The sequence below is a fragment of the Rousettus aegyptiacus genome, unplaced genomic scaffold (genome assembly GCF_014176215.1).
Source record: "Rousettus aegyptiacus isolate mRouAeg1 unplaced genomic scaffold, mRouAeg1.p scaffold_m13_p_5, whole genome shotgun sequence".
Lineage (NCBI taxonomy): Eukaryota > Metazoa > Chordata > Mammalia > Chiroptera > Pteropodidae > Rousettus > Rousettus aegyptiacus.
This window is the reverse complement of record NW_023416308.1, coordinates 34,669,711-34,741,799: the sequence shown is the minus strand read 5'-3', so window position 1 is coordinate 34,741,799 and position 72,089 is coordinate 34,669,711. Positions and strand designations below refer to the sequence as shown.

Sequence of the window (72,089 nt, the reverse complement as noted above, 5' to 3'; positions counted from 1 at the left end):
TGCCAATGGTGCTATTGTTTCTCTCGAATACTATTATGTATATAAAAGTTTCTTTTTTTAATAGAAATCCTCCATAGGTACAAGGTGCTATTAAACATACACACACTTTTTTTTAAAAGGGGCTTAGAAAGGAAGGAAATTTAGGCAAGACTTTGAAGGAAGGGAAAAGGGAATGACTCAGTCCCAGCAAAGGTCTGCAGGTGGTACGAGTATATTTTGGGAAGAAGATGGTTGACAGTTTGTCTGGACTGCAGCAGAAGAAGATGTAGAAGAAGGAAAAGAGGCAAGAAAGGTGTGCTGATTGGCACAGAAAGCTTGTCTGGGTATTTGAATCATAGGCAGGGCAACTAGAAAATGTGGCAGATTGTTCAGCTATAGAACTTTACAGTGAAGCTGGGATTTAAGAAGGTTTGTTCTTTTTAACTTCCACAAAATGTTTATTAATTGCCTACTATATGCTAGAATTTAGTAGTGTACAAGATAGATTAGCCTAGTAAATATCTCTAGTGAGGATGGGTGGTAGGTCCTCACTAGAGAGGACCTATCACTAGTTAATTATTACTTAAGCCACCATTACATTCCAGGCACTGAACGAGATGCTGGGAAAGTAATGAAAAACAAAACTAAATTTGACTCCTGCCCTCTTGTAGCTTGTACTCTGGAAAGGAAGAGGTATTAAACAAATAAACCACTTGTTTAGTAATAATAACATAATTATAAAAATCTGTACGTGCTATGAAAGAACAGGGTACCAAGAGAGTGAATAATAATGTGAACTCAATCTTCACAAACTAGTAACTACAACTATGATAATGCCAGATTAATTTATAGTTTATGAAGCTCTTTCACATTCTTTGTCTCAGGAGGGCCTCATCTGAAGCCTGTGGAGGAAACCAGGTAAGAGTTCTTATCCTATTTTATTAATGAGAAAACCAAGGCTCGGCAACTCTCATGAGCTGCATAAGTCTATCCAGTTGGAAAGGAAGCTCGGCCAGATCTTCTGAGTCTGGACACAGTGCTCTACCTGTAAAGAGCAAGAGATGAGTTGGCTCCCAGTGGGACAGTTAGCTCTAAGGCTTGTTCTAGAAATGTAAAGTGGCAAAATGTTCATCTTTTCCATGTCTACTTCTTCAGAGCCTCTCAGTGAGGCTAGAGCAAGGGGCTGTGGTCAGCAAGGGGGTGGGTTAGAGGCCTGGCTTTGGGAGGCCCAGAGCTACCTTAAGAGGCAAAGGCATGAACCTGCATGAACCTGCAGATTGTGCAGTGGCATCGTCAAAGGCTTCTGCACCGCCTCTGGCAGTGAAAGTGAACCAGGCCCAAGACAGAGGTGATGGCTCAACGAAACTCACCACCGAGGTGCTTAGGGACATGGTGAGGCTGGCCCACCTGCCGTATCAGCACCTTGATCACAGAGCTCATCAGAGAGAGGTTTCCAAATGACTAGCCCTGCTGCCCCAGGAAGGAAGCATTCTCGGCTGCAGTACGGGGGCTGCTGGGTGTGGGCCAGGCACTTGAAAGAGAGTAAATGATGACACAGCAGATGGGGACAGGACTGCTGACACTGTGGGATCAGCTCTGGAGGGGAGGCAGGGAGCAGACAAGATGGAACAGTCACCTGGCCTTACCTGCCAAAGGAGGACTTCGGAAAATCCCATCAATGGCTCCCTGTTAGCAAGGAAACAAGTGCAAGACTCTGGCATTATAGGTCCCTGCAGTCCAGTCCAAATTTACTATTTTTGTTTTTCAGGTAGCAAATATTTGTAGGATATCTACTGAGTTTTTCCAAACTTATATCTTGCCACTCGCCTTCCGATGCACTATCTTCCAACCACAGGAACTCCTATAGTCTTCTCTCTTCCTGTTCCCTCCACCCCGTCCTGCCTCCACACCTTTGTTTAAGGTATTGCCTGAATCTTGGCAGCCCTTCCCTCATATCTCTCCTGGATCAAAATCTAAATATCCTCCATGCCCATCTTGTGCTCCTTCTTCCACAAGGATTCTCCTAAACCAAAGTAATTTTTTCCTCTCTCGAACTTGACCTAGCTATTTACCTATATTTTTTACTTTTCACTCTGCATTGTGGTTATTTATGTACTATATTGTCCTACTAGACTATGAAGGTCTTCGGTGGCCAAGTCATTCATGATTTGTTCGTTTTACCCTGTCCCCGAGAGCTTTGTACCTAGTAGGTGATCAATAATTGCCTTCGACTGATTGACTGAGGAGGGAATAAGGGTGGAGTGGGTGAAGGAACAGAGTGAAATCTAAGATAGGGCCCAGGGGAGTTTGGCTTTCCCTGGTGGCTTTCTGTGGGCTAGGCCTGCAGTGCTTATCCTGGGGCTGCCAGCAAGGTCAGGAGATAAAATACCAGCTTTGAATCTTGGCTTTGGTATTCAGTGGCTGTGTGACCTTGAGCAAATCTCTATCTTTTCCCTCATGTGTAAATGATATAATACCTACCTCAAAAGATTATTGTGAGGATCAGTATATGGTCAATACATGAAAACACCCAATACCTAATAAGTGCTCAATAAAGTTTGTTGACCAGTTGTCTAACTGAGAGTAATTTTTTAACTTCTTTTTTTAGGTGGGGGTGGGGGTGGGGTAGGCATTTGCCTTATTCCTCTTTGTGGTAGAGACATCTGTGTACTTATTAATTCTTTCCTACTAGATTAAAACCTAGCACAGTGCCAGACACATAGGGCAGAGCCAGCGGTCCACAGAGATTTGATGAATAAATGGATAAATGTGTGCATGAAAATGGAATCAACCTCTGGAGTCTAAAATCCTACTTCCAGTTTAGCAAGGTGTTCTGGAAACTAAATAAATGAACATAAGTTGTCACTGTTCCTGATGTTCTGTTTAGGCAGAGGAATTCTTGTCCTCTAGGCAGGTGATCAATACTGACAATGTATTTCCTAGGAATAACCACAGTGGCAAGGTCAGTGTACTCTCTTCAGACCTGTCCAGGCACCATAGAAGAAATAAGGTTTTGCTTCAATTTTATGTAAAGATGTCGTGCTGTTCATATTTTATTTTAGAATCAACATTACATAGCATTGGAAAATAGGAAAACATAAGTCATAGTAATGTTCAGAACTAATGTAGATTTGTACACTGTCTTTTCTCTTATACACATCTTACAAATGTGTAATCATAGTATAAGTGTACTTTTGTAGAATGCCTTCTCATTTAACATGATCCCATAAACATTGAAGGTTTTTAGCACGAAACATCAATGATTAGAGTTACTCTTTTTCTGACTCTTGCTGTATCCAAAATGCTAAAAGAATAATTAGAACTAACAGGTACTCATTACATTTATTCAACAATTATTGTTAGGAACTTACTATACTCTAGGTTTTGTTCTAGGCTCTGAGTATACAGCAAAATAGACAAAGACCCATGTCCTTAAGTCTTAACAGAGCTTACTCTCTAAAGGGGAAAGACATATACTAACTAAATTAAATAGTAAATTATATAAATAGAATATGAGAAAGGCATTTGTGCTATTAAAGAAGGTAAAGCGGGATGAAGGATAGGGAGGGCTAGAGCTGTCAGAAAAGACAACATTTAGAAAGAGAGCTTGGGGTGGAGATTTGAAGATATTAAGAGAGTAAGCCGTGAGGATAAATTGGGGTAGAAATGTTCCAGGCAGAGTAGCTAGCAAGCATGCACATTTGGAGGTGTGGAAACATGCAAGGAGGCTGAAGCAAAGTGGGGAAAGGGTTGTGTAAAGAAGATGACAGCAGAGAGATGGTGGGACCAGGTTGTATAAGGCCTCATTGGCCCTGCTAGGGACTTTGGTTTTTACTCTAAAACAGGAAGCACTAGAGGGTTTGGGGCACAGTTGTGTCATATATATGACCTTTTTAAAAATAGGTTTACTCTGGACTCTACATTAAGAATAAACAATAGGGGAATGAAAATGGAATCAGGGGGAAACCAAGAAGGTATTTTATTAGCCCAGGTAAGAGATAACAGTGATGAAGGTCAGTGTGGTTACAATGAAGGAGGTGAAAATTGATCAGATTCCAGGTATATTTTGAAGGTAGAGTCAACATAATTTGCTAATGGATGACTGATTCCAAGGACTTTGGCATGAGCAGCTAGAAAGACGGAATTGCCATTAACTGAACTACAGAAGATCTTGGAAAGAGCTTGTTTAGTGATGGAGATGAAGAGTTCCATTTGGGGCATGTTAGGCTTAAGATATCCATTAGCTATCCAAGAGTTGTCTATCAGATACTTGGATATTCAGATGTAGAGCTCAGTGGAGAGGAAGAAGCTCAGGATGTAAATTTAGAATTAGCCAGATGGTATTTAAAGCCAAGGAAGTGAGTGTAGGCACAGAAGAGATGAAGGGCTGTGGCCAAAGGCACACCAAAGTTCAGAATTAGGAAAATGTATATAATCTTTCATTCAATCCTCAAAACAACTCTCTGAGAACATTACTATTATTGTCATCACATTACAAGTGATTAAATTGCGGCACAAAGAGGCTAAATAACTTGCCAAAAGTTACGTTGTCAGTGAGCAGCAGAACTAAGATTTGAACAATTCAGTCTGACTCCAAGTATCATACACTTAGCCTCTAGGTTATATGACTGGATTTTGTTCATGCTCACATTTTATAAGTGGGGAAACTGAGTTTTAGATTAAGTAATTTGCTAATACTGGTGGCAGAGCTGGGGTGTGAACTTTCTCACTGACTCTCTGCTTTGAGAGATCTCTGCTTTTTAAATCACTCTGCCATATAAACTGCACAACATTTCAAAGATGGGGTAAAGCCTTCGCATATGACAAATTACATCACTTAAACAACTGCTTTTCCTATTCATGTACAAGACTTTATTGGGTTGCCACTGTGGTTAGAGAAATGGGATGCCAAGTCTAGTTAGTTGCCAAGGAAGCCTCAGCCCCTGCAACCCTTCCCCTTCCCCCTCTGCTGGTCAGGAAGTCCATGGCTGGTCACGGTTCTGAGTTCTAGAAGCTCGGGTCTTAAGGTAGTCCTGAGGAATGGCTCTGTGGGGTCATCAGCCAGTTGCTTCTCTTCCCAGCCTCAGTTTCCTCTTCAGTATAACAGAGAATTGGGTCCTGTCAGTGGTTCCCAAAATGGCTGTGCAAAAAAAATCATCCACCTGGGGATTGTTTAGAACCTGTAGTGCCCACAACAGACCTGTCACTCTTTAGGGGTAGGCTAAGGCATGCATATGGTGGTTCTGACACACCCCCGGTTAAGAAGCCCTGGGTAAGATGATTTTGAAGGCCTCCTCTCAGTTCTGTGTGCTGTGGTTCTGGGGCCTTGTCTCTTATATTTCTCTTAGGGCCAGAACAAGGTGGAAATCTGAGTAGAGGGCAGGAAACCTGAGTTCTCATTCCAGCCAGGCCCACAACTCAGCTCTAATAAGTTGCTTCCTCTCTCTGGATCTCAGTTTCCTCGTCTGGAAGAAGAGGTTGTTGTGGGGAGTTGCCTTAGAGTTAGTCACCAAGAAAGTATTTATAAAGCACCTATTCTGTGCCAAGCTCTACAATTCACTGGGTCTGCTTTTAGATCATGTAATAGGGGACTGTCATAAGGGGTGAGGGTAGGAGGTGGGCTGCTGCCGGGCAATCGGTCCCAGTCCAGGCATGAATGCCACAGGTCCCTTTTTAGCACCAGACTGAAGAGCCCCTCTCTCCAAACCTCTCCTTTGCCCTGGCAGCTCCAGCTGGTCTTAGTAACAACAAGCAAACCTACTGGGTTCAGGAAGGGAATAATGTGTAAAACTGCTCAAATAAAAATCATTAGCTTTTTAGATAATCAAAATAACCATTTCTAAAATATTACACTAAACTAGCCCATTCAAATTAGTACAACTATGACCTTACTGTTCAAAGTGTGGTCCCTAACTCCACGGCAGTGCTATCCGAGAGCTTATTAGCAATGTGGAGTCCTGGGCTCTACCTAAGGCCTGCTGCCTCAGAGTCTGCTTTTTAAGAAGATCCCCAGGTGATTATATGCACAATAAAGCATGCAAAGCACTAACTTAAGAAAAAGTCACCTCCGAAAACCCTTGACAAGAAACATGTGAGACCTATATGCAGAAAAGCACGAGACTTCCCCAAGAGACAGCATATAGCATGTTCCTGGAAGGGATGACTCAGTGGTGTGAAGATATCAATTCTTACTAGCATGGAATGTGTTGAAGTGACTTGTGATTTTGCCTGAAAGAATAAATGGACTAGAATTACTTTTTTAAAAAAAGAAAATAAAAATAATGAGATGGGATTTTCCCTATCAGACAGAAATAGTGTTAAATAAGAATTCAGATTCTGGAGGAAGTGGACCTGGGTTTGAATCTGATTCAATCTACTGCTTTCTGGACATGTCACTGTTATAGATTAAATCGTGTCCTTCCAAAATTCACTTGTTGAACTCTTAACCATTAATGTGACTATGTCTGGAAATCAATCTCTCTGTCTCTGTCATTCTCTTTCTGCCCCTCTCCCCTCACACCCATGGTGAGGGCAGAAGAAAGGCCATGTGAGGATACTGCAAGAAAGTGGTCATCTACAAACCAGGGAGAAAGCTCTCAACAGATAACAAACCCTGGTGGAAACTTGATCTTGGGCTTTCCAGCCTCCAGACTGTGAGGAAAAAAAATTTTTGTTGTTTAATCCACACAGTCTTTGGTATTTTGTTATAGCAGCCTGAGTGGATTAATACAGTCACTTTGGGGAAGATTCCTAACTTCTTATTGCCTCAGTTTCCACATCCAATAGAGTGGGAATAAAAATACCATTTATAGCATCGTTGTGATTATTAAATGAAATACTGTATGTAAAGAGCTTAGGATAATGCCCAGGCCTTAATAGCTGCTCAGGCAATCGTAACGACTTTGGTACTAAGTAGAAATTCAAAGAAAGAGCAATGAAACAGAGTAGAAAACCAGAAACATATCTCAGCATTTGTATAAGCTACAGAAGTGAGGAGAGGGACTATGTTTTTATTTACTATTGCAGGATTTCCTCCATGTAGCATATGTAGAGCACATAGTAGATGCTTAAAAATATTTGTTGACTGTCCAAATTAGAATGTAAGAGATGCTAAAGAAGGATTCATAAATCGGCAGTGAACAAAAAGACTGTTCTTTGAATGTGCTGGGAAAATTGCTGATTTGAGACGGAATAATTAATTTTATCATTTTATCATTCCAACCTGTACATGGGCTTTCAAGCTTTTTTTTGGCTATCATTCGCAATAAGAAATATGAGACATCTCAGCCCAGTAATCACTTTCATAAATTCATAATTGAAGCAAAAATTCAGAAAGCAATATTTATCCTTATTATGCCAGATGGACTCAAATCCATTCCATTCCATTACACTCTTATCCTGTTCTATTAAAAAGAAAATTCTAGTCTCTATCCAGTAAATTGATCTTATAATTCACTAATAAGTAGCTATCAGTGGTTTGAAGAATACTGCCATCCACTAAAATTAATTTCCAATTTAAAAAATAAAAAATTATATATAAACAATAATGAAGTCTTGAGATGAGAAAGGTCTTGAGATAAAAACAGTGGGAAAAAGGTCACAGAGTCATATGTCAACAGGTCTGACTACATAACCATTTTATATGTCAATTATAGGAATTGCATATGGAAGAGGCAGACATGACTGAAAAAAATAAATACTGCACTCCATGTTCCTGGAGGGAAATTTCGTTGTGATTTAAAGTACAGGTAGCTTTAACTGCCTTTAGGAGCAGAGCTAGGTCATTCCTGCACCCCTACAGGCCTGGGCCAGACTCTGGGAATGCTGAGATGAGCCAGGCAAGGTCCTTGCTCTTTGTAAAAACTCTAGTCCTTGTTCCCTGTCATTTGGACCCATCCTTTCTTTTCAAAGTTATTTATCAGCACTGACTTCTTGATATCAGGGACCCATTTCACATAAACTACCATAATCCATAGGGATTTATGGAGCCAATGGAACGTCTAATTCCTCTTCAATTTCACTGACTCTTGCCTCAGATTCTTACCTGATGTCAGATCATTTTCTTGCCGCTTCCTCCTGTGAGTGCAGAGCATGGAGCAGCGCCCACGAGCAAGGACGAGGGCGCACTCCTTACCCTCTGGTACAGTGCCTTTTCTGGCCTCCAGCCCTACTCCTGCTCTCTGCTTGCAGGAGGACACTGCCCACTGCACCGCCATGATGGGAGGGGAGGGGGCCAGTTATTCTCAATGTATTTCTTTCACACACCCAACCACATCTAACCCATCAGCAAGTCCAGTAGACGTAGCCTTTATTTGTGTACTTTTCTCTCTTTTTGCAGCTCCGATCTTAGTCCCAGCCATCATTATCTCTCACTTGAACTGTCACCACCACCTCCTAACTGGTCTCCCTGCTTCTACTCTGCACTCCATAATCCTTTATTCTCACAGCACCAAGAGTGACCTTCTCTAAGTTTAAACTAATCACTCCCTTCTTAACACTACATATAATCCAAACTCTTGGATGTGGCCTCAAAGCCCTGCACAACTTGGCTCTGCCCACCTCCAATTTCACCCTGTTAATTCCCATCCCTCACTTCCACTGGCCTTCTCTCAGTTCCATCTATTCACAACACATTTTTCCAACTTCTTGTTCCTTTGGCTTCTCATCTTCCATAACCCAACCTTAGAGTCACCTCCACCCAAACTAAAGTAGGTCTCCTTTTCATTGCACTTTGTCACAATGTGTAAATATTTGCTATTCACTCATTTCTTTATTATCCAACTTCTCTCCCCACCCAACCTCAATAGATTGTATATTCCTTGAGGTCAGGGACCTGTCAGCCTTTCTGACCACAGCATCCTCAGTACTCAGCAGTTTCCATTGCATAGTAAGTGCTCAATAAATACTCGTTGAATGTGATATATCCTAAGAGCAAGGCAAGAGGGGCTCCTGCTTTGAGCTGGTGCTTTAGAGGGCCCTGCTCTACCCACCCCCCCCCCCCATAGCTCTATGGAGAGAAATGAGCCTACCAGGAGCTCCCTTTCCCCAACCTGGGATCCTGGAATTCCTTTCTTAACTGCCCTCAATTGTCTTTCGCTCATTGTGTGCATCCCTAGACCTAAAAGGTGGCCAAGGTATCTGAAAGTTGTTGCATGGTAGAACTTGGATGTGCTGGTTGAACTGTCCACATGCTTGCCTGTGAGGTGGAGGTGTGGGATTAAAAGAGGGGCAGGCCAGCCCTCCCTGCACTTCCAAATTCTGGGGAGAAACTCTTAGGAGTCCAAGAATTCTAAATTAGAGCTAGGTAGGTCTTCCTGGTTGTTCCGAAGGTATAGTTGTCATGGTGGGAGGATAAACCCTACTTTATCTTGTCTCTAAGAGACTATGTGTAGTCTCTTAGAGACTAGAAGTCAAGTCTCTTAGCTTGACTTATAACTTTTAAATATTAGATATTTTGTATATGAGCCTCCATTTGCACTCTTGCCCTGGGCCTGGCTAGGTCAGGGACGGGCCTGGCTGAATGGATGGACATGAACTTCCTGGGGCTAAGCTCACCTTCTTATAGGTAGGGTATGGGGACACACAGACCCTCAGAGCTCAAGTTCCCACTAAAACTTGATCAAGTTCCCACTAAAATCTTTGAAGCTTGATAGGAATGGAGAGGAACTGACATCAATCTATTTCCATTCTAAGAAAACTCCTTAAAGGGACTTTTAGTTATGCAAACGCAGAGCTATGCTCCTCTTCTAAATTGGAGATGCTTGTGGTCCTGGGGCCCAGGAGCACTACTTCTCTGGTGGAGTAATGGAAGTAGCCTATGTTGTAGGCAGAAAGGCATCTCTCCATATGCTGTTTCCCTTTTTAAAAAATCTGATATGAAATACAATTTATACAATAATATCTAATGAATGATTATCATGTGTCAGACACTATGATAAGCACTTTAAATGGATTATCCCATTCGGTCTTCTTAATAGCCAATATTATCATTTTTGTTTTATAAATGGGGAAACTGAAGTTCATAGAGTTTAAGTTACTTAGGCAGAGGTCATGCAATTAGCAAGTGGCAGAGCTGGGTTAGAACCTACATCTGACTCCAGAGCCTTTCGTATCCACCTCTATCATCCTGTGGAATTTTTCCCAGTCATTCAAGATCCATTGGAGTGGAGCAACTAGGCTAGGAAGCTGTTCTCAAGATTGACTCAGACTGGAACAGAGTAGGAGAAGCCATCGCCGTGAAGTGTGTCAGGGCCATCCTTGCCAACTTTTGGAAGAACTTGTTTCTTGACTTAAGAGGGGGAGGGTGGAACAACCTCACAAAGCATAAAGATGTAATAGGTAGGAAGGAGCCAAGGCCCCGTTTCCCTTTGGGCCAGCCCCGGAAGAGTTGAGCCCCAGATGATCAAGCCAAATTCAGAAGGGTGATGTTCAGGAAGGCTACAAGGTGATGCTGAGATAGCCACAGTGTCTCAAGAAGCACGTGGGCACTGGACAGAGGCCTCTAGCCAGAGTGAACTGTGAGAGTGAGCCGTGTTCTAAGAGCCAGAGGAAATCTGAGAACAGCCCCCACTTGTGGCCTGGAGCTAAATCCTGGCTGGGGCTGGACACTGTGGTGGACCCCTACAGATCCAGCATAGAAGGATGTCCTTGTTTTTTTGGCAATGAGAAAGCCTGCGAGACTCAAGGGAACTTTTGTTTGTGGATTTAGCTTTCTTTTATTTAAACTTTTCAAACCACATTAGTAGCAAAGAGCGAAAACTACATACTTCATATCCACTCCTCTTGCATTTTCTGGGAATCCAGGTGGGGTCTAGAGCAAAGAAAGTGTCGCAACTCTGTCTTCTTCCACCCCTCCTCCAAGTAAGTAACCCTACTTGTCTGACCCAGCTCGATGGTAAAACATCAACTGATGCTTCTTAACACTATGTTATAAGCTGTTGGTTCATATTTAGCTTGCTGTTGACCTAAATGGCCAGATCTTTTTTATACAAACTGCTGTCAGGCCTATGCTTCTGGTACACATGCAACTGATTTAAAATAAAGCAAAATGTAAATGCAAGAGAAATTCCACATTTCATTTTGTTCGATTCTACTGTTTGCTAAAAAAATAATGTAAACTTTTTATTCTGTCACCTTTTCTAATATCCTTTTCTCATCATACAAACAGGCAGCACCAATTTACATTCATGTGGAATGCAAAGGGTATCAAAGGGCTTACAGGTTAGATTATGACAGAGGCTAGAGAATTGATAGGGTACGGGGGTAGAGTAGTGAAGATGTATTGCAGGCTCTGCCAATTAAAATAAAACTGCATCTGATGATATTTTCTAAAAGATAGAAAGCACTAGCTAGATCAATAGCAAACCAAGTGCCATGGAATATATTGATTTCCTTTTGCAAAGAAATCATACCTGGAAGAGCAGCTGCAATTGGAGTCACCAAGGTTTGTATAATCCATTGTCATTCTCCAAGGTCCATCAATCTCTTGACAAATAGGTGATTTGAGTAGGGATATGGTAGGAATCATCACCACAAAATTTCAAGACTTTGCTGGTGGCACTAATCTCTTCAGTCCTTCAAGAAATGTGATATGCTTTTTGGTTTACTATTTTAGTATGTAAACACAGTTTTCATGACTCCCACTTGACCCTTTCTAACACGATAGTCTTTACTCCATGGTTCAGAGAATCAATATGGGGAGCCTACTGAGTATTTCTGAACTGCAGTGTATTCTGTGCATTCTGGAACTGAGGAAATAATAATGGGATGTGTTCTGAGAACTGCTGTGCTTGCTGGGAGTTGGAGTCAAGCCAAAACTCCACACATCATCTGATTTCCATAGCCCTTGCACTGACAGTGGACCTTAGGGTCATTTTGGCTCTCCAGAGATTAGCATCAGTTCAGTCCCAAGGTTCAATAATCTCCCCAAAGTCTGATTATTTCCTCTTTCTAATTCACAACCACCCAGGCATATGGTTGTAGGTCCCATTGGGGAAAGTTGGGAGAAAGATTTACAGTACAACTTTTTGGTGGTATAGCAGAGTTCTTCCTCAAGTGGTCCTGGTCTTCCCTTCATTCTAGAGGATCAGGGATTATGAACTGGCTCCAATCTAAGAGTTGGTTGAAGGGCTCTGACTCTATTGTCAGAAGTTAGACTTCTGTTTATCACAGCTAGAGTTTTTCCAACTACGCGAACCTAGTAAAACTTCACTAGGCTGCCTATCCATTTCTGACCTAGAGTCACTATGATCAGTTAGCCAATGCCAAAGCTATACAAGGCCAAACCACTTTGATGCCTTGCTTTGACAGCTGCCTATTATAGTAACTACACTAACTTTGTCTTAGATACTAAATGCCACCACTTGGTTCCTGACACTCTGGTATCCCAGCATTCCCCATTGCCTTAATTAAGGGAGCCTATTTTGATGACTGCTTTTTCCTCTCTCATGCCTTGCCTTTAAAGAATAGCCACAGCAGAGTTCTTCAAAGATGCTGGTGTTCTTCTCACCAATCCACTTCTCAAAACCTAACAAGAAAATGTCATTAGCTGGTTTACATATAAATCCACTCTGGCATTCTGGATACCTTCCTCTTTAGTATTGGAAATTCGGATGTATCAGCTTCATTCAGTGCAAGCCATCTTTGGGTTTAAGAGCAAACTGTTAGTGCCATTCCCAATCAACTTGAGTAAATACATTAAATCTGGCATCTCTGCTGGATTTAGCCCAATCTAAAATTTTATTCCTTCTATCCTGATCCAACTCCTTTTGGATACACTTTCATACATATTTTCTGGATTTCTGTCAATATGCATTGACATTTAAAGGGTCTTGATAAAAGGTAAAGAGAATCATTTGTACTATTCTAACTTTCAGTAAGGGTGAAATTATGTCAAATTTTGTCATTGTAAAACAATATATATACTGGCAAACTCTGAATATTCTTTTGGTGTGTATGGTGCTTCCTTATGGATCACACTGGGACCAGCTGTTACTTGAATCTGGTTATAGATCTAAAAGAGGTGATAGGGTTAGGTTCCTAGGAAGATCAGCAGTTCCCCGCAAAGCATTTGCTTCAGGGGGATCCCATTACAGGTTCTTCAGGTAAGGGAAGATCAGCTTTGCTTTTACTGCCAAAGGATGGTGAGCAGAATGTGGAGTTTAAGTTTTTCAGCTTTATTAGAGTTTGTCCATCTCTCCCCATCCTAAGATTCAGGGTCTCAACCCTTCCCAATCAATGTCTTATTTTTAACATGAGATCCTGCTAGGTTATGAATTCAATTTGTATTAAAATTTAATCCCCTGCAAATAGAAATTTAGGTTTTGGTTATCAGAAATCTTAACCCTGAGGCTTCAAGAGATAAGAGTTTCTTTTATGGCAGTCATAGTTTTTGATCCCTTTCCCAGATCTTGGGCTGAAAATTTAAAGCCTAAGCTCATCATTTTCTTTCTCTGAACTCTTCAGCATACTTAGAAGCAACCAACAAAACTTATTATATTCCTATTTCTACTATAATGTTCTATGGCAGCAAATATTTGGTTACTAAAAGGCTTGCCTTCTCTAAACATTTATCACCGATGACTACAGGTGAGAATTTAAGTGTCTGTCTTGCCACTGCATGCCATGGAATACCACTGTCAATAATCACTAATACTTTTAAATTAAATCAGATCAGAGAAACAATTCCATAGTGTTAAGGGTGGAAAATTTTCCAGTAAGCCAGCATTAAGGATTTACTCTGATTCTGTTAACCAGGGTGTGGTAATCTGCTCAAAGATATGCTAATGGCCAACTTCTGCTTCTGTAATCTGCTTACTTGTTCTAGGCTTTATAAACTGCCTCTTTTGGGAGCTCGGGGCTGATTCTCTAGTGGGGAGAATCAGTCGCCAGCCGGCTAATAAAGGCTCACAATTCACCTCAATTGGCTCCATGGGTCTTAAATTTGATCGCACCACCACAATAGTCCCATCCTTAAGATGCTATTTCCCTGAGACTACAGCCAGTACCAATAAGTGTATCAGTCAGGGAAGTAGAACCACTATGAATCACAAAATAAGGACTTTACTATAGGAATGAGCCCTTACACAGTCTGGGAAGGAGCTGGTGAACTAATAGACCAGCAAAGAAGCCAGAGGGCTGAAAAAAGGAGTCACCAATGAGGGAAGTCCAATACATCTTGCTAACATGGAACCGTGATACAAAAGTTCATGGAGCTGCCGCTTCTGTGGGTCCACCACCAAGTCCCTAGAGGTGGGCCTGAGGCCACTGTTGGTCAACAGGGTCAGAAATTGGGAAGAATTTCCAGACACTGATCAGAGCAAAGAAAAACAAGCTTGAGCTTACTAACACTTCTGTTTTCATTTGTCACCACAGCAACCACAATAACCTTCAGGGAATAATACTTGCTGCTTCATTTCTGTCTTCCAAATCTCATGCACATTCCTCTATTAACCAACTCTAACCTAAAATCATCCAGGGAAGGAGATTTTGGCAAACTTAACCAAATTCTCTTGGCAAAAACCACCAAAGTAATGCGCAATATTGTTGTGGGTGAACAATTTTCCAGTAAGCCAGTATTGAATATTTACTTCTGATTCTGTTAACCAGGGTGTGGTAATCTGATCAAGGATATGCTAACGGCCAACTGTTAACCAGGGTGTGGTGATCTGCTCAGGGATGTGCTGGTGGCTATATAAACTGCCTCTTCTGGGAGGTCTGGGCTGATCTCTTCTAACCCTGCATGGTAGAGAGTCAGTCGCCGGCCAGCTAATAAAGGCTCACGATTCTTCTCGATTGGCTCCATGGGTCTTGGATTTGATTGCACCACAACAAATATGTGAAACTGAACTGGATCCTGGATTGGGAGAAAAACACATGAGAGTCATTTTGGAGAAACCAAAATGATTTATATGAACTTTAATCAGATGATTAAAGGAAATCAATGTTAATTTTTATGCTTGACATTGGCATTGTGGTTATGTAAGAGAATGTCATTCTTAGGAGTTAGGTGCTTAGATATTCAGGGGTAAAATTTCAAATGGTTTAACATTTATTTTGTATTACTTATTAAGTGAACAGTTAAAAACTGCTGAATCTAGGAGGTGAATCTACAGGTATTTCAACTTTTCTGTATGTTTGAAGTTTTTAATAATAAAATAGTAGGGAAAATAAAAGACTGTTTTTGATTATTACTGTTGTGGTGCAATCAAATCCAAGACCCATGTTGCCAATTGAGATGAATTGTGAGCCTTTATTAGCCGGCCGGCGACTGACTCTCTACCACACAGGGTTAGAGATCAGCCCCGAGCTTCCATTAGAGGCAGTTTATATAGCCTAGAATAAATAAGCAGATTATAGAAGCAGAAGTTTTCCATTAGCATATCTTTGAGCAGATTACCACACCCTGGTTAACATCAAACAAGCAAGCAGATTACAGAAACAGAGTAAATCCTTAATGCTGGTTTATTGGAAAATTTTCCACCTAACAATTACCGCCTCCAGAAGTCTTTCCTGCCCACCTTTTCTATCCTCCCTTTTATGTTGATCCTTTTACTCTCCAAGCACCCAAGTATAGCTTTGAGGTATTTATCATACTGTATTTTAATTTCTTGTTTCTAGTCTCTTTCCTCCTCTAAACTTTGACATCTTTAAAGGACACAGGTATCTTTCACCTCTAAATCTTCAGTGGTTATTCCTGTACCTGGCACAGGGTAGGTGCTCCATTCATTCTTGTTCACTCAAGAACAGAAGAAAGTCTAATTAAGAAATTTTCTCCAGGGATATCACCAAATTAGAGTTCAAATGAATCTAAGGAAAGCAAGGCTCGGGGTTTAAAATTTTTTTGTTTTAAATTACGAAAGTAATAAATGTAAATTAAAACAATAGAGAATCAAGGTGAAAATGAAATTATTTTTTTTCCTATCATATATATATTCTATCGTCTGGAGTCAAGAGTTTAAAATGTATCCTTCCAGAACTATTTCTATGCAATTATAAATACACACATACACACACACACACACACACACACACACACTCCAAATCTTGTTTAGTGACTTACTTTTCTTTTAATGTAATAATATATTTTGGAGTTTTCCACATCAGTGTATAAGATTGCCATCATTCTTTAGACAGGCTTCATAATAATTTGTTGTAAAGATGTGCATTTATTTATTTAAATACCACATTTGGATGAGCATATAGGGAGAGGAGCAGTTTCTACATGAAACCAGTAGCCTAGACAAAAAAGGAATTTGGCAACAATAATCAAAGGAGTAGGAATAGCTCAGCCTTGAACTGTGGGTACATTCAGGGTAAACCAGCAAGGAAGGGATTTTACCAATGTCTCAGCTTACAGAAAAATTTGCCCTATTCAAGAAACAAAATAGGCAGCCGTAGAAGAGAATGATCCAAGTGTGAAACTCAATTGAGCCGATGACAAATGTGAGAACATATAACCACCCAATCCATGTGTACCGATACCTTCCCTCTAGATTAACACTATTGGAGCAGTCTGCAACTGCCAATTGCAGATTGTACATAGCCACAACCACAAGGGAACAAGTGAAAGTGGCAAGTGAATGGGTCTGCTTCATCTTGGAGAAAGTCCCACAGGTTTCCCAGTGAAAACAGAAAGTTACCCAGGCAAGTGTTGATGAAATTCTACCAGAAAACTAATGTTTCGAGGGCTGTGGCTCTCATCATTTGTCATTCCCACTGCTTTCATTTTTCATATCCATTTCTCATGCACAAAAACAAGCTTATTTTGTGCTGTAGTGCCTCCCCACACCTCTTTCTGAGGGTCCTCACCCACTCTAACTATCTGAACTATTTTCTTCTAAATTTCTAATGCCCAACATGTGTTCCACTCAGACTGTCACTATGTCAACAAAAAGATGATAGACTGCATTAAGACAAGTAAAATGAGTTGTATTAACTATTCTAAAACATAGTACAAACTCATCCATGTTAATTTGCCTTCACTGCCATGTTATAAGTATGTGTTCGTGGCTCTGTCTGCTGCAAATGGCAAGTATTCTTGCCAATAAAATAAATATTAATAGCTTTATATGCAAAATTTACTTTCTAGAAATCCAATGAACAATAATCTAAGAAATAGCAAGTTTGGAGGTAAAGTAAGTCCTTAAATTGGTAATTTCAATATGAGATTCTGTGTAGTACCAGGAAAGTGAATGTTCCATTATATGAATACTACTCAATAATGTTTGCTGGTGTTTTTTGGTGTTTGAATATTCGTTGCAGGTTAGAGTCATTAGTAAATACTTTGACAAGAAATTCAAAGAGAGGAGGTGTGAATGTTGGAGAATACACTGACATGACATCAGAAACTGATTTAGAATCTGAATTTGCAAAAGTAATACCAATTTCAACAGTAAAACGAAGATCAGGGCAAGCAGGAAAATATTCTTATTGTTAGAAGGGAAATGAGCTTGTATTAAGCAACATAATACATAATTTAAAAATGCTTTTGGATGTATTTTTAGCAATCTGATATTAATACAAATGAAAATTTCTTTTATATCTAGACTATTTGTCACAAAACAAAGATTAAAACTATTAGGAAGAGCAATTAATGTTTTTGTGTTTAAAATTCTCATTTTAAGCATGTTAATTTTTAAATACTAAATTTTGGTAGCATTATCTTTCAAGTTTTAAAATGATTTTTCTTTGGCATTTATTTTATGTTAACTTTTTAAATTACCTTTAGTGTTTTCTATTATCAAATGTCTGTATTGGGTAAAGATCCCATTTACATGTTATTGGAATATATAATCTTATCACAATATGTTGGTTTATAATAATAATAAATGTGCATTTTTTATTACACTGCCTTTTTTACAGCAAACCTCTGAAACTTTTAGTATAACCTTATCACAGAAAACTGATTCACTGTTTATTATGGTTACTCACTATTATTTAAAACATGTAAATAAACTGTTATGAAAAATACAGAATAGCTTATAATATCAAGCCTCTCCCCCAAAGAAATTCTTGGGAATTTCTATCTCTTATTCCCAAATCCTGAAGAGTAGCTATAAATTGATCATTTTTTAAGCCTGTGAAAGGCACATGGGCAGTCATACTACTGTTGTATCTGTTGCATATATATTTAAATTTGTCCATAATAAAAAGTAAAACAAAATTGCATCATGCTACGTTTCTGCCTAACCTTCAATGACTTTTTAATGCCCTTAGGGTAAAAGCCAACAGCTTTACTATTCCCTTCAAAGCCCACACAATGTTGACCCTATCACCTTACGAGTCCCAACTCATTTCAATTTCCCACTCCTTTCCAGCAACACTAGTCTTCTTTCAGTTCCTCAAACTCACCACTTTCCTGACTTGACCTTGGGCCAGGATGTTCACTTTGCTTACAATTATTCTTGTCACTATTTCCCTGGCTAACTCCTGCACATCTTTAAATGAATTCCTCTTAGAGGCTTTGCTTGGATCAACCAACATAAATTTAACAAAATAGGTGAAATAAAGAGATTCCTTGAAATACACAAGTTATTGCAACTGAATGAAGAAGAAATAAAATACCTAAATAGCCCCATATCAATTAAACAAATTGGATTTGAAAAGCAAAATCCCTCCTGGGCCAAGATGGCTCCATTTGTAGCAAAATATTAGCAAATTATATTCAACAGTTATCCTAAAATGCAAGATTGGTATAACATTTGAAAATCCAATAATGTAATTTATCATATTGATAGAATAAAGAAGAAAACCATACTGTTATCTCAATAGATGCAGAAAAAGCAGTTGGCCAAATTTAAAACCTATTTATAATAACAAAAATGAAACTCTCACTGATTTTGGGGGGGTCCAAGATTCACCTTGTATGCATGTAGCTTAACTTCCATGCTTTCATTGTACACCAAGGTTCTCCCTCTACCACCAATCCTGAAGGAGTCAACATTCAACCTTAAATAAATATTTGAATATCTGTAATGGGCTAGGCAATGTTATAGGAGCTGAGGATACAGTTGTGAAGAAGCAGAGGAGGTCCCTGCCTTACAGAGTTCACATTCTTGGAAATAGGTTTGATTTTATTAAGGGTTCTGGGAGAACTCCTTTCACTGTCACCCTACTTGTGCCACTTTTGGGAAATCTGAGTGTGTGCCTGTCTTCAAAACTTTTCTTCCATCCTCCAATTCTCCATGATTTCTCATAGATTATGGAGTAAATGATGACTATACCTACAAGCTCTTTCAGTGCCATAGGAGGTAATTTATCTGGATTCTGGAGTCTTGGATCCCTTTGAAACACACAGAGGCTCACTATATTATTTTTCTCATATCTTGGATTTCAATCCACATTTAACCTCATTCTTCTTAATGGAGCTCTAAAGAGGAGAAGCATGATTTTCTCTCTGTCACTTGTAAATCTAGTGCCATATGACTAAGTGCTAGATTAATAATTATCTTCTTGCTCTAAACACTTTTTTTAAATTAAAAACCCCAGCTTTATTGAAATATGATTCACATACCATTTTAAGATTTTTTTCCACTTAAAGGGTATAATTTAATGCTTTTTAGTATATTTACAGGATCTTGCAACCATGTAGGGTTAACTCAGAACATAGCCCCTCCACATACTCAGAAGACTGATAACTGCCTGGCCAGCAGCCAAGGAAGGCAGTACACAAAGAGCTTTCAGCAATACCTACTCCTATGGATGTTATCTGCTTCTGTAACCAAGTAGTATATCTTGCTCCCATCTATCAGAGAAGGTGGCTGCTCCCCAATGAAATAACGCCTCCCCCTGCTTGTAGGCATAAAAAACTTTGCTTGTTTTTGGTCAGCAACTTTATTCCTGCAGCTTCGACCAGCCACTGCTGATGCTTTGACCAGCCATTGCTGAAGCTTCCCTGCCTTGTGAGTAATAAAGTAATAAATGGCATTTCTCATTCTCTTGGTCCTCCTGGTGGTTCTTCTAGAATATCCAAATGCAGGTGCAAGTTCCAGGCCTGGGGCTTCTGCATTACAAACCATCACAACAATCTAATTTGAGAACATTTTCATCTCCCTTTAAGGAAATCCTATACCCATTAGTAGTCAATTCTAAACACTTTTAAAAAAGTTTTTCAGTTACAGTTGACATTTAATATTATTTTATATTAGTTTCAAGTATACAGCATAGTGGTTAGATATTTATATAATTTGTGAAGTGATCCCCTGATTAGTCTGGTACCCACTTGGCATGATACATAGTTATTACAATATTATTGACTATATTCCTTACGCTGTACTTCACATCCTCATGAACCCTAAACATTTTTTAAAGTGTCTTTATCCTTAGCTGGTTTTCTCAAGCCTCAGTCTAGGGAGGGTCTTGCTCCCTAGTTTCGGTCTCCCTAGACCTGATCCCATGACCTGATCCCATGACTTGCGCCAACATTCTCTGATATGTATCTTTGTACTTGCCCTTCTTTTGTTTTCTTCTCTCTGCTTTTAGGCCCATAGAGAAATTGTCTTCACAACATCTATCCTACTTTTCCCCATTATGTAGCAGTTTGTACGGTTGGAGCTCCAACTTCTAGGGAGAGGAGGTTCTGACTAAACTGCACTTAAAGTCTTTACTTTCTCTGTACTTTTCAGTTGGATGGGTCAATAAATTTCCTTTATTCCCTAAGCCAGTATGAATTGGATTTGTTTTGTTAAACTGATTTTGGGGTCCAACTGAGGATTTCTTTATTATTTTTTAATAAACTTACTGAGATATAATACATGCATGCAATCCATCCATTTAAGTTGTACACATAAATCAGTGGTTTTTAGTGTATTCACAGAGTTGTGCAACCATCACCACAATTTTAGAGTATTTTCATCATCCCAGAAAGAAATGGAGAGCAGTTACTCTCCATTTACATCTATGTTGGACTTCTGACCTCCAGAACTGTAAAATAATAAATTTGTATTGTTTTAGTCACTAAGTTTGCGGTAACTTAATTATAGCAGCAATAGCAAATGAATAAACAAATGCTTATTAGACAATATCTTTTTTGGAGAAATGTTTACACAAATTTGTGCCCATTCTTCAGTTGGATTATTTATCTTTTTATTGTTGAGTTGGTAAGAGTCCTTTATATATTCTGGATACAAGTGCCTTAACAGAGGTATGATTTACAAATATTTTCCCACATTCTGTGGGGTTTTGTTTTTGTTTTTCACTTTCTTGGTTATGTCCTTGGAAGCACAAAAGTATTTAATTTTGATGCAGTCCCTTTGATTTATTTTTCTTTTGTTGTTTGTGCTTTTGGTGTCATATTTAAGAAGGCTTTGTTTAACCTAGGGTCATATTATCTTCTAAGAATTTTATAGTTTTAGCTTTTATATTTAGGTCTATGATTCATAATTTTTGTGCGTGGGGTAAAAAATTGGTTTAACTGCATTCTTTAGCATGTGAATATCCAATTGTCCCAGCGCTGTTTATTGAAAAGACTATTCTTTACTCATTGAATTGTTTTAGCAAACTCATTGCCAATCAGTTGACCCTAAAGGTGGCAGTTTATTTTTGGAGTTTCCAATCTGTTCCATATAGATGTCTGTACTTATGCTACTACTACCTGGTCTTGATTACTGTAGCCACTAACTATTTTGAAATAGAAAATTTATTATAAAAATAACACATTATCATTTTAAAAAATTAAAGGAAAAGGGGAAGAAGAAAAAAATTACCAATGATTCCAATACCTCAACACAACCACTTTTAATAAATTAGTATATTTCTATGTTTTGGGGTTTTCTTTTTTAACATATCTGAGATTATAATATATATTATACACAATTTTATATTTTGATTATTTTACTTAACATTGAAATAAAAGCATTTTCCCATGTTATGAGAAACTTTATAAAACATCTTTTCTGGTGGTTGCATTAGTTTTCTACTGTGGGAACGTACTAAAATTTTTTGAAACAGTCTTTTATTTTTTGACACCCAAATTTCTATTTTTTCATTTTTTTAAATAACATTGCATCTTTATGAATAATTCTTTGTATATATTCTGGATAACTTTCCTCGGATAATTTAAGAGGAGTATAATTGATATGCATCACCAGATTGTTTCCCTAAAATGGTATCAGTTTACATCATCACTAGTAGAGTGTAAGAATAGCCATTGCGCTGCATGCTTGTCAGCACTAGATATTCTTTTTTTTTTTTTTTTTCCTGTTTTTAACTTTTGCAGGTTTGATAGATGAAAATTGATACCTGGTATTTAAAATTTGCATTTTTTGTTATTAGTGAAGTTGAACATTTTCCCACATGTTTTTTAGCCCTATATACTGTATTTCCTCTTTTGTGAACTGTTCGGGTTCATTTATTTTTCAGTGAGGTCCTTGATCAATTCTGACTAATTACTCTAGATCCTGTCTTTCTTGTCACTAACCAACTCTTAACATACCTGGATCATTCACTCAGAACATATAGAAAGGGGTTTTCTGAACAAAGAAGATATTAAAGAATATAGAAATATCTGGAAAGGAGCTTTTCTTCAGGAAATGGAAGGATAAAATAAATGCGGTCAGAGTAAAACTATCCATTTCTGAAAGAGATATTAGCCATCCCTGACTAGCTCCAGTAGCCAGAAAAGTTGACGAATGAAGCCCTAGGAAAGCACTGAGGTTTCGAGAATGTCCATACTTAAAAATCTCCAAGTTTAAATTTCCATTGCCTTACACATAACCTTGAACTTAAGTTCTTAAGGACTATGATAAAGATCTAAGTGGTCTTCTATTTGGAAAAGACTTGGGGCAGGGGCACTGCAAAAGGGATGTGAAGCCATCATCTATTTATGCCCAAGACAGGAATAGAAAGACTAAACTTAAACTGTCAGGACAGGCATGAGTTAGATATCATTAAGGACAGACAGCCAATGGTTAGAGTTGTGAGTCTCTGGAATAGATCATTGTAAAAATCTGTACAGGTGTCTTTGGTTACTTTGAGAATAAATTGATAATTCCTTGGTAACTCTTTGTAACAGGCATATCCTAACAGAGAATGGGATGGGCTAACTAATTTGGATTCCAGCTGACCTATGGGAGGTGATGTAAGGTGAAAAAGTATGATCTTCGAGGGGCATGACATCATCACATCATCCAGCCATTTCTGAATTAGACCAGCCCATTAACATACATGGATTCTGGGCATGACTGGGAATCCCACAAAAGTCATACTACAAGGTCGAAGGTAAGGGGGGAATACCAGACCGGAACATGACATTTCATACTGCTTGCCTGGCAGGACATTTTCAAAGAAACAAGAACTGAAATGTAGCTTGAATTGGCATGCAAAGCAGGTGGCTATTTCAGTCTGAATCATGAGCAGGGACCAGAGTGGGCCATCTGAAACTAAAGAGCAAAAGAAAACCAAATACCAAGGTGAGAACCGTGCATGATAAAGAATTGAAACTGTCCAGACGACTGGACAGTTCCAAGTATTAGTTATGCTGGGTCCTGGGCTGGGAAGCAGAATTTTGTAACATTTTCTTCCTTGTTAGAGTCATGCAACAGTGATATTCTCTCCCAGTTGATGCAGGACAGGGCAAATGTCCCGAGTAGGGGGTTGGGGGAGACCAACCCTGCACTGAGAAAAGAGAGTCCTTTGGCAGAGAGTGTAGAAAGAACTCAACTCACACTCCAAAGTGAGAATAAAAGGACAGTTTATTTGAAAAAGGATAATACTCCACAAATGGAGCATGGTCTCCTCTCAGAGGCAGAGAGTGAGAGGGACTAAGAGAGATGATCCTGAGAGCAAGATAGTAAGAGGGACAGTGAGAGGGACCCTGAGTGCTCAGGGAGTTCAGTTTATATATCATTCTTTAGTTCTTGTGAGTTATAGTTTAAAGATTTTGTTAACCCATTTTCTTTGATATGGACATACAGTGAAGAAGGGGAAGAGTATGTATCATGAAAAGGTAAGAATATGTAGAGTAAAAGGCCTGCTGGTAGTTTCTAGCCTTTAATCCATAGGTTCCCTATGGTTTTAGCCAAGGGGAATGAGTGACTTTATTTTGTGTAGAGCAGCTACCTAAGGACTCTGTTGTTCTTGTTTCCCCTTCCACAGGTATGGGGATGGGTTGTTAGCAGTCCCAGTAGAGATTTTCCATTGTTCTGAAGGTATCCTCCAGGTCTGGCTGAAGGGCTAATCAGAATATTGCAGTCTCTGAATGTAACTTGATTAAAAGAGATTTTTAATTCTCTTGCCTTCTCCCTACATTACGACCTCCCTTCCCCAGGATTCCTGCACACTCCTAGCCTGTCACAGGACTGCAGGACAGCAGGTGACTTAGCACTGCTTTGCCTTGTACTGCAGTGTTGCCATGTTGCCTGTTGCTTTGCCAACCTCCACCCCCACCACCAGCCCAGGGTCACAGCAGCCTGTAGTGTTGTCATGGAGCTGACACCACCCAGACCCAGAGGGCAAAATTGTGGCTGAAGTGGCCAGCCACATCATCTGTAACCCAGTGTTTGTGTTCTTTGCATGAATCTGGCAATGTTCCTCAAGTTTAGTCTGCTTTCTTTGGCCTTCAAAAAGTGAATAGCTGTTATGAAAACAGAGCAAAGAAATCTCTGATGGTAAAAAATTTTCAGGCTTCCTTCCTGAAGTATGTTTCTTGTTCTTTTACTGCTAGGTCATCTTCCTCCCTCCCTTATACTCCTGCATATCTCTCCTTCTGGAAAGCCTCCCTTAATCCTAAGAATTACTCAGGCTCCTGTTCATCTCTGCTATGAGAACTGAAAAAGAATTTCTCATCCAAGCCTACTTTTTTTTCTAACTGGGGAAGCTGAAGGAGTGTTTCGAGAAAGTAAATTAATTTTAATATTAGTTTAAGTTACACATGTCTTCAGTACATAGTAGACACCAAAGATATTTAACTTAATCAAAATCAAATGCAAACTTCACATGTACTTGAGAGCCAAGGCAATTTTCCTTTTTAATCTAGGTTTTACCACTTTTTATTTGTGACCTTGGACAATTCACTTCACTTCTCTAAACTGCCTAACAAAAGGAAGATCATAATAACATGCCTCATAGGGCTTTTGAGAGGATTAAATGTGATACTCTCTGTATATGAGTTCTTTGTTCATACTTGTGAAAAGTTAAACAACAGCTGCATCAATTCTGTGTGTATATACTCTTTCATATGTTCTCTTTGTGCCTCTGCTTTTTTACCATGATCTCTAGGAGGGCAGTGCCAGGCTGTCCCACTTAAAGGAGTGGAGTTGTCCAGCTGATTGATCCTGCATGCATACTCCCAAAAGAGCTCAGATACAGTCTCATGGTATTTGGGCTAGACTTAGAAGAAGGACCTGGATCGTTGATTTTGAGACAAAGGATTTATATATGTATAATGAACCAAGCATGCTACATCAGGCCATGATCTGTAGCTGTGAAGTTTTAGAAAGCTTGTTCATTTGTTTATTCGTTTACTCACCCTAGTAGATGTTACTGAACATCTATTATGTCTGAGGCTACAATATTGAAAAACCTTCAAGGTCTCCTTCCACCTAAGCTTACAGTTTAATTATTTAACCTAAAAAATAATGCGACAATTTCATTAATATTCATTGAAAAACAATTCACTTCACCTATGTAAGAAAACATTGTGCTTTATTTTAGTAAAGAAAACCAGAGCCTCTAAAGCTTAGCTGTTGAAAGAGATTATCTAGATAGGAAGACCGGCTTACCAAACAGTCCTGAATTGGCTCCAATTTCCCCTTCCTCAGGTTTCCTACGTCTTTGCTGTTCTTTTACTGCCCTCTAGTCCAAGCGAAGATTTAAAAATGTTTGTTTGTAAATTAAATGGGTTGGAGTCATACATACATAAAAGTGACTGAGTAATTTTATTCCTAAGAAGATGCCCATGTGTATTTTTTGTGTGCATTTGTTCACTAAAACTATACACCAGGATGTTAATAACAGTACCATTTGTAGTAGCCAAATATTGGAAACAATCCAAATGTCCATGTGCAATAGAATGAAGAGATTACGATATCTTCACACATTGGAATAATGCACAGCATAACAACAAACAAACTACATCCACCAAAGGGAGGAATCTTACCAACACAATGTTGAACAAGGGAAACCAGACACAAAAGACACTTTTAAGTATAGTGCTACTTATCTAAAGTTCCAAAATAGGCAAAACTAATCTGTAGCATTTGAAGTCAAGATAATAATTGTTATTGGGGCTAGCGACTAAAATGGGCACAGAGAGTCCTGGGTGGGGGCTGGCAATGTTCTATTCCTTTGATTTGAGTGCTGGTTACATGGGTGAAAATTCATTGAGGTGTACATTTATGATTTTTGTACCTTTACATATGTATGTATGCATATATAAAATGTTTTTATAGGAAATAATATAGAATGGTCTGATTTCCTAATTATTCCATAGCTAATTCACTCATGAGCTTGGATTAAGTGATCTACAACCCACTTTCAGACTGAAAAAATGCCCAAGCACTTTGCATATGTTTCTGTTTTCTCAGTCCCTTGAACACATATTGGAAGCAGGTTTGGTCTTATTTTCCACTACATAAGAGATAATGTCTGGGCAGCTTTGTCCTTTTGGCAGCTTGGCTTGCCTTCTCCTTGGGTCTCCTAGCCAGTTCTTGTTTCCCAACTGAAGGATTTTCCAGACCCCAAAAGATTGGTAGGACAATGGTGAATGATTCAGGAAATAGGTATATCTTTTAGGTGAGATCTCAACCACTATATCTAAGAGTAGCTATGCCCCTAATATAAATTGAGTAATAAAATAATACTTTAACAAAACAATAATTATTGCATTCTACCATAAATTCTCCCCACCTTTAGAAAACAAGCTCCATGAGAGTGAAATTTTGTTTTCTTCACTACTTCATTTTGTTTTTTTCATGGCTACTGTAGTCCTGGCACCTAACACAGTCCCTGGCACATGATAGGTATTTAATAAAAATGTCTTAAACAAGCTAATTATTTTAAAAGAAAAGCAGTGTACACAGAGGATAAGAGTATATTTTATAGAATTGGACTGCTTAGGTTCAAATCCTGGCTCCACCACTTGCTAGCTATGAGATGTTGGACAAAGTATTTAGTCTATCCATGCCTCATTTCCTTATCTGTAAAAATGAAAATAGTACTAGCATCTTCTCTTAGAGTTACTGTGAAGTTTAAAGAACACATATAAAGATAATGTATGAAACAGTTTGGTGACCACTGTGCCAAAAGTGGGCTTGAAATAAGACTCTATCTCTTAGAAACACAGGAAATTTGTAGAATAAGTAATAAAAGGAAATGTTAATAAAAATATAAATGCAATGAAAAATCTTTAAAGTTGTTAAAATTCAAGATCCAGCAAAAATTGGTTTGTATGTATAGACAAAGTATCTCTAAAATTTATATGGAGAAGCTAAGGTCTTAGAATGGCTAAGGCAATTGTGAAAAAGAATAAAGTGGGAGGAATCATTCTGCCTCACGTTAAGGCTTACGGTATAGCTGCTGACTCACGATAAAGCTTCAGTAATCAAGACAGTATGGAGTGATAGACATATAGATCAACTGTACAGGCCAGAGAACCTAGGAATTAGCTCACACAAATATACCCAACTGTTTTTTGACAAAGGGACAAAAACAATTTAGTAGAGGAAGAATAGTCATTTCAAAAATGGTGCTGGAGAAACTGGACATCCATAGGGAAAAAAGAGAGAAAAAAGAACCTTTACTTACACCTCACATCTGAAACAAGTTAATTCAAAGCGCATCATTTAAATGTAAAATTTGAAAAAGGTCAATCACTGTATGATTCCATTTACCTGACGTTATAGAAATGACAAATCTATAGAGATGGAGAAATGATTAGTGGTTGTTAGGAAACAGGGACAAGATGTGTATGCAAGTGTATGTGTTGCTCACAAGTATAAGGGTTAGCACAAGGGAGTTCTGTTGTTATAGAACAATTCTTTTTCTTGATTGTGGTGGTGGTTCCACAAATCCTTACGTGGTTTAATATTGCATAGAACTACACACATATGAACTAATGCATATAAAAAGGGGCAAAAACTGATTAAGATTTGTAATCTGGTTGAAGTATTGTTCCAATGTCAACTTCTTGGCTTTCATATTGTACTACAATTATATAAGATGTCAACATTAGGGAAAGCTTCATGAAGGACAAACAGCACTCTGTACTATTGTTTTAGCTTTCTGTGAGTCTTATTTCAAAATAGTAAAAATGTGAAATATTTCTCATAGTACATGGTATGAATTAAGTGCTCAAAACATTAACTATTATTCTTTTTAATTATTGTCATTACCATTATTACAAAAGAAGAAGTACTCATTCACACTCTTTGCCTGGCATAGAGTCAGCAATCAATAAATATTTGTTGATGAATGAATGAATGATAGGTATGGGGAAAAGATGGAAGAGTGATAGATTTAAAAATTGGGTCACACAAGAAGCAGCTTTCATGGAACTTCCATTCTAATGGAGGAAACAAACATGGAAACAACTAAACATAAGGCTTTATATAGAGGTGGTGGCTCTGAGCTGAGGCTCTGAGGATAAGTAGATGGAGAAGAAGGATAAAGAATATAATGGGAGATGAGAATATAAAGGTAGATTGAGGAAGGTTCTGAATGCATTTGATGAATTTGATTTCTTATTCTGTGGGTGGTGGAGTACCATTAAAGAGTTTTTGTAAGATAATTCCAGAGCAGTGTGAAGGATGGATGACAGAAAGGGTATATAGTCCAAGTGAAAATATATTGATTACAGTTTAATTTAAAAGATTACAGTTTGATTTTGAGTTGATAAGGGTGTATTTATATTAACATGTCAGCTGTAACAGGACTTTAACCAACTTTTCTCTGGTCTGAGTTGAATTTTTTAGAGGAGGTGAATCTTGACCTGCTATATAAAGGAAATTAAAAAAAAAGAAGAGTGTTCCAACACCTCTATTTAAAATATAAATATATTTTACTCATTCATTCATTCATATTGGCTTTTAAAAAAATTAAGGTAACATTGGTTAATAACCTTATGTAAATTTCCAGTGTGTAACATTATAATTTGATATCTGTATATTCTATTGGGTGCTTACCACCAAGAGTCTAGTTTCTTTCCATCACCATATATTTTACCCCCTTACCTATTTTGCCTTCCCCTTTGGTAATCACCATTCTAATGTCTGTATCTATGAATTTGTTTTTGTTTCCTTAGTTCATTTGTTGCTTTTTTTTTTATATTCCATATATAAGTGAAGTTATATAGTCCTTTTCTGTTTGATTTATTTCACTTAACATAATACCCTTTTGGGTTCGATCATGTTGCAAATGGTAAGATTTCACTCCTTTTTATGGGTGAATAATTTTCCATTGTTTATATGTACCACTTCTTTATCCAGTCACCAGTCTATGGACACTTAGGTTGTTTTCATATTTTGTCTATTGTAAATAATGCTGCAATGAATATAAGGGTACATATATCTTTTATATTAGTATTTTCCTATTCTTCAGATAAATACCAAGAAGTGGAATTGCTAGGTCACAAGGTAACTCTATTTTTAATTTTTCAAGGAAACTCCATACTGTTTTCCATAGTGGCTGAACCAATTTACAATCCTACCAATGGTGCTCACATCCTCGCCAACACTTGTTATTTATCTTTTTGATAATAGCCATTCTGAAACTCTCATTGGAGTTTCGATTTGCATTTTCCTAACTTTAACTGATGTTAAACAGCTTTTCATACAGGCATCTTTATTTTGAATTATATCTATTTTCCAGAATTCCAAGACTGGGTGAAACTAAAGTCACTGTATGGGTCCTTTCCTTCAGAGATAGTTTTTAACTTCCTGAGACAAAAAGATGTCCTGCAGGAAAAAAAATTCAGATATGAATTCTAAAACTAAGTGTTATTTATAAACAAATTTTTAAAAACTACACCCAGCTCTCCTAAGGTCCACTTAAGGATGTTGTAGTTTGGGGATTTCCACTTTTCTTTATTTCTCCACCTGATCTATTTCCTGTTTCTAAGGTACTTTGGTTGTCATGACAACATAAACAAATACAAGTAGTTCCCTTCAGTTGGACTGCTGAATTCCACTCTTAGCTCTACCCCTCTGGATTCTCTCTCACAGCCATTCCCCACTACAATTCAATTAGCCTTTGCCTTTTTCTATAACCTACCTACACCCTCCACCCTCAACTTTCTCTCTCAATTTCCCTCTCCTGGTGTGGTTGCACACTTGAATGTGTGAATAGGTATGGGTATTGGTCTCCAAACTTATAAATTCTGTGTACAAACTAACCTCCCACCAGTGGAACTGACCCCTGCAAAGACTGCATTTTTTTTTTATGGAGCTATTAGCAACTGGAATTAGGAATACTTTGGGTATTGATATTTTGTTTCCTATTAAATAGCTGTATAAAAAAGTAGTCATAAATTTTTACAAGTAGGAATATAAATAGCATAGAGTATCAAGGAAGTAGTGAGATATATACAAATCGGTACAAAATAGTCATCTAAAACAATGAGTGACTGAGGTAAAATTAAGAATTGTTTTACCTTGCAGCCCAAATACAAAGGAAATGGATTGGGAGAAGCAATTGAAGGCTGGAAAGTTCATAAATGAACTGTGTTAACTATTTTTTCTTTTTCCTTCTCCTTTTCATTCTCTCTCTTCTTCCTAACATAGTCTTACATTGGGGTAAGACATGATCACACACACTTCCTAAAGTATGGTGACGTTGAGATCTGACTGAACAGAAACTGGAATGTCCTAAAGCAACAGGTGGGTCTAATGTCAGCTGCTTGTGAGATGGGAAAATGTGTGAAACATTTCATCTTCTGTGAAAAGCACTATTAGCATGAAAATCCATGTCTTAAGCACTTCCTTGTGCTTCGTGCTGCCAGGAACAAGTTCCACAAACATATGCCATGCTAATGAGGAAACTGCGAAAGAGAACTCAAAAGATTAAACACAGACCTACAGTAAGAGGTGTGTTTACAACTTATATGTAGGCAGAGTGAGTATATTTTTAGGGTAGCAAGTTCTGGCCAAGCAAGTTTAACACACACAAAAAGTGAGTGTTGCCTTACTTCATTTAACCCACCCAAATTCGATATTCTGTCTTTGAGAGTGGAACTGAAACCTTTATTATGATGTAGAGCTTATTACATGAATGACTAATTTAGTTCGCATTATATACTGTCATAATAAATCTATATCATCTTCCCTATTAGATTAACTTTCCATTAGGACAGAGTTCCCTGTTATATCACAATCTGGAAACTGAGAAAAGTCATCTGGATAGATGAGTTAAATACATAGGGAAGCACTAATTTTTTAATATATACATCTTTTTCTAAATTGATAATAATGGGGTATTTTAAGTTTGTAAAACTATTTGTCTTACATGAAATGTCTCAGAACGCTGCACTTCTAAAGTTTTTATGTTGGATCTTTATAGTTTTTCCTGTCACTTTCCCTGTTGTTGTCTCCTACTTCTCTTTGCTCTTAAGGTAGAGCTTACTTATAGACCCTCTTCCCCTTGACTACAGTTTCTAATCTGTTATGGGCAGATAGTAATTGTTATTTACATTTGCACAACACTTTATCAATTATAAAGTATTTATCTGACTTTTACAGTTGATATCACTGTTAGTCATAGTCCTAAGGCCTTGCTTGGTCAATCAGAATATTCCATCTCTTTTTACCAATGATTGGTTAGGGATGGTCCTATCAGAATATGCCACTGTGATCGGGAAAACAGTTCTTCTGAAGTTTTTTTTCTATCTTTCTATATCTATCTATCTATCTATCTATCTATCTATCTATCTATCTATCTATTTAAATTAGTTTCAAGCATACAGTACATTGGTTACACATCTATATCGTTCATAAAACAATCATCCAAATCAGTCCTCCCTCCCCTGGCCCTCACTCTAGCTATCATATTAATGCTAACTGAATTCCCTATACTATGCTTCCCATCCCCATGACCAACTATCAACTACTAATTTGTACTTCTTTAACCCTTCACCTCATTCTACCAGGCCTCAAATCCCCTTCCCTTCTGTCCCTCACCAAATTGTCCACTATATTTGTGAGTCTGTTTTTGATTACCATTCTTTATTCATGTTTTTTATACATGTTTTTTCTTTCTAAAGAAGCCCCTCCAACATTTCCTGTAATACTGGTATGGTGGTGATAAATTCCTTTAGCTTATTTTTGTTGGGGAAGCTCTTTATCTGTCCTTCAACTCTAAATGATACCTTTGCTGGATAAATTATTCTTGGTTGTAGATCCTGGGTCTTCATCCTGTCGAATATTTTTTGCCAAGCCCTTCTGTCCTGCATAGTTTCTTTTGAGAAATCAGCTTCCAGTCTTATGGGTGTTCTCTTATAAGTAATTAACTTTTTTTCTCTTGCTGCTTTTAGCATTCATTCTTTGTATTTAACCTTTGGCATTTTAATTATGATGTGTCTTGGTGTGGGCCTCTTTGGATACCTGATTTTTGGAATTCTCTGAATTTCCTGGGATTTTATGTCCATTTCCTTCACCAGTTAGGAAAGTTTTCTATCATTATTTCTTCAAACAGCTGTTCAACATCTTGATTTTCTTCAGTTACGCAGAGCAGACGAATATTTGGAGCCTTCATAGTGTTCCATATCCTCCTTAAATTATTTTTATAGTCTTGGCATTAATTTCTTGCCATTCTAATTGAGTGTCTTGATTGGTTTTTCCGTCCTCTAGATAGGGCATTGGAACCTCTTCTTTATTCACCTTGTTTATTCCTTTGTTTATTCCATTTAATATACTTCTCATCTCAGATAATGTGTTCTTCATTTCTGAGTGTTCCCTTTTATAATTTCCATTTCCATTTTCATATTTTTTATCTTTTTGTTGAAGTTCTCACTGAATTCATCTATACTTCCAAAAAATTCATTGAGCATCTTTATAACCAGTGTTTTTAGCTCTGCATCTGTAAGATTACTTAACTCCATTATATCTGGAGCTCTGTTCTCTTCTCTAATATGGTTTCTGCTTCTTTGTCTTCCCATTTTGGCTGCCTTTCTGTGTCTGTTTCTATGTACTAAGCAAAGCTCCTAAGTCTCCAAGTTTTATTAATGTAGATTTATGAAGTAGGTGTCCAATGGCACAGTCCTGAGAGGGGTTCAGCTGCAGACCAAACTTAGCCCAAGCCTCTCTATCCCTCCAGGCCCACCTGTTAGATTCAGCGAGCAATCCACAGATGCTGTGCTTATAATTGCCTCACAAGGCCACACCTGAAATCGAGGCCAGTTGCCTCCAGTATGAGTCTAGGTGCTGCTCAGCAAGGAGCACCTGACTCACTGAGGATATACCTGAATGTGGCTTGGGTGGGGCCATGAGTTGGGGGAGGCGGGGTTTCAGGAAAACCTCTGGGCCAACTGACCACTCTAATCCAGTTTGATGACATCACAGCTATGGTGGCTCTGTGTCTGGTGCACTGGTAGCAGGGAGGGCTCAACAGGGAACAACGTATACTGCCGGCACTTCTGTACAGAGCGACTCTTGCTTCCGTCCACTTTGTGACAATGTCTCCCTGTAAGTCCCTGGGGCCCCCTGCACACAGCCAAACAGGCACTGGTGCTCAGAGCGAGCGGGTCCTTCACTGTGAAAATCCACTTGCAGATGCGGCCCATTTAAGAGGCTGCTGCCGCTACTGCAACCTCTGTCTCACTCAGCCACTCGAGACTGGGTAGCCCCACGTGCTCACCCTATCCTACCTTCTGACGTTGCAAGGTGATTTCTTAGATTTCTCCCTACTTGTATAGCTTGTTCATTAAGAGTCCAGGTGCTGTTTCCTTGCTGCTGCTCCTTGTTTCTGTCACAACTTTGATTTGGCCACCAGAGGGATGAACAGAGCCTCTATCATTTATGCCATTTTTTTCCCTCCCTCTGAAGTTTATTTTAATGCTACAGAATAATAAATAAATAAATAAATAAATAAATAAATAAATAAATAAATAACAGATAAATCTGGAGCTACCCAAGTCCATCTTACTGTCACATGAAAAGAGTCTAACACACAGGAAAACAGCTGAAAGATGGAGAGAGACAGACCTGACAACATCATTTAAAGATCTGAATCCTGGATCTTTCATCTTGAATGACCTCCTGCACCACACATATCAATTTTTTGTTTATATTTTCATTGAGTTGGGTTTCCGTCACATACAAACTTCACATCAACACTTTGAGATAATAGGGATATTATTATTGGTTTTACAGATGGACAAACTAATGACTCATTCCATAAATAAATACACTTTATTGCAATAGAGAAAGAACTTCCACTCAGGTTTCACATTTCTTAATCTAGAGCTTTTTTTTTTAATTTACTATACTACATTGCTTTTCAAATAACCAAATATGTTTAACTTGCATATAAAACAAGAGAAAGTATGCTCTGAGAAAGGACCCACAGATGAGACATCATAGGGTCTAAATATTCAATGCTTTGTGTGTACTTGAGGAACAGATTTGGGAAGGCCAGAGTCCATCATCTGTCCCCCACAGCGTGCCAGAAACTTCCAAATTCGATGAAAAATTCTGTCCAATAGGGACCCCAGAAATGCCTGGGGGACAGATTTTCTAAAACAAAGACCTCAAAACAAGTTTTCAGCAGAGTTTCAGTTTTAACATGTTTTTAGTGGGTAAAGGTTTACCTTCTCGCTTTCCTTTCTTCCTTTCTTCCTTCCTTCTTTCCTCTGTTTTTTTCCCCCGATGTTTAAAGTCTACAAGACTTATTACAAAAAAACAAAATTAGTAATATCTTGCTCCCTTCATCCCACTTTCCCTCTTCACATTCTACTCTTTTAACCGATTCTTTTGTAGTTTCCAGCATATCCTGAATAACATAGTTAGACTGCTACTTTCCAATATTTCTGTTTTAGATATTGTATATTGGCTTTCTCATTACAGAAGTGAGGAATTATCCCTCTTTCACACCCACCAACACACTAACACCACCATCACCGCCACTACCTCCACCATCACCATCATCACAGCCACCACCGCCACCATCACCAGCATGACCACCACCATTACACCCATCACCACCATCACCACCACCACAACCATCACATGTTTATACATGTTTATATGTCCCATCCCCCATTTCCCAATATAATCACATCATAATTTTTGTTATTTAGTCTTATTAAAGTTATTGTCATTAAGACTATGTAATTGCTGCTCACAAAAATTATGCAGTGTACTATGCTTACTTTTCTTTTCTTGCAAAACTTTTTGCTTCCCCAAAGTTAATAATTATCCTTTCTGTTTGTTTAAATGCTTAGTTTTCTATGTACTTACTAATTCAGCCTGAAACTCTTTCCCAACTGTGAAGTTCTCAGTCAGTACACTAAGTGTGTTGGGTGTTCTATTGCTTTCATTTTGGAAACACTTCTCCAGGAGCCATCTGACCCACTCCAATCTGGACTGGTTGCTACAACCCCTGGTGTACAACTATCTTTTCAGGATTGCCTTTCACCATCATCCTGAGATTTTCCTTTACCTTCCTCTGTGTTGCTTCTTCTCTTCCCATGTTTTCCTCCTTGGTTTAGTTCTTCATTTTAGTGAGGTATATCCCTCAGTCAATTCCAAAATAAAGTGAAGTTGAGGAATGAATTTTGGAGAACTCTCATGCTTGAAAACATGTTTGCTTTCCTATTTCACTTATAGTCTGGCTATATTTGGGATTCTAGGTTAGACATTTATATAGTTTATAAAATGATCTCCCTAATTGCTCTTTCTCTCCTCTGGCTCTCCATCTAGCCATTACATTAAGGCTGACTGCATTCCCCATGTCACACTCCACATCCCCATGACCATCTATTAACTACTAATTTGTACTTCTTTAACCCTTTACTCAGTTCCCCAACCTCCCTCCCCTCAAGTCATCACCGGATGTCCTCTATATTTGTGAGTATGTTTTTGATCACTTTGTTCTTTTTGTTCCTTAGATTCCGCATATAAGTAAAATCATATGGTATTTATCTTTCTCTGTCTGACTTACTTCACTCAGCATAATAACCTCAAGGTCCATCCATGTCATTGCAAATGATAGGATTTCATTTTTTCAATGGCTGAGTTATATTTCATTGTATATACAAACCATAACTTCTTTATCCAATCGTCTGTTGATGGACATTTAGGTTGCTTCCGTATCTTGGCTGTTGTAAATTGTGCTGCCATGAACATGGGGGTGCATAGATCTATATGAATTATTGTTTTGGTTTTCTTTGGATAAATACCCAGAAGTGCAATTGCTGGGTCAAAAGTCATGTCCATTTTTAAGTTTTTGAGAAACCTTCAGACTGTTTTCCACAGTGGCTGTACCAATTTACAATCCCACCAACAGTGTAGAACGTTCCCTTTTCTCTACATCCTCGCCAATACTTGTCCTTTGATTTATCAATGATAGCCATTCTGACAGGTATCAGGTGATATTGCATTGTGGTTTTAATTTGCATTTCTCTGATAATTAGTGACCTTGAGCATCTTTTCATATGTTGATTGGCCATCTATATTTCTTTTTTGGAGAAATATCTGTTCAGGTCTTCTGTACATTTTTTAAATTGGGTCGTTTGTTATTTTGTTATTGAGTTGTATAACTTCTTTATATATTTTGGATATTAACCTCTTATCAGATATATCATAAGCAAATATCTTCTCCCATTCAGTGGGTTATCTTTTCATTTTGTTGATGATTTCCTCTGCTATATAGAAACTTTTTAGTTTGATGTCGTTCCATTTGTTTATTTTTTTTCTTTTGTTCCCTTGCCTGAGGAGATATATCTGAAAAGAAATTAGTGTTAGCAATGTCAGAGAGTTTACAGTCTATGTTTTCTTCTAGAAATTTTATGGTGTCGAGTCTTACATATAAGTTTTTAATCCATTTTGAGTCTATTTTTGTTTACAGAGTAAGAAGGAGTTCCATTTTTTTTCATGTATCTGTCAAATTTTCCAAGCACCATTTATTGAAGAGACTGTCTTTACCCCATTGTATATTCTTGCCTCCTTTGTCATATATTAAGTGAACGTATACTCGTGGATTTATTTCTGGGCTCTCTATTTTGTTCTATTGATCAGTGTATCTGTTTCGATGCCAGTACCATGCTGTTTTGGTTACTGTAGACTTGCACTATAGTTGGCTATCAGGTAATGTGATACCTCCAACTTTATTTTTCTTTCTTAAGATTGTCATGGCTATTCAGGGTCTTTTATGGTTCTATATAAATTTTAGGATTATTTGTTCTTGGTCTCTGAAAAATGCCATTGGTAGTTTGATAGGGATTGCATTGACTCTATAGATGGCTTTGGGTAGTATGGCCATTTTAATGATGTTGATTCTTCATACCTGTAAGCACAGTATATGTTTTCATTTATTTGTATTTTCTTCAATTTCTTTTTTCAGTGACATAATTTTCTGAGAACAGGTCTTTTATCTCCTTGGTTAATTTGATTCCCAAGTATTTTATCATTTCCGACACAATTGTAAATGGAATTGTTTTCTTAATTTCTCTTTCTAAAAGTTCATCATTGGTGATTTCTGAATTTTAATTTTGTATCCTGCTATTTTACTGAATTCATTGATCAGTTCTAACAGCTTTTTGGTGGAATCCTCAGGGTTTTCTCTATATAGTATCAATGTCATGTCATTGGCAAACAATAAGTGTTTTACTTCTTCCTTTCCAATTCAAATGCTTTTTATTTCTTTTTCTTGTTTTATTGCTGTGGCTAAGATTTCCAATATAATGTTGAACAGGAGTGGTGAAAATGGGCATCCTTGTCATGTTCTTGATCTTAGAAAAAATGCTTTTAGCCTTTCTCCATTGAGTATGATATTAGCTGTAGGTTTGTCATATATGGACTTTATTATGTTGAGGTATGTTCCCCCTATTCCCACTAGCTGAGAATTTTTATCAAAAATGGATGCTCGATTTTATCGAATACTGTTTCTGCATCTATTTATATGATCATATGGTTTTTAGCTTTCAATTTATTCATGTGATGTATCACATTAATTGCTTTATGGACATTGTACCAACTTTGCATCCCAGGAATAAATCTAACTTGATCATGGTGTATATTTTTTAATGTATTGCTAAATTTGGTTTGCTAAGATTTTGTTGAGGATTTTTGGATCAATGTTCATAAGAGATATTGACCTATAGTTTTTTGTTTTTTTGTAATGTCTTTGTCTGGTTTTGGAATCAAGGTAATGGTGGCTTCATAAAATAAGTTAGAGAGACTTCCCTCTCTCTGAATTTTTTGGAATTATTTGAAAGGAATCAATATTAATTCTTTGAATGTTTGATAAAATTTGCCTATGAAGCCATCTAGTCCAGAACTTTTGTTCTTTGGGAGTTTTTTGATTACTGATTCTATTTCATTAGTGGTAATAGGTCTGTAAAGACTTTCTGTTTCTTCTTGACTCAATCTTGGGAGATTGTATGTTTCTAGGAATATATCCATTTCTTCCAAATCATCCAATTTGTTGGCATTTAATTGCTTGTAGTATTTTCTTATGATCCTTTGTATTTCTGTGGAGTCCATAGTTATTTCTCCTCTCTCATTCCTAATTTTATTTATTCGGGTCCTCTCTCTTTTTGCCTTGATGAGTCTGGTTAAGGGTGTGTCAATTTCGTTTATCTTTTCAAAAAACCAGCTCTCGGTTTCATTAATCTTTTATATTGTTTTTCTAGACTCTATTTTTTTTTATTTCTGCTGTGATATTTATTATTTCTTTCTTTCTACTCATTTTGAACTTTGCTGTTATTTTTCTAGTATTTTTAAGTGTAAGGTTAGATTGTTTATTCGAGCTTTTTCTTATTTTTTGAGGTAGGCCTGTATTGCTATGAAATTCCCTCTTAGGAGTGCTTTCACTGTGTCCCATAGATTTTGAGTCATTGTGTTTTAATTTTCATTTGTCTCTAGGTATCTTTGGTTTCTTCCTTGATCTCATTGGTAGCCTATTCATTGTTTAGTATCATGCTATTTAGACTCCATGTGTTTGTGTATTTTCCAGTTTTTTTCTTATAGTTAATTTCTAGTTTCATACCACTGATTGGAAAAGACAGCTGATATTTCAAACTTCTTAAATTTATTGAGACTTGTTTTGTATCCTAACATGTGGTTTGTGCTGTAAAATGTTCCATGTGCACTTGAGAAGAATGTATATTTTGCTACTTTAGTGCAAATTCCTTGAAAATATCTATTAAATTCATCTGGCTCAGTGTGTCTTTTAGGCCCATTGTTTCCTTGTTGATTTTTTGTCTGGAAGATCTGTCCATTAGTGTCAATAGAATGTAAAAGTCTCCTACTATGAGTGTATTACTGTTGATCTCTCTTTTTATGTCACTCAATAATTGCTCTATGTATGTAGATGCTCCTATGTTGGGTGCATATATGTTTACTAAGGTTATGTCCTCTTGATTTATTGATCATTGTGTAATGCCCTTCTTTGTCTCTTACTATAGCCTTTGTTTTAAAGTCTATTTTATCTGATATAAGTATTGTTACTCTGGCTTTTTAAAAAATTTCCATTTGTGTGAAATATCTTTTCCCATCCCTTTATTTTTAGTCTGTATTGTTTCATCTGAAGTAGGTCTCTTGTACACAGCATATACATAGGTCTTGTTTTCTTATCCATTTGGTTACTCTATATCTTTTGATTGGAGAATTTAATTCATTTACAATGATAGATACATTGTTACTGCCATTTTATTATTCATATTTGCTATTTATATTTTCTTTTTTACCCCTTCTCTTTTTACAGAAGACCCTTTAACATTTCTTGTAATGCTGGCTTGTTGGTGATGAAATACTTAAGCTTTTTCCTGTCTGGAAAGCTCTTTATCTCACCTTTCATTTTAATCGAAAGCCTTGCTGGATACAGTATCCGTAGTTGTGGATTCTCGTTTTTCATAACTTTGAATATTTCTTGCCATTCCCTTTTGGTTTGCAACATTTCCATTGAAAAACCAGCAGATCTTCTTATGGGGGTACCCTTGTAAGTAACCAGCTTCCTTTCTCTTACTGCTTTTAAGATTCTCTCTTTGTCTTTGACCTTTGGCATTTTAATTATGATGTGTCTTAGTATAGGTCTATCTGAATTCCTCTTGTTTGGGATTCTTAGTGTTCCCTGAACTTGTATGACTAATTCCTTTGCCAGGTTAGGGAAATTTTCTGTTATTATTTCTTCACATAGAGTCTCAATCCCTTGTTCTCTTTTCCTCTTCAGGAACTCTTATGATTCAGATATTTTTACACTTCATGTTGTCCCAGAGGTCTCTTAAACTATCGTCTTTTTAAAAAATTCTTTCATTTTTGTTTTTCTGATTGGTATACTCAGCTACCTTTCTTCCAATTTGCTGATTCAATCTTCTGCTTTGTCCTGTCTACTGTTGAATCCTTCTAGTATATTCTTCATTTCAGTTATTGTATTCCTCATTTCTGTCTAGTTCTTTTTAATATTTTCTATGTCCTTTTTTTATGCTGTTAAGGTTCTCATTGTGCTAATCCATTCTCCCCATAAGTTCATTGAGCATCCTTATAACCATTACTTTGAACTCTGTTTCTGGTAGGTTGCTTGCCTCCATTTAGCTTTTTTCCTGGAGTTTCTCCTGTTGTTTCATTTGTGGCATGTTTCTTTGTTTTCTCATTTTATAAGCTTCTCTGTGTTTGTTTCATTGTGTCAGGAATATTTGCTTTGTCTCTCAGCCTTGGTCAGATGGCTTCATGTGGATGGTGTCCTATGTGGTCCAGTGGCACACTCTCCCTGATCCCTTATGTCGGGAGCTCTGGATGTGACCTTTGTGTGAGTTTTGTATGATCTGCTGTCACCAAGCCTTCATTGTTGTTAGTAGATCAGCGGGTGGAATTAATGTTCAGGCTGACTGTGTAAATTGGCTGCACCCTCAGGATAAGAGTTGTTGTGTGGGGGCAGAACACACTGAGTGGGATTTGCCCTCGAATGCTTGTAGACTTGTTGCAAGCACCCTTTGTGTTTAGCGCTACTGGAACAAGTCAGGAATTGCTCCACTGTGGTCTGGTGCCAGCCTCCAGATGCATTGGTTTTGTGGCCCTGTGGGAGGTATTCCCCCATAGGCCAAGGTCAACAGCTGATTTTGATTGCTCAAGGCTACCCGGTGAGAACTACAAAGTGATCCAGATAGTTGTTGCCTATGCTGGATCTATAGGTAAGTGGAAGAGGCAACACTGTAGGCAGCTCTCGGTTATCCTCCGTCCCTGACCTGTGGCAGTTTAGCAGAGGGACTAGTGCTCCTCAAGGCCTGGCACTGCCTATCAGCTGCCTGTAAGTCTCTGAAACTGGATGAGCCTCTGGGTGATATGTGTGTTGGGTGGCACAAGGACCCTGGGAATCTCCTGGGTCTAGTGAGTAAATTTCCCCTGCCACTGCAGTGTCAGTTTACATGCCGACGCTGTCTCTCTGGCTCGCTGTACAAGTTTCCACTCGTAGCAAGGTCAACTGCTGCCCACCCTGGGCCTAAACGTGCTACCTCAGAGCAGGGGCAGCTACCTATCAATGTGCAGGGGGCACTTTGTGTACTGAATGGGGCAGGAGCTCAGGGAGTCAAGGGCCGTCAGACCAGTACAGACCCCTGCAATCCACTTAAGAGATATTGCAGCTCGTACAGGCAGCGGTGGTCTGCTCACAACTGTTATTCTTTAAATGTGCTCACTGTGCTAGCCAAGGTCTGTTACCTGTACTAACTGCGCAATCTCAAAGCCAAGCAGGGCAGAAGAGGCTGCTTGTCAATAGGCTGCCGGCACTTTGTGGCTTGGGTGAAATGGGATCTCAGGGAGACAAGGTCCATTTGGCCGATACAGCCTCAGTTTTGCTGCAACTTCTTTGGCTTGGTGTTCCCACTGTAGACACAGATAACAGTGAGGCCAGCTGTCATCAGGGGCGATCCCACAGACCCCTGTGCTCCCCAGAGACAATATTGCAACTCTTGCAGACAGCAAAAGTCTGCCTGCCGGTGATTTATGTGTAGTGCCCACCTTGTGCCAGCCAAAGTTTATTGCCTGTGTAGATTAGAAGATCAAGGGAGGGGAGGGACAGGGCTGTGGCAGTTTCCTGTCAATGGGCCACATGAGGCAATTTGTGGGTAAGGTGGGCGACGTGTCGGTGAGACAATGGCAGTCAGATCAATACAGCCTCAGTGTTGCCGCAACTTTGATAACTGTTCCCAAGTTCCCGCAGAAGTCTCAGATCCCAGTAAGACCAACTGCTGCCTGGGACTGGCCCACAGGTCTCCAGTATCCACCCAAGTTCATGTTGGCAGCAGTGATCTGCCTAACCCTACCTCTGAAATGCGGCTCACAGCAATGGCCGCCCCACTGTTAATACTTGGCTCTGAATCAGTTGGAGCAGGGCTTGGAAACCATCCAACGACAACTGCCCTGGACAATCTGCAGGTTAGGCGGAGCAGGCTGATCCCCTCTGACCAGCCTCCCTAATGGATCTGTGGGAGGGGTCTGTACAATCAAGCTGGCATAATCTATAGGTTACCCTGTAGGGCAGCCAGACTAAGGTGGCTGCATTTCCAGCCCTCATTCTGAGGCCAGGTATTACAGACATTTTCAGAATGAATCCCGCACGAGCCTCTGATCCAACGCTGTTGTCCCAGGTGAGGACCCATGCGAAGGCTTTCCGATCTGTCCCCAGATCAGAAAGCCTTTGCACGGGTCCTTCAAAGGGAGGTCAAGGGGTTCATTGCCCTTCCATCTCACCCAGATGGCCGGAATCCTCTCTAGTTTCTAAGTCAGAGTTATTGGAATCTCCTCTTTCCTCGGCTGGGATCCTGTGCTGGAGAGCCCCCAGATGAGACCAGGACCCCCTTTCCCTCAGGAGAGCCTCTACAGCTTCGCTCTCCCTCCTGGTGATCCTCCAACACCCACGGGTGCGGGTCCAGCCAAATTTGTGACTTTGCCCCTCCTACTGGCTTCGATGTGGCTCCCATTTATTATCAGATGTAGGTGTTAAGATCAGCTAGATTTCAGGTGATTCTCCATGTTGATTATTTTATAATTCAGTCGAAATTTCAATGCGGTTCTGGGAGGAGACAAACCCTTCTTTTAACTAGTCCACCATCTTCCCCCCTCATTACGGGGCAACAGTTTAGTTTCATTCTTTTGCAGGTGGCTTTCTAGTTTTCCTAACGCCATTTATTGAGGAGGCTTACCTCTCTTTATTGTATGTTTTGGTTCCTTTTTGGAAAGTTATTTGCACATATAAACTTGGGTTTGCTTCTGAACTCTCAATTCTGTTCCATTGGTCTGTATGTCTTTTTTTTTTTTCTGCTAACAACATGCCGTTTTCATTATTGTTGTTTTGTAATATAATTTGAAGTTGGGCATAATGATGCCTCCAGCCTCATTCTTTTTTCTCAGGATGGCTTTGGCAGTTCAGAATCTTTCATGATTCTATACAAATCTGATGATTTTTTGTTTTATTTCTTTAAAAAATGCCAATGGGATTTTGATGGGAATTGCATTAAATCTGTACAGTGCTTTAGGTAATAAGATCACTTTAACTATGTTGATTCTTCCAATCTGAGAACAAGGAATATATTTCCATTTCTTTGTATCCTTTTCAATCTCTTTTAATAGGGTCTTATCATTTTCATTATATAGGTCCTTCACACATTTCGTTCAATTTATTCCTAAGTATTTTATTCTTTTTGTTGTAATTGCAACAGGAATTTTTTTTCACTTCTTTTTCTGACGCTTCATTATTAGAGTATAGGAACACTATGGATTTTTGAATGTTGATTTTGTATCCAGAAACTTTACTGTATTTGCTTATTGTTTCTAGTAGTGTTCTTGTGGAGTCTTTAGGATTTTCTATATAGAGAATCACGTCATCCACAAATAGTGACAGTGCCTTCTTCATTTCTTATTTGGATTCCTTTTATATCTTTCTCTTGCCTGATTGCACTCACTAGGACATCCAATGTTATGTTGAATAAGAGTGGTGATAGTGGACATCCTTGCCTTGTTCCTGATCTTAGAGGGGAACAGTTTTAGTTTTTCACCATTAATTATAATGTTGACTGAGGGTTTGTCGTATATGGCCTTTATCATGTTAAGGTACTATCCTTCCATACCAATTTTGTTAAGTGTTTTGGTCATTAATGGATGCCATATGTTGTCGAAGGCATTTTCTGCATCTATTGATACGATCACTTGATTCTTATTTTTTAAATTTGTTTATGTGGTGTATCACATTAGTCGATTTGCATATGTCGAACCAGCCCTAAGTCCGTGGGATGAAGCCCACATGATCAAGGTGTATAATCTTTTTAATATGTTGTTATATTCAGTTCACTAGCATCTTATTTAGGATTTCTACATCTGTGTTCATGAGAGATATTGGTCTGTAGTTTTTGTGTGTGTGTGTTATCTTTACCAGGTTTTGATATCAGGGTAATATTGGCCTCATAAAATGAGTTAGAAAGTATTGCCTCCTCTTTGCTTTTTTGGAAGAGTTGGAGGAGAATAGGTATTAAATCTTCTTTGATTGTTTGGTAGAATTCACTGGTGAAACGATCTGGTCCTGGTCTTTTACTTTTTGGTAGGTTTTTGATGATGGTTTCAATTGCCATACTGCTGATAGATCTATTTAGATTTTCTAGTTCTTCTTGATTCAATCTAGGAAGGTTGTATCTTTCAAAGTACTTGTCCATTTCTTCTAGGTTATTAGATTTGGTGTTACATACTTTTTCATAGTATTCCTGTATGATCCTTTGTATTTCTACAGTTTCTGTCATAATTTCACCTCTTTCATCCATGATTTTGTTTATTCGTGTCCTTTTTCTTTTTTCTTTAGTGAGTCTAGCAAATCTCTTCTAATTGCTTAAGCTTATAATGCCCTGTTCTTAGTAAGGGTTGCACATCTCCACTTCTATCTGCCTGTTAGTCACCTTACTCCTAATTATGGATTTTTTTTGTCATTTCATTTTAGGTGAGCTGACCTCTTTCAATATTTCCTGTAGTGCAGGCCTCGTAGTGGAGAATTCCCTCAATTTTTATATGTCTGGAAAAGTCTTTATTTCTCCTTCATATCTAATGAAGAGCTTTGCTGGATACATTATTCTTGGCTGGTAGTTCTTTTCGTTTAATAGTTTGAATATTTGATTCCACTCCATTCTTGCTTCTAAGGTTTGTGCTGAGTAGTCTGACGATAATCTACTGGGTTTTTCTTTCTAGGTTACTGTGTCTTTTCCCTGGCTGCCCTGAGAATTTTCTTTGTCTTTGATTTTTGATAATTTTAATATAACGTGTCTTGGAGAAGGCCTTTTGGGTTGCGATAATTGGGTGTTCTGTTGACTTCTTGAATTCCAAGATCCAGCTCATTCCTTAGATTTGGGAAATCCTTATCAACTATTTGTTTAAAAATGCTTTTTGAATCCTACTCCTTTTCTTCCCCTTCGAGAATGCCCATTACTCACGTGTTTCCTTTTCTGATGGTATCAGCTAGTTCTTGTATTTCTCTTTCATTATTTTTCATTCCTCAGTTTTTCTCTTCTTCCGATTTATTTCTGGATTTCTGTCTTCAATATCACTGATCCTTTCCTCCATTTGGTCAGCTCTATTTCCTAAGCTTGCTATTTCATTTGTCTTCTCTTTTAGTGTGTTTTTCATCTCTGAAAGTTCTGTTTGGTGCTTCTTAAGAGTTTCAGACTCCTTGCTAAAAAACTCATTCTGCTGATCTAGTTTTTTCAATTCCTGGAATTGTCGATATGAATTGTTTTGCATCTCATTGAGTTCTTTCAGAAGTACCATCATGAATTCTCTGTCATTTGAGTTACATATTTCTGTGCCTTTAAGTTTATTTTCTGGAGATTTTTCTCTTTCTTCTTAGGCTACCTTGTCTTTTTATGGTGTTTAATGGACTATTTCTCCGCCTGAGCATTAATGGAAGTGTATTCTATTGTTTGTCCAGAAAGAAGATTTATTATATAAAGGTTTCTCTTTAGCCTGCTGCAAAGAAGACACTTCTTTTTTTTTGGTTTCCCTTAGGGGGCGTCTAAGCCTCTTGGATCCGTGCTTTATATAAAGCCTAAATGTCTTTTTAATTTTCTTGTAGATATTTAATCACACTTGCTACTCTCAGTTTCAGTCCCTGTCAGTGTTAGCAACACTTTCGCTGGTGTTTTCTCAGATCCCCCTGGGGCCCCATGGTGATTTGTCTCAGAGGGTATGGGGTGAGGGGCCCTCTGGGTTGAGAGTTAGGGGCTGCAGGTCAGTCTCGGTTTTGTTGCTGGGGCTGGTAAAAATTAATCGTTTCTCTGCAGTCTTGTCTGCTTCTCTGCTTTCTGCCCTGATGACTGAGCCCTGCTGCCAGCTACTAGAAGTTCTGTCCCTTCCAGGTAGGCTAGTCACCGCACCTTCTCTCCTCTCTCTCCTCCTGCAGGGAGCTCCAGAGGCTAGGAGAGGTAGCTTCAGTCTCGGAAGCTTCTTCTCATATTCCTCTGGGGTTCTGCTGTGTTCGGTCTTGGAGGATATGGAGGAAGGGTCTCTCTGGGTTGGGAGTTGGGAGCTGCAGCTCAGCCTTGGTTTTGCAACCAGGGTCGGTAAAAATCAACTGTTGTTTCTCTGTGGTCCTGTCCTGCTTCTCTGCTTTCTGCCCTGATGACTGAGCCCTGCTGCTGTTTGCTAGAAGTTCTGGCCCTTCCAGGCAGGCTGATCACAGAAGTTGCTGCACCTTCATCCCTCTCCCTCCTTCTGCAAGGAGTTCCGGTGGCTGCGAGAGGCAGCTGCTTTATTTCTCTGAGTCCACCGCCCGATATCTGGAGTTCTGACCTGTGGTAGCTCTTGTGCACAGATCCTACAATCAGATGAGGTGGTATGTAATTTGGGTGTTTTTTATTGAGATTTACGTGTTTAGCTTATTATTGTTTCAAGGGGAGATATCTGAGGACGTCTCTCACTCCATCATGTTTCCGAGTCTGGATTCTTTCTTTATATAAAGTCTTAATAATGTCTTTTTTTTTCCTTTTAGATACTCAATCACACTCACTACTCTCAGTCTCAGTCCCTGTCAGTGTTAGTGACAATTTTGGTAGTGTTTGCTCAGATTCCCCTGGGGCTCCATAGTGTTTGTTTTTAGAGGGTATGGGGTGATGGGCACTCTGGGTTGGGGGATGGCGGCTGCAGCTCAGCCTTGCATTTTGCACCAGGCACTGGTAAAAATCAACTATTGCTTCTCTGCTGTCCCCACCTCTGTACCGTTCCCACTTTTCTGCTTGCCGTTCTGATCCCTGGGCACTGCCACGTATTGCTCACAGCTCTCTCAAGCAGGGCTGTTCAGGGAATCCACTGCACCTTCTCCCTTTCCATTCTTCCTGCAGGGAGCTTGGGCTGTGAGAGGCAGCGTCTTCATTTCTCCCAGTCTACTGCCCAACTCCTATGGTTCTGGCCTGTGGTAGTTCTTTTGTGCTTGTGTGCACATTCTTCGTGTGCAGGTTGGGTGTTCTGTTGTTGTTGTTGAGTTTCAGATGTTCAGCTTATTGTTGTCTCTCACTCTGCCACATTGATGGAAGCCCCTGCCCTTCCCAAAGCCAAAGTCAATGCAAAGGTTTTGAAGGCAAAGAAAGCATTGCTAAAAGGTGTCCATATCCACACACGCAAAAAAGAAGGTAGGCACATCGCCCATCTTTCAACAGCCCAAGACACTGCAACTCTGAAGGCAACCCAAATATCCAACCCAAATATTGGACAAGCACTTCCCCTCCCCTGGAGAAACAAGCTTGACCACTATGCTATCATCAAGTTCCCCCTGATTATTGAGTCAGCCATGAAGAAGATAGAAGACAACAATACACTTGTGTTCATTGTGGATGTCAAGGTCAATAAGCACCAGATAAAACAGGCTGTGAAGAAGCTCTGACATTGATATGGCCAAAGTCAACACCCTGATCAGGCCTAATGGAGGGAAGAAGGCATATATTCGGCTGGCTCCTGACTATGATGCTTTGGATGTTGCCAACAAAATAGGGATCATTTAAACTGAGTTCAGCTGGCTAACTCTAAATATAAAAATTGTTCGCTGTAAAAAAACATAAAGTAATTGTCGAAAAAAAATAAAATAATTGTTAATAGATATGTAGTTATTGCCATTTTATTATTCACGTTTTTGATTTTTTTTCTTAACGAAGTCCTTTTAACATCTTGTAAGACTGGTATGGTAGTTATAAACGCCTTGATATTTTTCTTGTCTGGGAAGCTCCCTACCTTTCCTTCGATTCTAAAGGATAGCTCTGCTGGGTAGAGTAATCTTGATCATAGGCCCTTGCTTTTTAGCACTTTGAATATTTCATGCCAACCCCTTCTGGCCTGCAAAGTTTCCATTGAAAAATCAGCAGACATTTTTATGGAGGGTACCCTTGTAAGTAACTAGCTTCCTTTCTCTTGCTACTTTTAAGATTCTCTCTTTGTCTTTGACCTTTGGCATTTTAATTATGATGTATCTTGGTGTGGATCTGTTAGAATTCCTCTTGTTGGGACTCTTCTTGCTTCCTGAACCTGTATGTCTAATTTTTTTTGCCAGTTAGGAAAGTTTTCTAACATTATTTCTTCAAATAGAAGCTCAATCCTTTGCTCTCTTTCTTCTTCAGGTACTCCTATGATGTGGATATTGTTTAGCTTTATGTTGTCCCAGAGGTCTCTTAAGCTATCCTTTTTTTTTTTAATTCTTTTTTCTTTTTGTTGTTCCAATTGGGTGTATTCTGCTATCTTGTCTTTCAGTTCACTGATACAATTTGCTTCGTCCAGTCTACTGTTGAATTCTTCTAGTGTATTCTTCATTTCAGTTATTGTATTCTTCATTTCTGTCTGGTTCTTTATTGGTTTCTTTGTTCTTTCTTATGCTTACTATCTCTCTGTTGACGTTCATTGTGCCATTCATTCTTCCCCTAAATTTGTTGAGCATCCTTATAACCATTATTTTGAACTCTGTTTCTGGTAGGTTGCTTGCCTCCATTTCATTTGACTTATCTTCTGAGTTTCTTCTATTATTTCATTTGTGGCATGTTTTTGTTTTCTCATTTTATTAGCCTCTCTGTGTTCATCTCTATGCATTAGGAATATTTATTTCATCTTTCAGCCTTGGCCAGATGGCCTTATGTGGAAGGTGTCCTTTGTGTCCCAGTGGCATACTCTCCCTGATTCCCTGTGCCAGGGGCTCTGGACATGATTGTTGTATGGGTTGTGTATGATCTTCTCTTGTAGCTAAGACTTTATTGGTGTTAGTACATCAGTGGATGAGATTAATGCTCAGGCTGACCGACTGTAGGAATTGGCTGCACCCACAGGGTAAGAGTTACTGGGTGGGGGCTGACCCCACTAAGTGGGATTTGCCCTAGTATACTTGTGTACTTGTTCAGATCACCACTTTTGTGTACCACTTATGGTACTAGTCAGGAGTTGCTCTGTTGTAGTCTAGTGCCAGCCTCCGTGTGTGTGGTTTTGTGGCCCCTTGGGAGGGGCTCCCCATTAGGCCAAGGTCAGCCACTGCCTTTTATTGCTCAGTGCTACCTGATGGGAGCTACAAAGCGATATGCAGATGGTTGTTGCCTATGCTGGATCTATAGGTAAGTGAAGGAGACAATGCTGTAGGCAGCGGTCCAATTATCCCTTGTTCCTGACGTAGGGCATTTTAACAGAAGAACCAGTGCTCCTCAAGGCCTGACACTACCTGTTAGTTGCCTGTAAGACTCTGAAACTGGAAGAGCCTCTGGGTGATATGTGTGTCGGGTGTTGCAGGGACCCCAGGAGTCTCCTGGATCTATTGAGCAAATTTCACCCTGCCACTGCACTGTCAGTTTACAAGCCAGAGCTGTCTCTGTGGCTCCCTGTATGAGTTTCCTATCATAGCAAGGTCAGCTGCTGCCCTCCTCGGGTCTGCAAACACCTGAGCTCTGTTTAAGAATTACCGAAGCTTGTGGGCGTGAGTTTGTGGCCTGCCATGCGGAAAGCTTCTGCTGGATGAACGGGCTTTGCGTGGGTCATATGAACTGAGTGCTGTTGTATGCTGTTGAATTCATGACCCAAGGAAAGCATAGGATGGGACTGGGTTGCATAGGAGCAGGCTTACCACAGGTAATTTGTGGGTTAGGTGCAGCATTGTTTCAGTGAGGCACAGGGCTGTCAGGCCTCCACAGCACCAGATTTGCTGCCAGCTCTAGGACTGCAGGCTCTCGCCAAAGTCAGATATCACTGTGCGATCTACTTTTGTCTGTGCTGGGCCCACAAAACCCAAGAATTCCCCAAGCAATACTATATCTTGTGCTAGCAGCAGTGATCTTCCTGTCACTGTATTCCCTGAAGTTTGCTCACTTCACTGGCTAAGATCTGTTGACTGCACAGAATGCGCCACCTCAGCATAGGGGCAGCTGCCTGTCAACGTGCCGCAGGTACTTTGTGAATTGGATGGGGCAGAGTCTTATGGAGTGAAGGGCTGTCAGGCCAATAGCATCAGTTTTCTGCAATTTCTGTGTCTGCACGTTCCCACAGTAGTCACAGCTCACAGGGAGACAAGCGGTTGTCTGGGGCTGTCTCTGCCTGAAACTGTCTCTGAAATGGGCACTCACAGCGCTGACTGCCTGCTGCGAATGTTTGTCCCTGAAACTGTGTAGGGTGCAGGGCATGGCAGCCACCCAGCAACAGAAGCCCCGGGCAATCTAGACGTTGGGTGGGGTGGACTGATCACCTCAGGCTAGAACTTTTGTGTTGGCCATGTGGGAGGGATCTTCACAGGCGGGCAAACTGGCACAGTCTGCAGATTGCCCCATAGTGGGGTGGCGGGGGGTGCGGACTAAGGCACAATGGTGCCTGCCTGTCCAGCCCTCCTTCTAGCACCAGGCAATGCAGTACTTCCCCATATGAATCTTGCAAGAGCCTCTGAGCCACCACCAGTGCCCCAGGTGAGTGTTCACAGATGGGAGAGCCTGTGCATGGGCCCTTCAAAGGAGTATCTAGGGTTTCAGTCTTCTGTCTTACTCAGACGGCCAGAATCCCCTCTGATTTTTACGGTCAGAGTTTTTGGGAACTCCTCTTCCCTGGGCTGGGGATAGGACCCCTCTCTCCTTCTGGGAGCCTCCATGGCCTCACTCTCCCTTCTGAAATTCCTCCTTCACCCACGAGTGCAGGTCCAGCCCAACTCTTGACTTTGTCCCTCCTACTGGCTTCGATGTAGCTCCTTTATATTATCAGATGTACATGCTATGATCAGCTGGACTTCAAGTAATTCTCCATGTTGATTATTTTATAATTTGGTTGTAATTTCAATGCAGACCTTATTGAAGCAGTCAATGGGATTCCATCATTCTGTCAGACCAACTACTTCTGGATGATGGAGTCTATGGCAAGATGAGAAAAGTTCATGGTTATAAGTCAGTTGCTGCACTTCTCTGCTACCATATTTTTAATTTGCAAGAGTCTTTTTTAGTTTATAAATATTTCTTTTTTATGGTGTATTATTTCTATTTCATTTGTTAGCTTCTCATTTCTCTGAGGATATAGTGATAGATTTTTAATTTAAATTTTTTTATAAAAGAAGTTTAAATTTCCAAAAAAATTGTAAGAATAGTTTATAAAGAAAATTTTTCCTGAACTACCTGGGAGTCAATTGCCAACATCATTCCTATCAGCTACAATACTAGTATGTATTTCTTCAAACAAGGATATACTTCTACCTAACAACGCAATCATTGAAATCAACAAATTAAGACTGATACATGACTGCCATCTAACCCATAGACTCCAATCAAATTTCTCCAATTGTCCCAATACTTTTCTTTATAGCAAAAGTATCTAATACGGGACCATACATTACATTTATTGCCATGTCTCTTTAGTTTCTTTCAATCTGGAACAATTCTTTCATAGTGTTTCTTTGATTAATATGACCTCGACACTTTTTTTCCTAGGCCAGTTATTTTGCAGACTGTCTCTCAGTTTGAATTTCCTTATGATTGAATTCACGTTATGCATTTTTTAGCAGGAATAGCACAGAAGTGATGCTGTGTTCTTCTTATTGCCTCCTATCAGGTTGTACCTGATTTCAATTTGTCCCATTATTGAGAATGTTAACTTTGATCATCTGATTAAAGTGGTGTCTGCTAGTTTTCTCCATTATGAAGTTACTCTTTTGCCCTTTGTAATTAGTTAGAGTTTTATGGGGAGGTCCATTGAGACTATGTACATATCCTGTTCTTCATCAAACTTCTATTTGTTAATTTTAGTTTTTTTTTTGTTTTTCTTTGCCTAATATATTTTTAATATTATGGTTGCCAAATAGCAATTTTCTAATTTCATTATTCCTTCTAAATTTTTTAGTTGTATTCTACTATAAAGAAAATTTTCTCTTCTCCCCACTTATTTATTTATTCATTTATTTATATCAGTATGGACATATATAGTCCTATTTTACTCAATGGAATATAACCTTTGACTATCACTATTTATTTTGGTACTCAGATGTGGTTAGTGGGAGTGCCATTAAGCCCCTTCTACATCTTATTAACATGTCTTCATCATTCTTTAAGCACTTTTTTTTTTTACTTTTTGGTGCAGAAAGATGGTTTAGATCTATCTTGTACTATCCCAATCATTTCTCCAAGGATCCCTGGTTTCTTTTAGTAGACAATGGTGTTTAGAGGCCAAGATTTGGGCACTAGCGGTATTAATTGCTATTGGACTATTGGTATTTTCAAGCTCTCTTTGTGGATAAGGCCAAGGGATATGAGTCTCTTTGTACATTTGTACACTTACATTTTTTATTTATATCTCTATCTACCCAACACCACAGTTTTCCCCTTTTGCATGTTTGAAAATTCCTTCTTTTTCAGTGAGAAACCTGGCTTCTGTTATCCTCAATATACATACTTATTTGATCAATTCCCCCATATACAATCAATCATCTGCTTTTGCTGCCTCAACTTGATCCTAACTGATGACTGCCTTATCTCATTAAAACCCCAATTGCATCAAAACTCCAATTGCAGATACTTACCTCCCCTCACCCTAGTTGCTTTCCTCATTCTGTTTAGGCACCCATAACTTCTTCTGGGCCATTGTCACATACAGCCCCCCACCCCACACAGATGCCATCTTCCCTCTTCCTGAGCTCTAACATACCATGTTAGCTATGGTGATGACTCCTCACTCTGCTCAGACTCTGATCTCTGAAGTTGTGTGACTACCTCTGCCTTACCTGGACAGATACCCTCCTTGCCTTGCTCAGGGCTCTGACACCAAGCTTGGGGTTATTGACACTGACCCCTTAATGCTCAATGGCCTCTGACGCATCTGGGTACAAATACCCTGCAAGGCTGATCCTGCTGCCAGCCCCTCGGCATCTGTTCTCATTACCCCATTTAGACTCAATACCTGTGTGGATTCCCTATCATCCTACTTAGACTCCAACAACCCACACCTGGCTGCCAGTGTTACCACCCTCTACCCCCATTCAGCAAAAATCCTGCTCACCCTGCTCTGATGCCCCTCACAAACCTCCACATAGATATCTATCTTGCTCATATCAATGTAATGGCTTTGCAATTAAGTTAATCAAGAGGAAGGGAAGGGAGGAAGGAAGACAGGAAGTAGGTTTTTACCTAGTCTGTTTTCTTTTTTTTAATAATTAAAAAAATTTTCAATTACAGTTATCATATAGCATTATATTAGTTTCAGGTGTACAACTTGGTGACATTTTAGACATTTATATAGCTTATGAAGTGGTTGCCTCGATAAATCTAGTACCCATCTGACACCATACATAGTTGTTACATTATTGACTATATTCCTTATGCTATACTTTACATACCCATGACTATTTTTAACTATGAACTTGTACTTCTTATTGCTTTCCCCCTTTTCACCCATCCCTTAACCTTCCTCCCATCTAGCAACCATAAAAATGTTCTCTATATCTATGGGTATGTTTCTGTTTTGTTTGTTTATTTTGTTCTTCAGATTCCACATGTACATGAAATCATATGGAATTTGTCTTTCTCTGCTTTACTCCACTCAGCACAATACCTTCTAGGTCCATCATGCTGTTGCAGATGGCAAAATTTCATTCTTTTTTATGGTTGAGTAATATTCCATTGTGTACATGTACCACATCTTCTTTATCCATTCATCTATTGATGGACTCCCAGGTTGCCTACATATCTTGGCTATTGTAAATAATGCTGCAATGAACATATGTATTCACATATCCCTTCGAAGTACTGTTTTGGGTTTCTTTAAATAAATATCTGAAGTGGGATTACTACGTCCTTCTTTGTCTCTTACTATAGCTTTTGTATTAAAGTCTTTTTTTTCTAGTATAAGTATTGCTACCCCAGCTTTTGTTTGTTTGTTCATTTGTCTGTTTCCGTTTTCATGAAATATCTTTTTCTATTCCTTTACTTTCAGTCCATATGTGTCTTTCAATTTCAAGTGAGTCTCTTGTAGGCAGCATAGGTAAGTATCTTTTTTTATTATCCATTTTGCCACTTTATCTTTTGATTGGAGCATTTAATCCATTTACCTTTAAAGTAATTTCTGATAGACATGTAGGTATTTCCATTTTATTATTCATATTTTTGATCTATCCTTCCTCCTTTTCTTCTCTTTCTTCTTCTAGAAGTCTATCTAACATTTCTTGTAATATGAGTTTGGTGGTGGTGTACTCCTTTAGCTTTTTCTTGTCCTTTGTTTAAATGATAACTTTGGTGGGTAGAGTAATCTTAGTTGTAGGTCCCTGCCTTTCATCATTTTGAATATTTCATGCCAATTTCTTCTTGCACACAAAGTTTCTGTTGAGAAATCAGCTGATAATCTTATAGGCACTCCCTCGTAGGTAACTAATTGCTTTTCTCTTGCTGCTTTTAAGGTTATCTCTTTATCTTTAACCTTTGGCATTTTAATTATGATGTATCTTCGTGTGAGCCTCTTTGGGTTCATCCTGTTTGGGGCTCTCTGAACTTTCTGAGGTTGTATGTCTATTTCCTTTACTAGGTTTGGGAAGTTTTCCATCATTATTTCTTTAAATAGATTTTCAATTCCTGGCTCTTTCTTTTCTCTTCCTGATACCCCTACAATGTGAACGTTGGTATGTTTGATGTTGTCTCAGAGGCACCTTAAACTATTATCATTTAAAAAAATATTTTTTGTTGCTGTTCTGATTGAGCATTTTCTGCTATCTTATCTTTCAAATCACTGATTTGATCCTCTGTTTCATCTAATCTTTTGTTGATTCTCTTTAATGTATTCTTCATTTCAGTTGTTGTATTCTTTATTTTTGACTGGCTCTTTTTTTATATGATCTAGCTCCATTTTTATGTTTCCTATCTCTTTGATAAAGTTCTCATTGAGTTCCTCTACTCTTCCCCTAAGTTCATTGAATATCCTTATAACCAGTGTTTTGAATTCTGCATGTGGTAGATTGCTTGTCACCATTTTGCTTAGTTCTTTTTCTGAAGCATTGTTCTCTTCTTTCATTTGGGACACCTTTCTTTGTCTCCCCATTTAGGCTGCCTCCCTGTGTTTGTTTCTATGTAGGTAGGGCTGCTATGTCTCCCAGTCTTAGGAGAGTGTCCTTAGGTAGTAGGTATCCTGTGGGGCCCAGTGTCATGGTCATCCCTGGTCACTTAAGCCAGGTGCTCCACGCAGGTCTCCTGAATGCATTCTGTGTGCCCTCCTGTTGTAGTTGAGCCTTGGTTGCTGTTTGTACAGCAGTGGGAGGGACTGACCCTCAGGTTGATTGGTTGTGAGGACTAGTTGGTTACTGCAGTGGAAGAACTGTTGTGCAGGGGCTGACCCTATGAAGCAGGATTCACTTTAGCAGGGTTCTGGCTTTTCGGGTATGTCATCCTCAGATGTGGTCCAGGTTGTGCTCCTGCTTGGTCTGACGTGGGCCACCAAGCATGCTGGCCCCTCATGCAGGCCAAGTTCAGCTGTAGCCTTTGCCCTGCTTGGGGCCACATGGCATGAGCTACCAAGCAATCCGCAGATGGCTACCACCAGTGCTGAGTGTGGCAGCATCTCAAGAGACTAAGTGTTGAACTGAGGTTGGCTGCCCCTAGTGCTAGGCTTAGGTTGTCCAGCAAGAGGTACAGGACACAAGGAGGCCAGATGCTGCTTGTTTGGGTTTTGTGAACATTTGAGAGATTTTAGGAAAGTCAGCAGTAGGAGTCAAGACAGGCTGTTTGTCTGGAAAACTCACTGGAGATAGCTTGGATAGGCAAACAAGTTGGGTAGACAAAGTCTCAAGGAATCACCAGGGTGGGGCAATAAATGATACCCAGGTTGATAAAGACTCAAATATGATGCCCCTCTGTATCTGCACACAGGGACAGAGAAGGATTCAACAAAGAAACAATGCATTCTGCCAGTACTTCTCTCTGAGAGAAAGCTGCCCCTCTATTGCTTTCCCTGAAGCCAGACAATTCAGTTCCATCTTGTATGTCCCTGGCACATTCCAGGCTTCTGCCCCAGAGCTGGAGTTCAGAGCAAGTTAGTCCATCAGTGAGGAAGTCCATTTATAAGCCCTTTAAGAGAAATGTCTGTGACTTCAGCCACTCTCCCTCTCACTCAGCCCCATCCTCAGGTTTCACAGTCAGAAATTGTGGCGACTTCTCTTTCCGGCACTGGACTTGTCAGCCTGGTATGGGGCTAGGACCTCTTACTCCTGAGGAGGACTTCCCTGCCAAGATATTGCTATGGCGCGTTCAAATCTGAGACCCATGGAGCCAATTGAGATTAATTTATGAACCTTTATTAGCCAGCCAGCAACTGACTCTCTCCACTACACAAGGTCAGAGAATTAGCACCGAGCTCCCCAAAGAGGCAGTTTATAAAGCCTAGAACAAGCAAGCAGATTACAGAAGCAGAAGCTGGCCCTTAGCATGTCTTTGAACAGATTACCGCACCCTGGTTAACAGAATCAGAGTAAATCCTTAATGCTGGCTTACTGGAAAATTTTCCACCCTTAACAACATACCTCCTGATTTTTATCCACCACATGCAGGTGTGGGACCAGCCCGTTCTGCATTTCTACTCCTCTTACCAGTCTCAAAGTGGCTTATTTTTTACTTACTTAGTTGGTGGACTTCTGTTCAACTAGACTTCAGGTGACTCTCAATGATAGTTGTTCTGTAGTTTAGTTGTAATTTTGATGTGGTTGTGAGAAGAGACAAGCACAGTATTTAACTACTTAACCAGAAATCTCTACTCTGTTTTCTTTAAGAAGCTTTTCTGTTGTTTGTTTTGGTTTCTCCTTTATATAAGAAGATTTCCTCAAATAACTAGTAATTCTTGGTTATGTATGTTTGGGTAGAGGGGAATGTTTGTTTATCATTTAGACACTGTGCTAATCTGGCTGGGCTATTTCATCAAGGAATATCCCAAAGCAATATCTTTTGGTCTTATCTGTTTTACCTGCTCCAGAAACTAGACAGACCTCCTGCTTTCTGCTAAAATAAGGGAAGAGGGAGGAACATTTGTTTAGCTGCTTGAAGCTAGTGAGGGAGTCTGGACATCTAATTGCATATTACGCAGACTTTCAACCAATTTGTTTGTAGTCCTTTCTCAACACAACCTCCAGAGGTACCTATGACATGAGTTCCTGAGCCTTTAGAAGCTCTGTGGTAAAAACCAAGTCGCTTCTTGACTTTCTCTCTGTCAGTTCAGGATGCAGGTTTTCTGGTTCTACTAACTCAGTTACCATTCATCCTCTCTCCTGTTCTCTTTGTCCTTAAGTGTTTTTTGAAAATATATTTTCTGTCATTTTAGGGAGTTTTGAAAGGGAGTGGAATTAAATGTGGGTTTACTCTGGCTTCTCTTACTGGAACTCCAGTTTGAATCTTCAAGTTTTTAATTTGCCTCCATGGTTCTCAGCATCCAAGGTCAAGAACCAAATGCAATTCTTTAGAGTCGTACATTCTTTTGATCCTTCACCATATTACTTTTTTGTGTTTTCTTCCACTGACTCCTCTTAACATTGACCTTTTTGCCACCACTTTCTCTGTGTCCTTTAAATCCACATTGCAATAACAATAATAACAATAATAAAGAAATCTTGACTCTTCCCTTAGCCTCACATCAAATTTATTTCCAAGGCTTATTGATTCTTCCTTCTAAATATCTCTAGGATCAGCCACTTCTCTCTCTCTACACTTGATCTTAGCTCAAACCTTCATTTCTTACCTGGATTATCTTTTGGTCTTCTGGACTCTATATTCCATGCATTCTAATTTCTTTTCCTAAAATACAATTATGATCATGACACTCCACTGCTTACAACCCTTTATAGGATCTTGGTTTTGAAATTTGAATTTGAATGCTTTCAGGTAAGTGTGTGCTCTTAAAATCTTTGCAAGCCCCATGGCTCCCTCTTGTAGTACATTCATTTAGGTGACCTACTTTGCCCCTAAAGGCATTTGAGCTTTTGACTACAGGATTTAATGAGTTTCCACTGTGATAGGGTAAACCCTTTAACTAACTTAGAAGATTCTTCAGAATCTGGCCCCTGCTCACATCCACTTAACTTTATTTTTTCCCATAACTCTGTTCTCCAGCTAACCTGAACTACTTTCACTTCAAATTTGCCAAACTCTATCTTGCCTCAGGACTTTTTGTGTGCTATTCTCATTCTCCCATTCTCATTCATCTGGATAATTCTGACTAACCCTTCAGGTTTTAATTTACACATAGTTTTCTTTGGGAAGGGATGCCAGTTATATCCCCTCCTGCTGGCTCTCTTTGAGTACTCTATCTATTTCCTCTATAATAGCACTTATCATACAATATTGTAATTACTTGTTTATTGTTTTATTGTAGATGCCATATCTCATTATTCAACATATAGGAGACCCTCAATAAAGATTTTTGAATTAATAAATACATTTGTTAAGTAGCTTATGATAGGTCAGGCCCTGGGATAAACTTTATATACATACATACATTATCTCCTTTTGTCCTTACAATAACTCTGGACATAGGTACTATGATTATAATACACATTTGATATGTGAGGAAATGAAGTCTCAGAAATATAAAGTAACTTGGCCCAAATTATATAGCCCTTAAGCAACAAGTTCAGAATTCAAATCAATCTGTCTGACCCTGAAAACTGTGCTCCCAACCATTCAGATTACTACTACTTTAATCTAGTTCAAGAAACAATCATTCTCCTTCCAGGACTGAGAGCTGGCCTGCCCCAGGCACTGGTTCTTTCACAGTCCCCTTGCAAGAATGCCACCCATTCTTTTATGTCCTGTTGTGCACAAGGCCTGGAGGCTAGGCAGCATTCTTGTGGTATCCCATAGCTTCTCTCAGGTAGGATTGTCAGATTGAGGAAATTAAAGTACAAGAAGCCCAGTTAAATTTGAATTTTAGGTAAACGACAAAATATTATTATTTTTGTATAAGTGTGTCCCAATGTAATATTTGAGACATATTTATACTAATTTTTTTTGTTTATCTGAAATTCTAATTTAACTATGTATCCTGTATTTTATCTGGCAACCCTGCACCATTGCTCTCCACCTTCTCTGAAAGTCCTTCTACTTTCAAACCATTATGCTCACTGTCATCTGTTGCTTCATTCGTTCAACACATATGCTACCAAAAAGCCAGGTACTAAGCGATGTGCTATTATACAATATATTCCCTATAGGAGAATCATTCCTCATAAATATCCAGTTCTCATTATTTCTTATACATCCTATCTGAACACATTAATATGCTCTAGCCTTCCATACCTTTAAAATAATTGTCAATTCTGTTCTACCTTCTCAGACTCATCTTATTTTTTTCCTTTTCCCAAGATTCTTAAAAGAGTATGTCTCAATGAAACAGTCAACCTGGAGAACAATCCAAAGACTAGTTGAACAGAACTCCTATAACTGGGGATATAAAGAGAAGACCACATTGAGACTGGTAGGAGGGGCAGAGACACAAAATGGGCTGGTCCCATACCCACATGCAGTGGTTGAGCGAGGGGTGGAGAGAGGATATCTCAGCTGTGGAAAACCCCAACAGGAATTACGTATCCTAGCCCCACACTGGGGCTTCTCAGCTCAGGGTTCCAGTGCCAGGAAGAGAAGTCCCCACAAAATCTGGCTATGAAAATTAGTGGGAATTCCAACTGCCCGGATGAGACAGAAGGCAGCTAGAAATCCATATGTCCTTTTAAAGGACCTGCACACAAACTCACTTGCTTGCAGGCAATTACCCTGGGCTCTGGTGGAGAGATATCAGCTTCAAAGGTGCCAGAGACATTCAGGGAAAGACTGAGAAACAGCTACCATTATTTCTTTGTTGAGCCCTCCTCCTGTGCAACCTGTAAGCAAGAACTATCTTGCCTATATTGAGCCCTCCCCCTCCATAGCCAAATCTGAATCTTGTTGGCCTGGTGAAATCTACTCCTTCCACCCCAGGGACTCTAAGAGACACTGCTCCACCTAACTTGCAAATTGCCTGATCGCAATTTTAGATGATTACTGGGCAATCAGCCCCACCCAGCACTCTCAGCCATAATTCCTTCAGCAGCAATCAACATTACTCCACTCAAGCACCTCAGGAGACACTTTATGGTGGGCAAATCTCAGGGGTCTGTGGGCCTGAGGCAGGCAGTGGCTAACATCAGTATGAGCTAAGACTTTCGTGAATGGTCACAGGTTCAGCACTAGCAACAAATCTGAATCTTCACCAATCTGGGGAAAAACACTTGCCCCACCATGGTGACTCCCTGAGATCCTGCCTCATCCAACTCTGGTACCCCTGAGGCTCATTCAGCTGCTGAGTCTTATAAGCAGCTGGCAGGCAGCCTCAGGCCTGGTGGTGCCCTGGTTTTTTGCTGAGCTGTCCTTGGCCTGGTATTGGTGGCAGTAGCCTCAGTTCATGTGTGGCCTCTCCCACGTACCTCCAGGTTCAGCTCAGGCAGCGACAAAATACTAATAGCTTTGTAGCTCCTACCAGGTAGTCCCAGGCCAGTAACAGGCAGTGGCTGAACTTGGCCTGCATAGTTTTTGGAGTCTATAGTTACTTTTTCAGGGTCAGATAGAACCCACATACCTGGAGGCTGGCATAGGGCCTCAACAGAGTACTGCCTGATTAGCCCCATAAGCAGTACACCAAAAGAATGGTCTCAACAGGCACATGAACCCACTGGGGCAAACCCTACTCCATGGGATCAGCCCACACACAACAGATCATACATTTTGGGCATGATCATTCCTCATAATAAGCCTGCCTTAGAGTAAATCGCACTCAATGATTTGTCAACAGCAATCAAGGTTCAACTGTAACAGGAGGGTGCACACACAAACACACCAAGGTCATTCCTGGAGCACCTGGTACAGGAATTTCTGAACACAATGAACCAAAATCTATGGGAGACTGTGCCACTGGGCCACACAGGACACCTACTACATAAATCCACCCAGCTAAGTCTGAGAGACATAGCAGATCTACCTAGTACATAGAAACAAACACAAAGAGGCAGCCAAAATGAGAAAACAAAGAAACATGTCCCAAATAAAAGAATAGGAGAAAATTCTAGGAAAGAACTAAATGAAATGGAGGCAAGCAACCTACCAGATACAGAGTTCAAGCCACTAATTATAAGGACGCTTGATGAACTTAGAGGAAGAGTAGATGAGCTCAGTGAGAACTGAAACAAAGAGATAGTAAGCATAAAAGAGGACATAAAAACCATAAAAAAGGACCAGTCAAAAATGAAGACTACAATAATAGAAATGAAGAATACACTAGAAGGAATCAACAGTAGGTTGAATGAACCAGAGGACTGAACAAGTGATTTGGAAAACATGGTTGGAACACAATCAAAATGGTAACAAGAAATAGATGATAATAATAATAATAATAATAATAATAATAATAATAATAATAAAAACAAGTAGAGTTTAAGGGACCTCCGGAACAACACCAAGCATAACAACATTTGCATCATAGACAGAGAAGAAAGGAAGCAAGGGATTAAGAGTCTATTTGAGGAAATAACGACTGAAAACTTCCCTAACCTTGTAAAAGAAATAGACATACAAGTCTAAGAAACTCAGAGAGTCTCAAACAAGATGAACCCAAATAGACCCATGCCAAGACACATTTAATGTATCTAAGGTAAAAGGCAAAGAGAGAATCCTAAAAGCATCAAGAGAAAGGCAGCTGTTATTTACCAGGGTACTCCCATAAGAATGTCAGCTGATTTCTGAACAGAAATTTTGCAGGCACAAAATATTGGCACAAAATATTCAAAGTGATGAAAAGTGATAAAAAGTAAAGACACACAACCAAGATGACTATACCCATCAAGGCTATCAATTAAAATTGAAGGTGAAATAAAGAGCTTCTAAGACAGGAAAAAACTAAAGGAATTCACCACCAAAAAGCCAATATTACAAGAAATGTTGAAGGAACTTCTTTGAGAAGAAGAAAGGAAAGAAAAAATATATATGAATAATAAAATGGCAATAACTATGTACTGATCAATAATCACTTTAAATGCAAATAAATTAAATGCTCCAAAAAGCATAGGGTAGTCAAATAGATAAGAAAACAAGACCCATACATATGCTGTCTACCAGAGATCCACTTCAGATTGAAAGACACACGGACTGAATGAAAAAATATATTTCTGATAAATGGAAATGAAAAAAAAAAAGCTGGGGTAGCAATACTTATATCAGACAAAATAGACTTTAAAACAAAGGTTTTAATAAGAGACAAAGATGGACATTACATAATGATAAAGGGATCATTTCAACAAAAGATTATAACCCTAGTAAACATTTATGCGCCCAACATAGGAGCACTAAATATATAAAGCAAATATTGACAGACATAAAGAAAGATCAACAGTGACACAGACAGTCATAGTAGGGGACGTTAACACCCCATCGACACCAATGAACAGATCTTCAGGATAGAAAATGAACAGGGAAACAGCAACCTTAAATTATACACTAGACCAGATAGATTTAATTGATATTTTTAGAGCATTTCACTCCAAAGCAGCAGAATATACATTTTTTTCTCAAGTGTACAGGAAACATTTTCCCAGATAGACCACATAGCAAGTCTCAGTAAATTTAAGAAGATTGAAATCCAGCATCTTCTCTGACCACAATGGTATGAAATGAGAAATCAATTACAGGAAAATAACTTTAAAAATACACAAATACATGGAGGCTAAATAACGTGCTACTGAACAATGACTGGGTTAACAAGGGGATCAAAGAAGAAATTAATAGCTACTTTGAGATAAAAAAATGAAAACACAATGAATCAAAATCTATGGGAAAAGAGAAAGCAGTCCTAAGAGGGAAATTCATAGCAATATAGGCCTACTTCAAGAAACAAGAAAGGTCGAATAAACAATCTAATCTCATATTTAAAGAAACTAGAAAAAGAATAGCAAACAAAGCCCAAAGTGTGAAGGAAGGAAATAATAAAGATCAGAGTAGAAAGGAACGAAATAGAGTCTAAAATAACAATACAAAAGATCAATGAAACCAAGAGTTGGTTCTTTTGAAAAGATAAACAAAAGTGATAAACCCTTATCCAGATTCATCAAGAAAAAAAGAAAGATCTACATAAATAAAATCAGAAATGAAAGAAAAGTAACTACAGACTCCAAAGAAATACAAAGGATCATAAGAAAATTTGACAATCTGGAAGAAATGGATATATTCCTAGAAACATACAATCTTCCAAGACTGAGTCAAGAAGAAACAGAAAATCTGAACCTACCGATTACTACTAACAGATAGAATCAGTAATCAAAAAAGTCTCCCCAAACAAAGTCCTGGACTGACTGGCTTCACAGGTAAATTTTACTAAACATTCAAAGAAAAATTAACATCTATTCTTCTCACACTATTCTAAAAAATTCAAGAGAGGGAAGCCTCCCAAACTCATTCTACAAGATCACCATTACCCTGATTCCAAAACCAGACAAAGACCTTACAATGAACATAGATGCAAAAATCCTCAACAAAATATTAGCAAACCAAATGCAGCAATCATTAAAAAGATCATACATCACGATCAAGTTGAATTTATTCCTGGGATGCAAAATTGGTTCAATATCCACAAGTCAATTAATGTGACACACTGCATTAACAAATTTAAGAATTAAAAAAATGATTATATCAATAGATACAGATAATGCATTTGACAAAATCCAGCATCCATTTATGGTAAAAACTCTTAGCAAAGTGAGAATAGAGCAAACATACCTCAACATAATATAAGACCATATATGACAAACTCACAGCTAACATCATACTTAGTGGAAAAAAGCTAAAAACATTTTCCTTAAGATCAAGAACAAGATAAGAATGTCCATTTTCACCAATTTCATTCAACATAGTACTGGGAGTCCTAGCCACAGCAATCATACGAGAAAAAAAGAAATAAAAGGTATCTAAATTGAAAAAGAAGAAGTGAAACTACCATTATTTGTAGATGACATAATATTACATAGAGAGAATCCTAAAGATTCCACCAAAACACTATTAGACCTGACAAAGGAATTCGGTAAAGTGGTAGGATACAAAATTAATATTCAGAAATTGGTTGTATTTCTATACACCAATAATGAACTATCAGGAAGAGAAATTAAGAAAACAATCCATTTACGATTACATTAAAGAAAAAAAACTACCGAGAAATAAATATAACCAAGGAGGTAAAAGACTTGTTCTCAGAAAATTATAAGTCATTGAAAAAGGAAATTGAAGAAGATACCAATAAATGGAAATACATACCATGCTCATGAATGAATAGAATTAACATCATTATAATGTGCATACAACCCAATACAATCTATAGATTCAATGCAATCTCTACCAAAATACAAATGGTATTTTTCACAGAACTAGAGCAAATAATCCTAAGGTTTATATGGAACCACAAAAGACCCTGAATAGCCATGGCAGTCTTGAGAAAGAACAACGTTGGAGGTATCATATTAAACTATATTACAAGACTAAAGTAATTAAAGTAGCATGGTACTAGCCTAAAAACAGACACATAGATCAATGGAACAGAACAGAGACTCCAGAAATAAACCCACGCCTATATGGTCATTTAATCTACGACAAAAGAGGTAAGTATATACAAAGGAGTAAAGACAGTCTATTCACTAAATGGTGTTGAAAAAATTTTATACATGCAAAAAAATAAAACTGGACCACCTTCTTATACCATTTACAAGAATAACCTCAAAATGCATTAAAGACTTAATCGTAAGACCCCAAACCATAAAACTTCTAGAAGAAAACATAGGCAGTAAACTCTCTGACATTACCCTTAGTAATGTATATTTTTCCTGCTATATCTCCTTGGGCAAGGGAGACAAAAGAAAAAATAAACCAATGAGACTACATCAAACTAAAAAGATTTTGCATAGCAAAGGAAGCCTTCAACAAAACAAAAAGGCAACCTACCAAGAGAAGATATTTGCCAATGATACATGTCATAAGGAGTTAATATCTATAAAATTTTTGAAAAATTCACAGAACTTAACAGCAAAAAAATAAATAATTCAATTGAAAAATGGACAAAAGACCTAAACAGGCATTTCTCCAAAGAGGACATACAGATGGCCAACAGACACATTAAAAGATGCTCAACATTACTAATTATCAGAGAAAAGCAAATTAAAACTACAATGAAATATCACCTCACAGCAGTCAGAATGACTTATCGGTAAATCATAAAACAACAAGTGTTGTCAAGGATGTAAAGAAAAGGGAACCCTCATGCACTGTTGGTGGGATTGCAAATTGGTACAGCCACAATGGAAAACATTATGGAGGTTCCTCAAAAAGTTAAAAATAAAACTACCTTATGACTCAGCAATTCTATTTCTGGGTATTTATCCAAATAAAACTAAAACACTTAATTCAAAAAGATATATGCACCCATATGTTCACTGTAGCACTATTTACAGCAGCCAAGATATGGAAGCAACCTAAGTGCCCATCGATAGATGATTGGATAAATAAGCTGTGGTACATATATATAATGGAATATTACTTAGCCGTAAAAAATGAAATGTTACCATTTACAACAACATGGATGGACCTAGAGGATATTATGCTAACTGAAATAAGCCAGACAGAGAAAGACAAATATCATGTGATTTCACTTACATGTGGAATCTAAGGAAGAAAATAAATGAACAAGAAAAATGAAAACAGACTCACAGATCCAGAGAACAGACGGGTGATTGACGCATAGGAGGCAGGACTGGGGGTCTACAAGGAAAAGGTAAAGGGATTAAGAAGCAGAAATTGGTAGTTACAAAATAGTCATGGGGATATAAAGTATGGCATAGGTAATAGAATCAATAATATTGTAATAACTATCTATAGTCCAAGGTAGGTACTAAACTAATTAAGGGGATCACTTTGTCAATTATATAAATGTCTAACCACTAGGCTGCATACCTGAAACTAATATAAAATAATTTTGAATGTTGATACTAATTGAAAAATAAAAATGTAAAAAAACCACCCATCCCAAAAAAACCCCAAAACAAAACAAAGGTGTGAGTCTAAAAAGTGCTCATAGCAAGCAAGCATTAACTGAGTAACTACATAATGTCCATCATTACTAAAATAAGAACTATAACAACAACAACAACAACAACAACAACAACAACAAGAACAACAACAAAATGGGAAAGAGTTATAGTGTGGCACCACTTAAACCAGAAACCCCAGAGCGCAGGTCTATTGTCATTATTAGTAAGTTATTAACTGCCTCAATAGATATGTCAGAAGCTCAGGAGGAAAAAAAAAAGAGTATGTTTCCATTTTTTCACCTTCCATTCATTTGAAAGATAGAATAAAGAATAGTGATTAAGAACATAGATTTTGTTATCAGACATATCTGGGTTTACATCCAAACTGACTTGCTATTAGTAACCCTAAGTTCTTGATTTCTTTAAGCATCAATTTCCTTGCTCCAAAAAAGAGAAAACTGTGACTGCCTCACTTCAGAGGGATGCTGTGAGGATTAAATTAGAATTTTCATATAAAATACTTAGCATGTTGTAGCTGCCAGCCCCCGAAAGAAACACGGACCACCAGAACTCAGTGAGTTATAGGAAATGCTCTTCATTCAGCCAGCTGGGTCTGCCAGGGGTATGCAGACCCCAAATTAAGCAGCTCCGAAATGTAGAGGTACAGGGTTTTTAAGCCCCAAATCCTATTTTTCATTCTGTCTAAACACAAAGGTCTATTTTTCTTCTATTTCTTCTATTCACTACCTGTCGACCCACAATTCGGGTGTGCAAGCAGGAGTATAGAAGCAGAAAGCTTATTGTTAGAATGTTATGTTCCTATGGGTGACAGCCTATATTCCCATGGACATAGCCAAGCAGTAATTTTCCAGCCAGCACAAGCACATGCCTAGCACACAGTAAACATTCATAAACATTAGTATTATCCCACTAAATCTATAGTCTACCTAGTACTCTATTGAAAATGCTCAGGCTAAGGTTATCAGGGACCTTGTAGTTGCCACATCCAAGGATAATTTTCAGTCCTCATCTTATTTGACTCCTATGACACTTGACACAACTTTTTCCTTGCAGTTTCCCCTCCCTTTGGCTGCTGAACCTCTACTTTCTCTTTATTATCCTTGGCCTGTCCCTTCCCTCTAAGCCTTTATTGCCGGATCCTTTTCCTTTGCCTGACTTTCGCATGTGCCTTTCCTTGAGTTCATCCTTTCTTTGTCTGCCTCATTTCCACCCACCTTTTTGGGAGATCATGTCTGCTGTCATTTTAATTGTCATCTCTATAAATATTATCTTTCCTATTCTCACTTCTGACCTCTGCCCTGACTGCCAGTCCCATATATCTGGGTGGATGCCTACAATAGACTGAATGTTTGTGTTCCCCCAAAATTCATATGTTGAAACTTTATTCCTAATGTGATGCTATTTGAAGGTAGGGCTTTTGGGGAGTAATTAAGTCATGAGTGTAGAGCCCTCACAAATATAGCTCTTTTCTGCCATATGAGGATACAATGAGAAGTCAACTATCTTCATCCCAAAAAAGGGTCCTCACCAGAATCTGACCATGCTGGCACCCTGATCTCAGACTTCTAGTCTCCACACTTATGAGAAATAAATTTTCTGTTGTTGATGAGCCCTCTGTCACTGGTATTTTTTTATAGCCGCCTGAACTGATTAAGACAATGCCCAAGAGACATCTCTCCTCCCCCCATCTCTGGCAACCACAAATCTGATCTTTTTTTCTATGAATTTGGTGCCCACTTAATGTTTATTAAACTGGACTGACATTCTGTATAGGTGAGTGATGAAGGAGGAAGGGAGAGTGGATATTAAGGGAAAAGGTAAGCAGGAACTAAGATTAGAGAAGGCTCCTTGTATCCTAATCTATAAAGATTGGATTTTATCTTATGGAAAACTGGAACCAGTAAGATCTTCAAACTAGGAAGTAATATAAAGAAGTTTTAAGGAACTAGTTTTAATAGCAGTGTGAAGGGTAGATTGGAATGGAGAAAAGACTGGTGTATGAAAGAACATTCTGAGGGCTGTTATAATAATGCAAGTAATAGATTTTAAAAACATGTACATAAGAAAATGGCAGTGGGTATAGACTAAAGAGCTAAGTTGTAAATAATATTTATGAAATAATTGATCAATTTATTTCAGAGTGGTAAGATAATGAGAGGAATCAAGTTTAAGACCCCTTGGTGTCTGGTTTAGATGTACAATGATACCATTAACCAGGACACACAATACAGAAGGGCTGAGGGCTTGGGGGCATTGGACACACGTCAGAATAAAGGGTTAGTGAGACAACCAAAATAGATATACATAGTCACTAGATGGGGACACAGGCCAGGGAGCTATGCAACTTGGTGGTTGTTAACACACTAATGGCTGGTGACCCTGTGATAATGGGTGAGATAATCTTCAGAGGAAGAAAAGTCTGGGAGCTGAGGAAGAAAAATATGGAGAAATAGTGAGTATTTAACAATATAATGCTAGAGAGTAACATGTTCTATTGTATGTTTTATAAAATCTCTCATGGTGTTTGGTGGTATTCTACTGGGAGTGTGAGAGAATAAAGAGCTATGGGCTAAACAATATTCAAACAAATTCTGTGCTAAACAAATTTGAACAAATTTCTTTGGTGTAGGATTTTACATTTAATATATTCACATTGTGAATTTCTAAGAGGGAAACATTCATTCATTCATTCATTTCAACAAATATTAAACATCTTTTACATGCTGGAATTATGGAGCTATTCAGTAACGAAACAGGGCTCATGCCATCAAGAACTCTCATTTCTTAGGAAAGTCAGATATTAACTACTTAAATGAGTTAATTAACTGCAATTGTGCTAAATACTACAGGGTTGAAGCACGGGCTACTACAAAAGCGTCTAATAGGAGAAACATGAACAGTTTTTCACCGGAGCATCTCAAAGGACCAGTGCTCTGCCAAACAAAATTGAGGAAGTATGGCTGTGGAAAGGTCAAGTAGTCTGAGAACTGAAGCATAAGTCCTTAAATTTGACAATAAAGAGGTCATTGATGATACAAAGTGAGAGCTATTTCACAGAGTGGGAATTGATGAAGTCTAGACAGACAATCTACTATTTGGTAGTGTAAGAGAAGAAGAAACAGGGCAACAGCTGCAGAGGGAAGACAAATCCTAGGGAAGGCTGTCTTCCATCTGGGGAAACATATACCTATTTGCAAATTAAAAGGAAGGAACCTGAAGAACTAGAGAGTTTTCAATTAAGGACATTGAGGGTACTTATTCATGTATCCACTTGTAAATGTTTGTTTGGTGTATTCTTTGCTCCAGAGACTGTACCAAGATACAATGGGCAACACAATATATATATATATAGTCTCCTGAAGCTTATATTCTAATAGGGAAGACAAACAATAAACAAGTCAGGAAATGGAGAAATAAAATAACTAGAGCTATGATAATAATTATGAAGAAAACAAATCAGATCTTGTGATAGAGCACAGGGTGTCTGTGTGTGATAGTGGCAGTGAGGGTCTTAAGGAATGACATTTACTTGGAGACATGAAGAATAAGAAGGAGCCAGTTGTGTAAGGAGAGGGAGATAATGCTTCAGATAGAGGAGACAGTAAGTACAAAGTCTTGGGGTATAAAAAAGTTTAGCTGATCCAAGAACTTCCAAAGGCCACTGTAGCTGGAGCAGAATGAGCAACTAGGAGAGTGGCATGGGCTAAAGTAGGAGGGGTAGGCAGGACTCAGGTCATATAGGTCCTTATAGACCAGGGCAAGGAATTTGGAGCATATTCTTAGCTCATTGGTAAGCTATATGAAAATGCAGGTTAGTGATGCTCTCATTTACATTGAAACAATATCACTAAGTCTGTGTGGAAAATAGATTGGGATAAGGCAAGAGAGAATAAGTAGAGAGCTAAAGACAATGAAAGACAATTCTATCTAGCTGAAGGTGGAGGCAATAGGGTAATAAGAGTGGACAGATTCAGGAAATATTTTATAGATTGAACCTACAGAACTTGGATATGTGAGACAAGGGAAACATCTAGGATGAGGAAGCAGAGATTGAGATAATGTGGTCTTTTGGAAAGATTATTTTTCAAGAGGAGAGTAACAGGAAGGTGCAGGCGACTCAAGAGCCCATTTGATAACATTTACTAAGCACCTACCAAATGCCAGGCTATGTGTTAAGTGCTGGACATACAGAGAAGAATACTGCATAGATAGATCCAGTCTTTGGGGAAGGCTAACCTACAACCAAATTACCCAATGATTTGCACAGTAATAGAAATTTACACAATGGTGGCTCAGAGGTGGGAGTGCTTTACTCTGTCTGAGATACTGGAGGGAAGAGATGTCGGGGAAGGCGATAAAACTAGATTCTGTGGAAGATGAGTGGAGTGGAGAAGGGAAATAGAGGAACACTGAGTTTTATGAACTTCCTTTTTTCCCATGAAGTATGAGACAGTCATCTGCTGTGAGTAGGTAATAGGTTGGAATAGTGGTCCCCAACTTTTTTAGCACTAGGGACCCGTGCTCCTATGAGAATCTAATGCTTGATGATCTGAGGTGGAGCTGAGGTGGTGATGCTGGCACTGGGGAGCAGCTGCAAATACAGATGAAGCTTCGCTCCCTCACCCGTTGCTCACCTCTTGCTATTCAGCCTGTTTCCTAACAGACCACAGACCAGTACTGGTCCACTAGAAGACTTTAAGACATGCTATATATTCTTGGCTTTATTCTCTAAAAGTGAGGTGGTTGGATTTGCACTTTCCAGCACAATACCTGGCCCTAGTTACAGGGCATTTTATGTTCATCCAGAGATATCATTGAGGGCACAGGTCCCAAAAAGTCTTAAATTCCCCCAAGTTACTTACTATTACTCTATTATCAATCAACAACATTTAATAAGCATTTATTGTGTACCTGACAGAATAAATAATGTATGAGTAAATGAATGAATAAAAAGTAAAGAATTATAGTTTTTCATTGACAAGGGAAACAAGATTTAACCAAAAATTTGATAACAATTATATTTTTAGCTATCCTACCCTCAGCATTGGAACAGGCTTTGATGCTGCTTAGACTTCCCATTATAAAAATAGTTATTGTTTATTGAGGCTTGCAACGAGTCAGGCCCTATGCTAAGCATTTTACATATATTTCTCATTTACTCTTCTTAAAATCACCCCAGAGGCAGATATATTTTTACAGATGAGAAAACAGGCTTAGGAGGTTAAATAGCTTAGGAATTCAAGCCCAGGTCTTATCTTTCCAAAGTCAAATCTCAACACTGCATAGTTTTAATTCTTCCCCTACTTGCTAAAGACACTATGCTTTTGCATAAACATTACTTTATCATTTGAACCTGTATCTTTTTACTGAAAATGTTAGAAGTAGAGAGATCTAAAGTTCCTATTTTTGCTGGCTGGAAGAACACAGAGGCATGCATCTAA

General features: G+C 38.7%; 1 pseudogene; it reads left to right on the top strand.

Moving 5' to 3' along the window:
* The first annotated feature begins 47,091 nt into the window (after window positions 1-47,091).
* Window positions 47,092-48,088, top strand: LOC107507867 (annotated as a pseudogene).
* Window positions 48,089-72,089: the final 24,001 nt, after the last annotated feature.